General features: G+C 42.8%; 4 protein-coding genes across 4 annotated transcripts; all 4 read right to left on the bottom strand.

Moving 5' to 3' along the window:
* Window positions 1–4,445: 4,445 nt before the first annotated feature.
* On the bottom strand, window positions 4,446–6,773 carry LOC134132921 (gastrula zinc finger protein XlCGF28.1-like). The gene is given in 1 exon segment (XM_062565910.1): window positions 4,446–6,773. A coding segment is annotated over 1 exon segment (1,491 nt). The 5' UTR covers window positions 6,633–6,773; the 3' UTR covers window positions 4,446–5,141.
* An 18,137-nt stretch (window positions 6,774–24,910) lies between these two features.
* Window positions 24,911–28,009, bottom strand: LOC134132995 (gastrula zinc finger protein XlCGF17.1-like). The gene is made up of 2 exons (XM_062566223.1): window positions 27,997–28,009; window positions 24,911–27,945 (listed from the first exon to the last, which is right to left on the bottom strand). The coding sequence occupies exons 1-2, from the start codon at window positions 28,007–28,009 to the stop codon at window positions 26,858–26,860; spliced, it is 1,101 nt and encodes a 366-aa protein (XP_062422207.1). The 3' UTR covers window positions 24,911–26,857.
* A 12,149-nt stretch (window positions 28,010–40,158) lies between these two features.
* Window positions 40,159–42,292, bottom strand: LOC134132937 (gastrula zinc finger protein XlCGF57.1-like). Its single transcript, XM_062565930.1, has one exon. It carries the CDS (start codon window positions 42,275–42,277, stop codon window positions 41,051–41,053), a length of 1,227 nt encoding a protein of 408 aa, XP_062421914.1. The 5' UTR covers window positions 42,278–42,292; the 3' UTR covers window positions 40,159–41,050.
* Window positions 42,293–67,600: 25,308 nt separating this feature from the next.
* On the bottom strand, window positions 67,601–70,431 carry LOC134132918 (gastrula zinc finger protein XlCGF57.1-like). Its single transcript, XM_062565906.1, is given in 1 exon segment — window positions 67,601–70,431. A coding segment is annotated over 1 exon segment (1,575 nt). The 5' UTR covers window positions 70,353–70,431; the 3' UTR covers window positions 67,601–68,777.
* Between the last annotated feature and the right edge of the window lie 1,658 nt (window positions 70,432–72,089).

The raw sequence follows: 72,089 nt of genomic DNA, 5'->3' as shown, positions 1-72,089 counted from the left end.
ACACAGACTCGGTTTCCATTTTTTCCATTCCCCTTGTCATTCTTACTGCACTTTTGACTGATCTTTTCTTCAATTTCAGATTCTGTACCAACTCTTTCATATTCATAGTAAGTGGGATTCCATATATCACTCCCTTACTTCCCCCACTCTTACAACTTTTTCAATTTTTACTTTTCCTATACACTTCATCTTCTTTGATTTTTCCATTTGCTCTCCATTATTACTTAATTACTATTATTATCCTACAAGTAGATTTCCATCTCCCAGGATCCTTGCATACTTCACCTCTCCTACTCCTACTTTCTCTTATTATCTTAGTTAACTTAAGTTGGTCCATTTTTTTAACTCCTTCTCCCTTAAGTCGTACCACTACATTAAGCATTCCTGCTTTAGGAGCTTTCCTTTTATCTTCTTCACTTTCCGTCCCATTTGAACTAGCACAATCTTTATTCTTCTTTCTTTTACGACTAACCTCCTTTTCCCTACGCACTTTCCCTACCTCCTCCCAATCACTTTCCCTCCTCCCATCACTTCCATTTTCCTCCATTCCACTAAAATCCATACTATCCTCCTCCTGTCTCCCCTGAAGCAGCTCCATTTAAGTTTTTTTTTTTTTTTAATTTTTATTATTTTAATTCAATCAGAGGCTGTGTGTGTGAGATAGTACCGCTACCGGACCTATACAGGCCTTCGGCCGATACTATCCCAACCCACTTCCTACTTGATTTAACTCACCCACACCGAACAAGTATAAACTTTGTGTTCCAGCCAGCAAATAGCTGCTTCCTTCCTCTCGCTGTTTTTTGCCTCAAAAACAGCCCGAACCGGGAACTCGCCACTTGCAACTTCTCGCTTCCGCTCCAACCAAACTTTTCCCAACCGACACACCTGGCTCTCCCCCAAACTTGTTCCTGTGAGGGCCAGATAACCTTTCCCTTCTCTGGAGGGGGTCGGGGTCAGAAAAAGTGTGACGATATCAGTGGGTGCCCAAATGTAAACATTTATTGTTTTCCAAAAAAGCCACATATAACCAAATAATAACAATCCGGGATCTTCACAGAAAAAAAAGAATATCACTTGATGAAAATAAATAATATGACTTAATTAAATAAATAATATCACTTAATGAAATAAATAATAACTAAATATTCTTCTCTGGGGTCTTTACAGAAAAAATTGAAATAAATAATAACCGCCACCGCCTCTTGACAGATGAGAGCATTGAACAAACAAATAATCGTTTGACCACTGCAGGTTAAATACCCTGCATTCTAAATCAACCTTTTCTCCATTATTCCGTTTTACTTCACAGGGGCTATTCTAGGATTTTGGGGTTGAGGGAGAGGAAGACCTGGTAGCTTGGGCAGAACATCGTGGTTCTGGGCTCAATATCCTTTAATGTTTGTTTTGATGACAATAAACTTGTCCGTCTTTGCAGCTTGCTTGTTTGTCTTCCTGCTTTGTGGCAGTCTCTGAGTCATCCAGACACCCTCCTGCTTTTTATTTTTCCTTTCTTTCCTGTGCATATAAATTATATGTATGTATGTGTTTACTTTATTTCTAAAGTTCTTTATAAGTTCTTTATGAATATATTTACTAAAATGGTGACGTGTTCAATACTTATTTCGACCGCTGTTTGTAATATGTGGGTTGGAAATGGAAAAAGATCATTTTCATTTGATTTGTTTTTCAACATTTATTCACTTCTAAAAAATACAAAATAAAATTCATTCATTACCATCTTTTCTAGCTTCTCGCCCAGCAATTTAAAATGACAGTGTGATTTAATTCTTGTTTCTTAATCCACAAAGATTATTTGATATACAAATATTTCCACAGCTCAATGTGCAGAGTGACTAGGAAAACATCCAACCTAAATCCTAAAAATGTAACATCGGCACAGGAAACACAAACAGTAGCTGTCAATAAATGTCTGTTGTTATAGTACTTCAGGTGGTACAACGGTGATGTAACCAGGAGAGGGTTGACTGGGTATAAGGGCTAAAGGGGTTTTCATTTAGATTTTGACAGCAGTGCTTCATCGGATATCAACTTCTAGTGAAGTATTTACCACACTTTGAGCATCTAAAACACATGTGTCACACTCGCGGCCGCCTGCAGCAGTTTCTACGTCCCGCTGGTTGACTTTGCCATTGTTAGAATAACAAAGGTTCATACGTATGTGCGGTCGCTTCAAACGGGTGACAGGCTGGCCGGGTCTTCCCAGCCGTACCGTCCGCCGGTCGGATCGTCTGCGCCATCCCTCCCCAAGATTTTAGTGTGGACAGCCCACCAGATGACTGCCATTGTGAGACTAAAAGAAAAGGTCCATACGCATGCACAGTCGCGTCTGACAGACAGGCTTCCCCACCCTATGATTTTAATGCTCTGGCCCATGTTCGATCAAAGTGGGCGGTATCTGGCCCAAACCTGAAATTAGTTTGATACCCCTGATCTAATAGGTTTCTACTGCGTGACATCTCATGTGTCTCTCCAAATGCCAACTATAAGTGAAACATTTACCACATTCTGAGCAGCTGAAAGGTTTCTCCCCTGTGTGACATCTCATGTGGATCTTCAGTCTTCCACGTCTAGAGTAACATTTACCACTGTGAGCAGCTGAAAGGTTTCTCTGATAAGTGGGTCTTCATGTGTTTCTTCAGGTATATAATGCAACCAAATGTTTTCTTATATTCAGAACAGATAAAAGGTTTCTCATTTGTTCTACATCTTAAATAACTCACAAAATCTTCACAATTAACCTGACTGAGGTTTACTGCTCTCATTCCAATCGTCACTGTCCTCAGTCTCAAAAGAGTCTCCATCTCTTTCAGTATCTGGTTCTTGAGGACTATCTGGACCTGAGTTCCTGTCTGGCTCCGGTCCTCCACAGTCCACTCCTTCACAGTCTGTCTCCATCTGTTCAGTTTGTCTCTGATGAAACTGAGAGAACAACGCTTCATCTTTCTCATCTTCACTCTTCAGAGATGTGAATGAGAGCTTCATGTCATTGTCTTCCAGCCCTTGAAGCTGCTCTTCTTTAAAGTGGGAGGGCTCTGGTTCCTTCTGTACCTCTTTAATGTGGGGGGGCTCTGAATCCTCCCAATGTTCTTTAAGCACAAACGGCTGCTGGAGGTCTGTGGATGGTAAAAAAATAAACAATATAGTGTATTCACTAAAATATGAATGATTACTATCCACTTAGCTGGTTCACGCTTTAATGCACATCACTAATTAAGCTTCTTGCACAGATTGCCTCACATTTTTCCATGGATCATGGTTCAATCTGGACCCTGATCCTGCCTCCTGCTGTGGCCCTGCTGCTGCTATCATCATCATCATTATTTTAAATATTCTAATTATTATAACTACTTGTCATTGTTTCAATAATAATTTTTTAGGTCCTTGTACCCTTTTCATCACCTTTGAATAGCTTAAATAGTTTCCTCTTTTACCTTCTGGATTTGCACAGCCCTCTACCCGACTTTACATCCACTATATGTTACAGTATTATACCCACAAATTACAACATTTATGCTGCACATTATCCTGACAATCCTCAGCTCTATGATCCTCTCCACATTTGGGACACCTCTGTTTCCCATTACAGGCTGCTGCTATGTGCCCATACCTCGGTCATTTGTAGAAGCGCAGTGGGGGAGGGATGTAGGGCTAAGACTGACATGCACTCCACACAGATAGGCCACCCGTCCTTATATATACACACAGTATATGTACATTAATTCCCCAAGACCACCTGTAACATTCACTTTACAGCGCGAGAATTACGTGTCCCTGTAAATTAGTACAGTATCATTTAAAATATATCTACCTTCGTTGTGGGTTCTGCTGCACAGTGGGGTAACTCACGAAATGAATACAAATATTTTCGTTAAAACATTTCTGCAGTCTATAATTACTTCCTTTAGTCTTTTCCATATGTAACGTGTGGGTTAGAAATGGCAAAAGACAACTCTCATTTTTTTTTTTAAACATTTATTCAATTCTGCAAAAGACAAAATAAAATCCATTCATTGCCTTCAAATCTTTTTTGCACCTGTGCTTGCTCAGCAATGTTTTCTACTTTTTGTTTCTCAACACACAAAGATGTATTAGTTCGATATATAAATATGTACGCAGCTCAATATGAGGATTGACTAGGAAAACTAATGCCTACAAAAAGTTTCATAAAAAAACGTTAAAACAATATGAACAAGAGTAAGAACTCAATGCATGAAAAACATTAAAAGGCCTTCTGGTATTTTTCTGCACATTAAAAATGCAAAACAGAATTTGGTTCACGGAAAATTATGCATTAATACATTGATAATATGACAGCTTGCAGTAACACAAATGGAACATAAAAATCAGTCAAACTTGTATTTCAACTTTGGACAGGACAATATAAGGTTGGGTAATGTTACAATGTTAACAGTGGGAAACATGCCTTAGATAAGGGGTTATTAACCTTTTGACCTCAGGGCCCAAATGTACAAATATGCCCAGGCGCCCGTTCAAATATTAAAACTATTTTATATTAACTAATTGATATAATTATAGGTTGGATTTGTATTCAATGACTACAAAAAATAAAAAAAAGCAAAAACCTGATACAAATAATAAATGTCCTTGTGATGATCACTGTATGTAAACCTGCAAAAACAACACTAACACTTCATGGAACAGAAAAAGACAGCTGGCTTTTAAGTAAGATTTAGAGTTGCAAGTCAGTGAGATGACGCCATCCGCTGATGGCTTCAATGCTTTGGTGGAGAGCGTTATGCTACGTTCACACTTAAAATGCCAAGGGGATTTTCGCCACTGTTTACTCACCCAACTAGTTATTTTGTTTCATTCATGTCCCACTTTATGTGCGCCTGGAAGGGGCGTGGCTTATCTCTGTTACTTGTCTCCGTAAAGACGGTTATAATAATTCTTTGCCCAGAGTAGAAATATTACAACTGCGGCCCACGGGTAAAAACCCTCTAGGTGGCGCTCGCTGACCGATGGTTTAGAATCACTGCCTCAGATTACACCTTTCCAATGAATTAATAGCTTAGCATAGTTTATAGTTTGAGTGTGACTGACAAGAACAAATTGTTCTTGGAATATGAACTTCTGACCATCTTTTAGAAGATATTTCAATTAATTTCATTTTGTATATCACATGTGACATCCTGTGACCCAAAACCCTCGGGAGCATAGGAAAAACCAAACAAGAGTGTCGTTCGAATAAAAGAGTGTCGTCCCAATAAATCCCTGTGAGGAATTCTTAGATAGTTGGTTGTAATTGTGAACATGAAGAATAGCTTCAAATATGTGTCATTATAGCTTTGCGACGGGTATTCAAAACTCACGTGGGAAACGGTAATGTAAATTAGGGAAAGACGTAAAAGGGGATTCTCATCTGAGTTTTCATGTGGACTTTTAGATTTACACAGCGTATGACATCTCATGTGTCTCTTCACATCTCTACATCTAGTGAAACATTAACCACACTGTGAGCAGCTGAAAGATTTCTCCCCTGTGTGCAATCTCATGTGTTTCTTTAGATTATTACTTCTAGTGAAACATTTACCACAATCTGAGCAGCTGAAAGGTTTCTCTCCTGTGTGACATCGCATGTGTGTCTTTAGAGCTCCATTTGTAGTGAAACATTTACCACAATCTGAGCAGCTGAAAGGTTTCTCTCCTGTGTGACATCGCATGTGTATCTTTAGAGCTCCATTTGTAGTGAAACATTTACCACAATCTGAGCAGCTGAAAGGTTTCTCTCCTGTGTGACATCGCATGTGTCTCTTTAGATCTCCATTTGAAGTTAAACATTTACCACACTGTGAGCAGCTAAAAGGTTTCTCCCCTGTGTGAATTATCATGTGTCTCTTAAGATGTCCACTTAAGGGGAAACATTTACCACACTCTGAGCAACTGAAAGGTTTCTCTCCTGTGTGACATCTCATGTGACCCTTTAGATGATCACTTTGAGTGAAACATTTACCACAATCTGAGCAGCTGAAAGGTTTCTCTCCTGTGTGACATCTCATGTGTCTCTTTAGATCTCCATTTGTAGTGAAACATTTACCACAATCTGAGCAGCTGAAAGGTTTCTCTCCTGTGTGACATCTCATGTGTACATTTAGACCTACCCTTTGGGTGAAACATTTACCACACTGTGAGCAGCTGAAAGGTTTCTCCCCTGTGTGACATCTCATGTGAGCATTTAGACATCCCCTTTTAGTGAAACATTTACCACACTGTGAGCAGCTGAAAGGTTTCTCTCCTGTGTGACATCTCATGTGTACATTTAGACTTACCCTTTGGGTGAAACATTTACCACACTGTGAGCAGCTGAAAGGTTTCTCCCCTGTATGACATCTCATGTGTACATTTAGACTTACCCTTTGGGGGAAACATTTACCACACTGTGAGCAGCTGAAAGGTTTCTCCCCTGTGTGACATCTCATGTGTATTTTTAGATGATCACTTTTAGTGAAACATTTACCACACTGTGAGCAGCTGAAAGGTTTCTCTCCTGTGTGACATCTCATGTGTATTTTTAGATGATCACTTTTAGTGAAACATTTACCACACTGTGAGCAGCTGAAAGGTTTCTCTGATGTGTGGGTCATCATGTGTTTCCTCAGCTTCTGAATGCAACCAAATGTTTTCTTACATTCAGAACAGATCAAAGGTTTCTCACTTGTTCTACATCTAGAATCACTGACAAACTCTTCACCAGACAGAGGTTCTCTGGTCTCATTCCAATAACCACTGTCCTCAGTCTCAGAAGAGTCTCCAGTTTTCTTATCAGTATCTGGAGGACAGGCTGGACCCGAGTTGCGGTCTGGTTCTTGTCCTCCACAGTCCTCTCCATCACCTCCTGTCTCCATCTGTTCAGTTTTTCTGTGATTAGGTTGCGAGGAATGAGCTTCCACCTTAACATCTTCACTCTTCACAGGATTGAATGACACAGTCATGTCAGCCTTCTCCAGCCCTTGAAGCTGTTCCTCTTTAATGTGGGGGGGCTCCGGATCTTCCTGCTGTTCTTCTTCAAGCACAAACCACTGATGAAGGTCTGTTGATAATAATAAAATGCAAACAATATACTTGATTAACTAAAATATTAACTATTACCATACACTTAGCTAGTTCATTATTTCATGCTGTGACCAGGCTATTACTGTACAGGGGGCTTAGTATCCTCCTGTACCTCTTTAATGTGGGGGGGCTCTGAATCCTCCCAATGTTCTTTAAGCACAAACAGCTGCTGGAGGTCTGTGGACAAACAATATAGTCCACTAAGCTAGTTCCTCCTTTAAACGGACTATTACGTTTTAATGTCTTTGAGATAAACATCTATAAGTACATACTGAACAATTTGCCATTGTATTCGTCTACTTTAACTTACATGTCCTAAACAGGTTATGAAATTAAAGCCATTGAATGAAGTCACTATTTCTGGGTCCTTGGGTTCAGTAACCATTGACGCGTTGGCCTGCACAGGTCTCTCTGCGTACTAACATTTCAATAATGGTCTATGATCACTTATGGAGAGCTTTCCTGTTATGACACGCAACTGAGGAGACGTGTGGAGCGAGGCTCCGGCAAAATGAATATATTGGTACCTTACTACCTAAAGCAAGATAGGATACACTTCATGCAATGTTGAAAGTTTAACTGGGACCCAGACGACGGGGGATAGGGGAGATGTCTGTGTTCACACGCACAGGGTGTAGGCTACGCCTACTTAGGGGGCCTCAATTGGGAGAGGCCCTTGTTATTGTTTTTTTGATTATTTTGAAGGCACATTATTCACTCTATCACATGGCATGATTAAAGAATTGGGTGCAACTAAGCTTAATTTGCTGACTTTATCATGGTTGGTGACACCAAAATAAATGTTGATTCATGGAAACTTAGGGGTCTCCAGGAGATATTTAAATTAAAGTAATGTCGAGACTGAAGCAGCTAAAAGGACAGCTTTTATCCGAGAAACCCATCTGCTCCCCAATGAATACACTGAAAAAAAGGTGCCTGATCAGCTCATAGTTGCCTCATTGACCTCCCAAGCAAGAGGAGTAGGAATATTTATCCACCCATCTGTTCTAATACGAGTCCTCAACACTATACAAGACGCAGCAGGCAGATTTGTTATTGCACAGGATTCTTTATTAATCCAAGATCTAAATTTTGTGTGAATTTACGGTCCTAACAACGATGATGCAATTTTATAATAACCCGTTTCTAAGTAGGGTTGTAACAATACCAACATTATTACTTTGATAATACCCGCCAAAATATTATGATACCCGATACGATACCACAAATAAAATCCTGGAATATTTATCTATGATAGTAATAAATAAAACATCTGTAAGGTTCCCTTTTTATCAGCTTGTTCCTGCCCAGCTTTTTGAACACTTAACAAATGGCATTCATATTAGTATTAACCCACAGCAAGAAATTCATGAAAACGACATGGTAAAATCATAGCATTGATTATACACGGCTATATGTGGGCCTATTGTCCATATCTGACTATTCTGACTACAGTTATTTCCATAAGTATGAATTACATCATTTTACAGATGTGTTTGAGGTGGAAGAAAATGGACACATAATTAAAGGGCAATTTCTATGGAAGTAAATCTGTGCCATCGGGGGTTGAAATAAAAAGGTGATTGAATTTCTAGCACTGAATATTTAAGCATTGAAATTATGTACCTGAATATTTTCCAAAATTAAAACACCGCAAAAAAATTCGACCTAAAAAAAAAGGTTGAAATATTCAGCCGCAAAAGAAATGGAGGTTACAATATTCAACCCAAAAAATGTCAACCTTGAGACACCAACATCCGGGACACTAAGGAAGAGCAATCGATTCTAGATTAAAGATCAGAAGCGTGCGTCAAGCTAAAGGAGCGAGCACCCAAAACACCTTTGGCTTCGGATTGTAGCCATGTCCAATAATAACGGGGCTTTAACTCTTCTTTATGTCAGTGTGGCAACGTATGAAGAAATACATAAAAGAACATATAATGTTCACCCTGAAACAAAAAGTTTGCTTCCCACTGACGATATACAACTTTATTACAAATAGGGTTGGGTATCGTTTGAATTTGAGCGATTCCGATTCCCAACGATTCTCGATTCCGATTCTTTTAAGAGGCAGGGTCAAAAAAGTTTAAGATATTTTAAATGAGCTAGCTAACCAAGGGTCTTTCTGAAGTAAATAGTCTGACCTTCTCCATCAATGTTAATTCTATGAACTTTACTATGAATTTCTAACAGGGCTGTTTTCAACTACAATATAAATATCAAACTATGAACTTGAATATTGTATAAATATGATATATTTTAACAGGAGTACACTTTCCTCAAGAGAGCTTTATTTTTGAAACCTCACAAAAACATTTACACATGAGTGTATGATACTGCAGGTACTTAAACGTTACCTTGCTCCCACTGATGAGCCCTTGGAGCCAGAGGAGGAGGCAGCGCGTCAAACACGGGGCACACTCAATCTTTTTTTCTTTGCAGCGCCAGCCTCACTGCTCATTTTAACAGATAGGACAGCTCCGCTCGGGCCACCCGGCACCCGCGCGCACACTGGTCTGATGCGTTACAAATTCACAACAACCGGGACGCTATCCATGATCGATCGCGCTGTTATGCTAACACTTCCGGTGGACACTTCTTCGTTGGTGTGCAGCGGTTTCTATTTCCGGTCGGCGCCGGCCGACTGAGAATCGAAACTAGGAATCGGATTTTAAACTTTTGAATGATACCGGGTAAATCGCAAAGCTAGTCCCGATTCCAATCGATTCTCGATACCCAACCCTAATTACAACTATACAAATCAGCAAGAATCCTATAAGCTCGGTTAGTAGAGTGTGTAGCGCAGCCGATTTGAAAGTTTACCCATGGTCATGAAGACTCATTTAACGTTACGTGGACTTTGAATGCCGCTTAATACCCAACTGAGCAGAAAAAGGATCCTTCCACCGACCACTTTCCGCACTCGGCGCTACTGCGGTTATTCCCTCATGTCCTGTCGTGTTAATGCGTCTGCACGCTCCGCTAAAGCCGCTGCCCCCCCACTACGATACAGCGGCTCATGTGCCTCTTCAAGCGCGTTCCTGGATTCAAAACTCCGCCAATCACTCCTAACAGCTTGTCGAAGGATCTCAGCATCATTAAATGAATTCAAAACTAGAAGAAGAGGCGTATTGTGAGCGGCTGTACGCTCCCGTTTAACTTCCGCTTAGTTCATGTCAAATACAGTCTGTTAATGTACAAATGTCAGCCGTCTATTACGGAATTTTGAAACGCCTCATTACACGTTAGGGGGGTTGAAACGTTTCACTGATGTCAGTGTGAAGAGAGAGAGAGAACCAACCTGCTCTTTGAATGCGGACTTCAGGGTTAAAAACAGCGTGCAGATGTTTCTTCAGTCGCTCGTTGTCCTCTTTTAATCTAGAAGCTTCCTCCTCGTACTCTGCTATCGTTCTTTCAAACAGCCCAGATATCTCTTCAACAGCCTCAGTGAGTCGCTGCTTCACTAAACATCTCAGCATTTGGGCTTTAGACATCTTCACTGAATCAGACACGTTTCCTCCAGATAAACTCCGTTAAACTCGGACTAGCGCGGTGTTGCTAACTTCCCTGCTTCCAGCTAGCATGCTAAGCTAACTCGGATAGTTTAGCAAAGAGGAAAGTGATCTCGAAAAAAGTTGAGCAGCTGAAAGTCCATCGGAGGTTTGTCCAGACGTCCAGAGACTCTGGTGGATCAGAACGGATGGAGATAACTGATACTTGATCAACGTAACAAAGACACTGTGCTGATTCTACGACCGATCGGCGCCATGTTGCTCTGAGACCAACATCCGGGTCGTCTGTAGCTATGACCATATAAGGCAGGGCCCCCCCAAACTTGTTCTTCTTCTGCTTCTTCTGGGTTTATCGGCAGCTTGCATCCTTTTGTGTTGCACTACCGCCATCTTCCGGATTTATTTCTCTGTTATTTTATATCCTTATTTCATATTCTTTTCACCAGACCTGTTCTTAATAAAACATTTAAAATAGTTTCTCTACATTGTTCATTCTCCCCACTCTCTAGTATTTCCTTCACTCCTATCCCTTTTATTCCAATCTTTCCTAACTCTTCCATCATCTTTTTCCTATGTCCTTCATATTGTTTACAATTCATTAACACATTCTCTATTGTTTCTGCAACCGGACAAAAACCACAAAAACCCGTAGGGTGCTTCCTTATAATATGAAGTGTGCTGTTCAAATCACTGTGACCTATCCTTAATCTGCTCATAACAATTTCTTGTCTTCTATTTCCTCCCCTTTTCTTCACAACCCCAATAATATTTTGAATAATATACAAATGTCTACCTTTATTTTCCCTATCCCACTGCTGTTTCCAATTTCTAATGGTTTCTTTCCACATTACACTCTTTCCTTCAGATTTTGACAGCTTAATACTTGCCTCAATCAGGAATCAGGAATCAGGAAACGTTTATTGCCATAGTATGTTGTACATACATGGAAATTGTCTTGGCGGAAGGTGCATGAAGACAGTACAATAAAGACAACATAGTGCAAATGAGATAAAAATAGAATAAAATAAAAGTATAATAAAATATAAAATATAAGCTATGGGTTAGTACGCTAAAAACTAAAGCTATGGGTTAGTAAGTTAGAGGAGATAAGATAAAATTAGGAATAAAAATAAGGATAAAGTGCACTAGCTAAACAAAGTGACGGGTGACAAATGAAAGTGACACAGTGATGATGAGCATGGGAGTCAGAGTCAGTCAGGGGGGGCCCGGGCTCTGTTGATGAGCCCGACTGCCGAAGGGAAGAAACTGCTCGTGTGGCGGGACTGGTAGTCCTGACGGACCTCAGCCTCCTGCCGGATGGAAGGGCCACAAACAGTTCATGTCCAGGGTGGGAGGGGTCGGCTGCAATCTTTCTGGCCCGCTTCAGAGTCCTGGCAGCGAACAAGTCCTGAAGAGACGGAAGATTGCAGCCAATCACCCTCTCCGCAGAGTGGATGACACGCTGCAGCCTGCCCTTGTCCTTGGCTGTGGCTGCAGCGTACTACACGGTGATGGAGGAGCAGAGGATGGACTCGATGATGGCTGTGTAGAAGTGCACCATCATCGTCTTTGGCAGGTTGTATTTCTTCAGCTGCCTCAGGAAGAACATCCTCTGCTGAGCCTTTTTGGTGATGGAGCTGATGTTCAGCTCCCACTTGAGGTCCTGGGTGATGATGGCGCCCAGGAAACGGAAGGAGTCTACAGTGGTGACGAGGGAGTCACCCAAGGTGAGGGGGGAAGGTGGGGCTGTGTTCTTCCTGAAGTCCACGACCATCTCCACTGTCTTCAGGGCGTTAAGCTCCAGGTTGTTCTCACTGCACCACGTCACCAGGTGGTCAGACTCCCACCTGTAGGCGGACTCGTCCCCACCAGAGATTAGTCCAATGAGGGTGGTGTCATCAGCAAACTTCAGGAGCTTGACGGTCTGGTGACTGGTGGTGCAGTTGTTGGTGTACAGGGAGAAGAGCAGAGGGGAAAGAACGCAGCCTTGGGGGGAACCGGTGCTGATGGACCGAGAGGCAGAGACGTGTTTCCCCAGCTTCACGTGCTGCTTCCTGTCGGACAGGAAGTCAGTGATCCACTTGCAGGTGGAGTCGGGCACGTGCAGCTGGGAGAGTTTGTCCTGCAGTAGAGACGGGATGATGGTATTGAAGGCAGAGCTGAAGTCCACAAACAGGATCCTGGCGTAGGTTCCTGGGGAGTCCAGATGCTGGAGGATGAAGTGGAGGGCCATGTTGACAGCATCGTCTACAGACCTGTTGGCTCTGTAGGCGAACTGCAGGGGGTCCAGGAGGGGGTCGGTAAGGGACTTTAGGTGGGACAGGACTAGCCGTTCAAAGGAATTCATGACTACAGAGGTCAGTGCGACGGGCCTGTAGTCATTCAGTCCTGTGATCCTGGGCTTCTTGGAAGAAGGGATGATGGTGGAGGCCTTGAAGCAGGCTGGGACGTGGCATGTCACCAAGGAGGTGTTGAAGATGGCGGTGAACACAGGAGACAGCTGGTCAGCACAATGCTTCAGGGTGTAGGGCGAGACTGAGTCCGGACCGGCTGCTTTCCGGGGGTTTTGTCTTTTGAAGAGCCGATTAACGTCACTCTCCAAGACAGAGAGGGGCAGTGGGGGAGGGGAGAGTAGTCCAGAGGTGTGAGCACCTGATGGGTCGGGGGAGGTGGTGGAGTTGTGGGGGATGGAGACAGGACATTGTCTTTCAAATCTGCAGTAGAACTCGTTCAGCTCATCTGCCAGGCGGAGGTCATTCATGGAGTGGGGGGGTTTCGGCTTGTAGTTCGTGAGGTGTTTAAAGCCTCTCCAAACCGAAGCAGAGTCGTTAGCTGAGAACTGATGTTGGAGTCTCTCAGAGTACAGTCGTTTAGCGTCTCTCACCGCCTTGCTAAACCTGTATTTAGACTCTGTGTACAGGTCTTTTTCCCCACTCCTAAATGCCTGATCCTTCTGCAGATGTAGTTTCCTGAGTTCCGCTGTGAACCAGGGTTTGTCGTTGTTATAACTCACCCTTGTGCATGATGGTACACAGATGTCCTCACAGAAGCCGATGTAGGAAGTTACAGCCTCTGTGAACTCATCCAGATTGTCAGAAGCAGTCCTGAAAACATCCCAGTCTGTGCAGTCAAAACACGCCCGAAGATCCTCTAGAGCCTCGCTGGTCCACTTCTTGGATTCCCTCACCACAGGTTTACAGAGCTTTAGTTTCTGCCTGTATGCAGGAATCAGGTGGACCATGACGTGGTCGGAGTGTCCCAGCGCAGCACGAGGGACGGCGTGATAAGCCCTGCTTGCTGTAGTGTAGCAGTGGTCCAGTGTGTTCTCCTCTCTGGTCGCGCATTTAATAAATTGTTTGAACTTCGGAAGTTCATGGCTGAGGTTTCCTTTGTTAAAGTCACCGAGGACAATAACCAAAGAGTCCGGGTTGGTCCGCTCCACAATATACTCTTTGTTGACAGCTTGTTTGGCCAGCTTGTCTACTCTCTCATTTCCCACAATACCAATATGAGCAGGAATCCAAGCCATTTGAATTTCGTAACTTTTTCCTTTTATTCTAGTATAGATTGTCAATACAGCATATAATAAATCCTGATGACTCTTCAACACCCCAGTCATGAGACTGTATAAAGCTGACATTGAATCACTGCCAATTAAAGCTTTTTTTATTTTGTTTTCCTCAATCCATTCTAGTGCCATCAATATAGCATATAACTCAACTGCATACACACTCAGATCATTTGTGGTTCGTCTACTTATCTCACCTCTTTGATTCAAAATGTAAACTGCAGATCCGGTCTTTCCTGTTCCTGGATCCTTTCATCCATCTGTATAGATCTGAACATATTCTTTATATTTAACCTCTATATGTCTATAACATTCCGCTACCAAGTCAATATTCTTCCTTTCTTTTTTTCCCCAATTTAATTTAAAATCAACAGTCATTGTTTCTAACTTCCATACCGGTGTATCAGGCCATATTACAGTTGAGCAGAATTCCTTTTCATATACTCCCAATTCTCTAGCTGCTTGATCCCCTATCCACCCAAAACTGAACTTTTGTGCTCTCTCCCTTTCCCAATTAACTTGTAATATTCTTTTAGTTGGATGACTATCTCCATGTCCTTTTAGATTAACCCAATAATTTACCATCAATTGTTTTCGTCTTATGCTCAATGGCATTTCTCCCGCTTCCACCTGTAGAGCACACACTGGCGATGTCTTAACTGCTCCTAAACCTAATCTCAATGCTTTTGCCTGTATTACATCAAGCCTCCTATGTAACGTTTTGGTCCCTGATCCATACACCATACTTCCATAATCCATTCTTGGTCTTATTAACCTCACATATATGTATTTCAATGAGTTATAATCTGCTCCCCATTCTGTTCCTGTTAAACATCTCATTATATTTATTACTTTCTTACACTCATCTTCTACATTTTTAATATGCTCTTTCCATGTCAACTTTGTGTCAAATTGTACTCCTAAAAAACGGAATGTTTTACCTCTCTCTAAATGACTTCCATATAGTTTAACATTTATATTTTCCTTGATTTTCTTCCTTGAAAAAAACATCACTTTAGTTTTCTCTACAGAAAATTTATCAACCCACTTTGTTCCCCACTTTTCAAACTGTTGGACCCCTTCTTGTATCTTTTTAACTATATGTTCAATATTTCTTCCTTTTCTCCATATTGCCCCGTCATCCACGAATAGCGATCTTACCATATCCATTGGTATGTCTACATATATGTCATTAATCATTATTGAAAACAATGTGGGACTTACAACACTCCCCTGAGGTGTTCCATTCTCTACACCCTGCTCCCTTGACAAGTCTTCCCCTACTTTAACCTGGATTGTTCTTCCTTCCAGGAAATCCTTAATCCAGTTCAGAAGATTTCCTCTAATTCTTATGTTATATAATTTAATCATTAATCCCTCTCTCCATAACATGTCATATGCTTTTTCTACATCGAAAAATACTGCTACTGTCATCTCTTTGTTTACTTGTGCTTTTCTTATGTTATCTTCTAAACACAGTATTGCATCCATAGTATTTCTACCTTTTCTAAACCCACTTTGACATTCAGCCATCATACTCCTTTTTTTCCATAATATACATTAGCCTCTCATTTATCATTCTTTCCATTAATTTACAACTATGAGAAGTCAGGGCAATAGGCCTATAGCTTGCTGGTTTACTAACGTCCTTCCCAGGTTTCCTTATGGGAACTACAATTGCCTCCTTCCAGCTCTTTGGCAATTTACCCTTCTCCCGTACGTTTTTATATAGCATCCACAATTTTTCTTTCCCCTTTTCACTTAACCGTTTCAACATGCTAAAACAAATGTCATCTTTTCCTGGTGCCGTCTTCCCAGTTTTGGCCATTGTCCTATTTAGTTCTCCCATATTAAATAATACATTTAGCTCATCATCTACTTTTCCCATCTCTGCAAGTGCCTCTACATTTTCGGATTTAGTTTTTTCTCTGCCTCTCTTCTCTTCCTCAGACATATTATTAGAGCTGTGCACCTCGGCAAATGTATTTGCCAACATTTCAGCTTTTTCTTTATTCGTCACTGCGATTTCATTTCCACTACTTAAAACTGGGTAATTCCATTCTCTTCTTTCACCACCCATCTTCTTTATCATTGTCCACACCTCTCCAATCTGAGTTGTACTCCCAATTGTACTACAATAATTCCTCCAATGCGTTCTTTTTGCATGCCTAATTGTTTTCCTTACTATTGCCTGAGCATACTTATATTAAATCATATGCATAAAATTATGTGTTCTTTTCATTACTTTAAATGTTTTATTTCTATTTCTAACTGCTTCTTTACATTCCTCATTCCACCATGGTACTATTTTCCTCTTCACATTACCTTTACTTTTTGGAATTGTTTCCATTGCTGCCCTTATTATACCTTCTTTAATTTTACTTTCCAGTGTCTCTATATCATCATTATATTCAATCTGGTTCAGGTACCTGTCACTTTCCTCCTGGAATTTTTCCCAATTAGCCTTCTCAAAAAAACATCTTCCTCCTCTATTTCGTAAACTTTGAGATACTGCCATATTAACTTCACACATTACTGGATAGTGATCACTACCTATTGTTCCTTCTTTATAAACACTCTATTTACATACCGCTCCCATATTACTATATACCATTGTTAGATCCAGTGCAGATTCCTTCCCAGTCTTGACCTCTATCCTCGTTTTACTTCCATCATATAAACACACTTGTCACCACACACCTAGCCCTCATCGGGGCTACTGCCAGCCTCTCCTCTGGTTACCACCCCCAGACCAACGGCCAAGCTGAGAGGGCCAACCAAGACCTAGGGACTTCTCTCCGGTGCATGGTAGCCGCCTCCCCGACCACCTGGAGCCAGCAACTGATCTGGTCAGAGATGGCCAGGAACACCCTGCCCTGCACGTCCACCGGTCTCTCCCCGTTCGAGTGTTCCTTGGGGCACCAGCCCCCCTTGTTCCCGGACCAAGAGGTCGACGTGGGATTCCCCTCGGCCCAAGCCTTTGTCCGTCGCTGTAGGAGGGTCTGGCGGCGCGCCCGACCAACCGTCGATACCAAACCCAGGCCAACCGTCGTCGGACCCCCGCCCCTCGCTACCTTGTCGGCCAACGGGTCTGGTTGTCCACCAAGGACCTGCCCATCAAGGCCGATAATCGCAAGCTGGCTCACCGCTACATCGGTCCCTACCCTATCACGCGGGTGATCAATCCGGCGGCGGTCCGGCTCAGGCTTCCCTCTTCCCTTCGTATCCACCCCACTTTCCATGTTTCTCGCGTCAAACCTGTCTCTCACAGTCCTTTGTCTTTATCCCCCAGACCCGTTCCCGCCCCCCGGACCATAGACGGGCCGGGGTTTCCAGTACCTGGTTGACTGGGAGGGTTATGGCAGCGAGGCGCGCTGCTGGGTCCCGACCCGGCACATCCTGGACTCAACACTTATACAAGATTTCCATCGCCGCACTCCCGGTCAACCAGGCGCGGCACCCGGTAGGGCGCCCAGGGGTGCCCGTTGATGGGGGGGGTACTGTCACAGCCGGTGTCTCGTCAAGTGTTTGTCTCTACCACCTCCCAGGTGGTTCTCGTTCCCTAATTGCCTCCCCGGTGTATTTAACCTCTGTTCGTTTGTCGGCTCCCTGCCAGATCGTCTTGTGATTTTTCCAAGCCTTCCAGCGTTCCTGTCTCCCTGTCTTTCCCGGCCTGCCCTTCGTGCCTGACCCCCCGCCTGCCTGATTGCCTGCTGCCTGACCCCCGCCTGGCTGACTACGTCCGTCTCCTACCTGACCCCCGCCCGGCTGACTACGCCCGCCTCCTGCCTGACCCCCCCGCCTGGCTGACTACATCCGTCTCCTGCCTGAACCCCGCCTGCCTGACCTTCCCGCATCGTGCCCCCGCTCAGGCCACGCTGCTCATAAATATTGCTATTGGGTCGTCTCCTGTCGGTGCCTGACAACACTACGTTTTTCTCATCCAATAGTTCTTCGATTACTTGTCCATTACTATCCATTTTCTCACTACCCCACAATGTATTATGTGCATTGAAATCCCCACACCATACAATAGTATTATTATCTTGTCCCTCTATTTCCTCTAAATTGATTAAGTCTAACTTCCTACATGGATTGTAATAATTTATAATTTTTCCTTTCCCCCCACGTTTCTACTACTACATACTCTTGCTCCTTACCTATACCTAACACCCTGTCAGGTTATCTCCAGCTCAAAATCCAAAGGACACGAGGACAACTCAAAGTTTCTGGCTCAATCACTTTTATTTGGTTTTTCTTTTGCCTTTGTCCATTGATTTGCCAGTTCAGAGTTAGGTTGTAAACCTTTAAAGACAAAGAACACAAGTTACCTTTCAAAATTAAACATTCACATTTAAACATTCTCAAATTAAGTTTTCAACTGGGTTTGTATCAAAATAACCACTTTAGATACTTTCAAATTTAATTAAATATTCTAGCAAATCCACTCATGCTTACCCATTGTTACGTTTTGGGGGTGTTTGTGTTGGTTTGTGTCCTGTTTCTCCAGGTACTGGAAATCTGCAGGTAAGATGGCTACCCTTCAACCAAGGTGCAGCCGATTGGATACGACCAAAGGGGACTCCTCCCCTTCATTATTGGATGCAGCTGGTGCAGGTCTATAAAGACCTGTCATTGTAGATCGTGAGGACAACGGAGAGGAGGGTTTTGCAGCTCTGATGGCAGAGCGCTTCTGGTGGATCGCTGGTGTCCTCGCTCATGGTTCTGTGTTTATTTCCGTCGTTGGGGTTTGTAAGAGAGAGAGTTTTTGTTTGTTAAAAGGTAGTCTCTGAGCGTGGGCTCTTTGGGTTAGTGTGTATGTTACATTTGTTGTGTATACTGTTTGTTATTTGAGTTACACATTTTTTTCGTCCTGTGTTGCAGGGGGGGGAAGGGGTATTGTTAGGGAAGAGACCCATGGGTATACACAACCCGTAGCTGACTGCCTGTCTAGATACACTAGGCAAGACCTGGGCGGACCACTCCCTGTACTTTTGGTTAGCGGGCCTAATCCGTGCCCGAGGTAGAGTAAAGGGGGGGGGGAATTAGGTCAGTTAGGGAAGTGTTCACCCTTTTTGTTTGTTTCTTTGCTTTGGTCTCGCCCAGCCCCTTTTCCCCTGAACATTTGTTTGGTTTTTCCTTGTAAGGAGAGAATAAACCTCCTATTTTGTTTGCACCGTTTGCCTATGTGTCCGTAGTAGTCACTCACACCACGACCCCACACCTCTGGTCGCCGCGGTCATCAGGGCTCATGTTTGCGGGGGTTGCGCTCCCTTATACCTAGACTAGGGGAGACGTAACACCCATGCTTTAAACATAAATCAGCGCTTTAAACAAAAGTAAATAAAATCTTACCAACCATTGGCGTCTTTGGACCGATCCGTAGAGTAACTTGGTCCCTACTCCGCTGTGGCTGTTTAAAAAGGGGAATGAGGACCTCTACACAGGTGCTCCACAATTACAGGGATTGCTGCTGGTGCACTCTGGGAAATGTAGTCCAGATTCAGCTCAACACACCCTATACGGAATCCCTTGCCTTATGAATGTAATACATCCCCCTCCACCACCATTTTCCCTGTCTTGTCTAACTGATATGTATCCATGTATTATAAACTCCAAATTTGGCTTTAACCAGGATTCCTGGACACATATTACATCTCGTTTTTCTTTTCTACTCCCAACAAACTCCTGCCCATTCGCGATCAAGCTTCTTGCATTCCAATGTAGGATTAACATTACTAAAATGGTTAGCCCACCCATTCTGTCTCTTGACTCGACTGTACACTAAGTTCATCCCTTACTTCTTCCTACTTTAATCCTGCCATATCTAAATGGTGTATTGCTGCTTTAACAATAATCTGAATTCTTTCCGTTTTAGACTTAACTTCAGCTGTAGCATTTATCACCCCTGCTAGGAATGTCACTATTTTCTTCTTCTCTTCCCATTTCTCCTTCTTTTCTTGATGATCTTCTCGTACTACACTTTTTTCAACTCCTTCGCTCTGATTCTTCTTTTCCTTTTCCACTCTTTTAACAGCTTCAGCATATGAAATGTTTCCCTGTGTTTTTATCTGTTGTACTTTAACTTCTTTCTTCATCACTTCACATCCCCAAAATGCCACACTATGATCCCCTCCACAGTTACAACACTTTGGTCTTACTTCTCCACACTTTCCATATTCATGATCCCCAGTGCATCTAGCACACCTTCTCTTTCCTTTACAGACATTAGCCATGTGCCCAACGTCTTGACAGTTATAGCATCTCAATGGTTTAGGCACATACTCCCTTATGCTGTATCTCATAAATCCATAGTATACCTCTTTTGGTACATCCTTTGTTTCAAACTCAATCAACACAGACTCGGTTTCCATTTTTTCCATTCCCCTTGTCATTCTTACTGCACTTTTGACTGATCTATTCTTCAATTTCAGATTCTGTACCAACTCTTTCATATTCATAGTAAGTGGGATTCCATATATCACTTCCTCCACTTCTTTTCTCCCCCACTCTTACTACTTTTTCAATTTTTACTTTTCCTATACACTTCATCTTCTTTGATTTTTCCATTTGCTCTTCATTATTACTTAATTACTATTATTATCCTACAAGTAGATTTCCATCTCCGAGGATCCTTGCATACTTCACCTCTCCTACTCCTACTTTCTCTTATTATCTTAGTTAACTTAAGTGGGTCCATTTTTTTAACTCCTTCTCCCTTAAGTCGTACCACTACATTAAGCATTCCTGCTTTGGGAGCTTTCCTTTTATCTTCTTCACTTTCCGTCCCATTTGAACTAGCACAATCTTTATTCTTCTTTCTTTTACGACTAACCTCCTTTTCCCTACGCACTTTCCCTACCTCCTCCCAATCACTTTCCCTCCTCCCATCACTTCCATTTTCCTCCATTCCACTAAAATCCATACTATCCTCCTCCTGTCTCCCCTGAAGCAGCTCCATTTAAGTTTTTTTTTTTTTTTAATTTTTATTATTTTAATTCAATCAGAGGCTGTGTGTGTGAGATAGTACCGCTACCGGACCTATACAGGCCGTCGGCCGATACTATCCCACCCCACTTCCTACTTGATTTAACTCACCCACACCGAACAAGTATAAACTTTGTGTTCCAGCCAGCAAATAGCTGCTTCCTTCCTCTCGCTGTTTTTTGCCTCAAAAACAGCCCGAACCGGGAACTCGCCACTTGCAACTTCTCGCTCCCGCTCCAACCTGGTTGGCAATCACGGGACAAGGCAGGAAGTGAAGTTAACCCAGGACCACAAGGAACATGAAACTTCAAACTAAGACAGGGAAAGAGACCAAACCGTGACAGAGTGGGGGCGGGGCCGGAGGGGTCACGGTCGGGGGCCGTGGGGACGGGGCTGGAGGGGTCACGGTCGGGGGCCGTGGGGACGGGGCCGGAACGGGCGGAGACTGGAGCCTTGGGGCCGGAACGGGCGGAGACTGGAGCCTTGGGGCCGGAACGGGCGGAGACTGGAGCCTGGGGGCCGGAACGGGCGGAGACTGGAGCCTTGGGGCCGGAACGGGCGGAGACGAGACTCTGGGGGCCGGAACGGGCGGAGACTTTGACTCTGGGGGCCGGAACGGGCGGAAACGAGACTCTGGGGGCCGGAACGGGCGGAGACGAGACTCTGGGGGCCGAAACGGGCGGAGGTCTTGGAGCTGGGGGCGTGGGTCTTGGAGCTGGGGGCGTGGGTCTTGGAGCTGGGGGCGTGGGTCTTGGAGCTGGGGGCGTGGGTCTTGGGGCCGGTTCGGGCGGAGACGGGTGTCGCTGGCGCCGTCGCTGCCGCCGAATGCGGAGGTCCAGGGCGCGGGGGTCGTACTTGGCCTGGAGGCGGGTGGCCAGCTCCAGCACCTGCTCCCAGCGTGCGCTGAGGACTGGGGGCTGGACGCTGGCCTGAGTGGAAACACTCAGGCAATCACGGGACAAGGCAGGAAGTGAAGTTAACCCAGGACCACAAGGAACATGAAACTTCAAACTAAGACAGGGAAAGAGACCAAACCGTGACACAACCAAACTTTTCCCAACCGACACACCTGGCTCTCCCCCAAACTTGTTCCTGTGAGGGCCAGATAACCTTTCCCTTCTCTGGAGGGGGTCGGGGTCAGAAAAAGTGTGACGCTATCAGTGGGTGCCTAAATGTAAACATTTATTGTTTTCCAGAAAGCCACATATAACCAAATAATAACAATCCGGGATCTTCACAGAAAAAAAAGAATATCACTTGATGAAAATAAATAATAACTAAATATTCTTCTCTGGGGCCTTTACAGAAAAAATTGAAATAAATAATAACCGCCACCGCCTCTTGACAGATGAGAGCATTGAACAAACAAATAATCGTTTGACCACTGCAGGTTAAATACCCTGCATTCTAAATCAACCTTTTCTCCATTATTCCGTTTTACTTCACAGGGGCTAGTCTAGGATTTGCGTGGCCAGACTGAAAAAAAAATCATAATGCCCCTCTGGTATTGTTCAGGGGGCCGGGCCAAATGTGGAGGCGGGCCGTATCCGGCCCGTGTGCCTTAGTTTGGGGACCACTGACATAAGGGAACCGTTGCTGTATGGCTCACAATACAATGCATCGAACGTTTCATTAAGTCTGTGGCCTACTTGTAAAAATACCCATACAATTAACAATATTTTGGATGATTACGAAGGCATTACAATATATGTTTTTAATCACATTTGGATCCACTAATTTGCCTGGATGGACGCATGAAATGATGCTTTGTAACAGTTTTCTAGAAGTTTTATTGGCTGAAAACAGAACCGAAGATGAATAATGTTGTGACAAGTGGGAGAAATGGATGGCCATAAAGATCTTCTCCATTCAGAAACCAGGGGCTGAGGGAGAGGAAGACCTGGTAGCTCGGGCAGAACATTGTGGTTCTGGGCTCAATACCATTTAAAGTTTGTTTTGATGACAATAAACTTGTCCGTCTTTGCAGCTTGCTTGCTTGTCTCCCTGCTTTGTGGCAGTCTCTGAGCCATCCAGACACCCTCTTGCTTTTTCTTTTTCCTTTCTTCCCTGTGCATATAAATTATATGTATGTAAGTGTATACTTTATTTCTGAAGTTCTTTGTATGCCTGTATTACTTGGGTTGTTACCAACATCTGGTGAAAATGTAACATCGGCACAGGAAACACAAACAGTAGCTGTCAATAAATGTCTGTTGTTATAGTACTTCAGGTGGTACAACGGTGATGTAACCAGGAGAGGGTTGACTGGGTAAAAGGGCTAAAGGGGTTTTCATTTAGATTTTGACAGCAATGCTTCATCGGATATCCACTTCTAGTGAAGTATTTACCACACGTTGAGCATCTAAAACACATGTATCACACTCGCGGCCGCCTGCAGCAGTTTCTACGTCCCGCTGGTTGACTTTGCCATTGTTAGAATAACAAAGGTTCATACGTATGTGCGGTCGCTTCAAACGGGTGACAGGCTGGCCGGGTCTTCCGAGCCGTACCGTCCGCCGGTCGGATCGTCTGCGCCATCCCTCCCCAAGATTTTAGTGTGAACAGCACACCAGATGACTGCCATTGTGAGACTAAAAGAAAAGGTCCATACGCATGCACAGTCGTGTCTGACAGACAGGCTTCCCCACCCTATGATTTTAATGCTCTGGCCCATGTTCGATCAAAGTGGGCGGTATCTGGCCCAAGCCTGAAATTAGTTTGATACCCCTGATCTAAAAGGTTTCTACTGCGTGACATCTCATGTGTCTCTTCAAATGCCAACTATAAGTGAATAGGGCTCTGGTTCCATCTGTACCTCTTTAATGTGGGGGGGCTCTGAATCCTCCCAATGTTCTTTAAGCACAAACGGCTGCTGGAGGTTTGTGGATAGTAAAAAAATATACAACATAGTGTATTAACTAAAATATGAATTATTACTGTCCACTTCGCTAGTTCACCCTTTAATGCACATCACTAAGCTTCTTGCACAGATTGCCTCACATTTTTCCATGGATCATGGTTTAATCTGGACCCTGAACACTGCCTCCTGCTGTGGCCCTGCTGCTGCTATCATCATCATCATTATTTTAAATATTAGAATTATTATAATTACCTGTCATTGTTTCAATAATTTTCAAAGTCCTTGTACCCTTTTCATCACCTTTGAATAGCTTGAATACTTTCCTCTTTTACCTTCTGGATTTGCACAGCCCTCTTCCCGACTTTACATCCACTATATGTTACAGTATTATACCCACAAATTACAACACTTATGCTGCACATTATCCTGACAATCCTCAGCTCTATGATCCTCTCCACATTTGGGACACCTCTGTTTCCCATTACAGGCTGCTGCTATGTGCCCATACCTTGGTCATTTGTAGCAGCGCAGTGGGGGAGGGTTGTAGGGCTAAGACTGACATGCACTCCACACTCCACCCGTCCTTATGTATACACACAGTATATGTACATTAATTCCCCAAGACCATCTGTAACATTCACTTTACAACACGAGAATTACGTGTCCCTGTAAATTAGTAAAGTATCATTTAAAATGTATCTACCTTCGTTGTGGGTTCTGCTGCACAGTGGGGTAACTCACGAAATAAATACAAATATTTTTGTTAAAACATTTCTGCGGTCTGTAATTACCTCCTTTAGTCTTCTCCATATGTAACATGTGTGGGTTAGAAATGGCAAAAGACAACTCTCATTCTTTTTTTTCAAACATTTATTCAATTCTGCAAAAGTCAAAATAAAATCCATTCATTGCCTTCATAACTTTTTTGCACCTGTGTTTGCTCAGCAATGTTTTCTACTTTTTGTTTCTCAACACACAAAGATGTATTAGTTCGATATATAAACATGTAAGCAGCTCAATATGAGGATTGACTAGGAAAACTAAAGACTAAAAAAAGTTTCCTAAAAAAACGTTAAAACAATATAAACAAGAGTAAGAACTCAATGCATGAAAAACATTAAAGAGCCTTCTGGTATTTTTCTGCACATTAAAAATGCAAAACAGAATTTAGTTCACGGAAATGTATGCATTAATTAGGGCTGGGACTTTAGCACGTTAATTACGATTAATTATTACAATGTGAATCAAGATTAATTAATTACACAAAAAATAACACATTAAACATTTTTTACGCATTTTACACTTATTTTTTGCACCGCGGAACGTTTCTCACTGGATGAGTTTCGGAGGACCAATTATACTGGAGCACCAACTAGTGTTCATGACTTCAGCCACAGTGAACATGAACGAAGAAGCTGACGAGACCGTGTCGGGTGGCCCCGTGAATGGGACATTTTATTATAATAAACACACGGATGGAAGCGTCGATAAGAGCATGATTGTGTGCAAGCTGTGCAACAAGGAATTCACATCGAGCCTCAAGTATCACCTCAACGCAAAACAATTAGCAGCTAGCGTGGACGTTAGCCCGACCCGAGTACAAGGACCCACACCCAACCCACACTGCACCAGATGACTGGTTTAAGGACCAGGGTAACTAAGTCCACGTCTGAAAAAATAACCAATGTTCTGAATGTACTTGAAAGTATTTGTCTACTTAAAAAAAACATAGTTTACAGAAGGTCTACTTACCTATAAGCTACCTGAATTTCTGAAAGTACTATATTTCTAAATATGCTATTTCTACACTTGTCTGCTGGAATTGGTCGAACAAAAATAAAAATCCATGTGAAAAAAATTACTTCTCACTGTTCTCAGGTCAAATATTTATGCAATTAAAATGCGAATAATTTCTATTAATTAATTACAAAGCCTAATATTTTTAATCGAGTCCCGGCCCTAGCATTAATACATTGATAATATGACAGCTTGCAGTAACACAATTGGAACATAAAAACCAGTCAAACTTGTATTTCAACATTGGACAGGACAATATAAGGTTGGGTAATGTTACAATGTTAACAGTGGGAAACATGCCTTAGATAAGGGGTTCTTAACCTTTATGACCTCAGGGCCCAAATGAACAAATATGCCCAGGCGCCCGTTCAAATATCAACACTATTTTATATTAACTAATTGATATAATTATAGGTTGGATTTTCATTTAATGACTAAATAAAATAAAAAAAGCAAAAACCTGATTCAGTGATCATCACATGGACATTTATTCATTATCTCTATGTAAACCTGCAAAAACAACACTAACACTTCATGGAACAGAAAGAGACAGCTGGCTTTTAAGTAAGATTTAGAGTTGCAAGTCAGTGAGATGACGGCATCCGCTTAAATTTTGATGCCTTCAATGCTTTGGTGGAGAGCGTTATGCTACGTTCACACGTAAAATGCCAAAGGGATTTTCGCCACTGTTTACTCACACAACTAGTTGTTTCGTTTCATTCATGTCCCACTTTATGTGCGCCTGGAAGGGGCGTAGCTTATCTCTGTTAATTGTCTGAACTTCTAACCATCTGTCACAAGATATTTCAATTAATTTCATTTTTATATCACACGTGAGATCCCTTGACCCAAAACTCTCGGGAGCATAGGAAAAACCAAACAAGAGTGTCGTCCCAATAAATCCCTGTGAAGAATTCTAAGATAGTTGGTTGTAATTGTGAACATGAAGAGTAGCTTCAAATATGTGTCATTATAGCTTTGCGACGGATATTCAAAACTCACGTGGGAAACGGTAATGTAAATTAGGGAAAGATGTTAAAGGGGATTCTCATCTGAGTTTTCATGTGGACTTTTAGATTTACACAGCGTATGACATCTCATGTGTCTCTTCACATCTCTTCTTCTAGCGAAACATTTACCACAATCTGAGCAGCTGAAAGGTTTCTCCCCTGTGTGCAATCTCATGTGTATCTTTAGATGATTACTTTGGGTGAAACATTTACCACACTGTGAGCAGCTGAAAGGTTTCTCCCCTGTGTGCAATCTCATGTGTCTCTTTAGACTATCACTTTTAGTGAAACATTTACCACAGTGAGAGCAGCTGAAAGGTTTCTCCCCTGTGTGACATCTCTCGTGTATTTTTAGATTTCTCTTTTGGGTGAAACATTTACCACACTGTGAGCAGCTGAAAGGTTTCTCTCCTGTGTGACCCCGCATGTGTACATTTAGACTTCCCCTTTGGGTGAAACATTTACCACACTGTGAGCAGCTGAAAGGTTTCTCCCCTGTGTGACATCTCTCGTGTATTTTTAGATTTCTCTTTTGGGTGAAACATTTACCACACTGTGAGCAGCTGAAAGGTTTCTCCCCTGTGTGAATTATCATGTGTGTCTTAAGACGTCGACTTACGGGGAAACATTTACCACACTCTGAGCAACTGAAAGGTTTTTCCCCTGTGTGACATCTCATGTGTCTCTTTAGATCTCCATTTGTAGTGAAACCTTTACCACAATCTGAGCAGCTGAAAGGTTTCTCTCCTGTGTGACATCTCATGTGTCTCTTTAGATCTCCATTTGTAGTGAAACATTTACCACAATCTGAGCAGCTGAAAGGTTTCTCCCCTGTGTGACATCTCATGTGTACATTTATACTTACCCTTTGGGTGAAACATTTACCACACTGTGAGCAGCTGAAAGGTTTCTCTGATGTGTGGGTCATCATGTGTTTCCTCAGCTTCTGAATGCAACCAAATGTTTTCTTACATTCAGAACAGATCAAAGGTTTCTCACTTGTTCTACATCTAGAATCACTGACAAACTCTTCACCAGACAGAGGTTCTCTGGTCTCATTCCAATCACCACTGTCCTCAGTCCCAGTTTTCTTATCATTATCTGGAGGACTGGCTGGACCCGAGTTGCGGTCTGGTTCTGGTCCTCCACAGTCCTTTTCATCACCTCCTGTCTCCATCTGTTTAGTTTTTCTTTGATTAGGTTGCGAGGAATGAGCTTCCACTTTAACATCTTCACTCTTCACAGGAGTGAATGACACAGTCATGTCAGCCTTCTCCAGCCCTTGAAGCTGCTCCTCTTTAATGTGGAGGGGCTCCGGATCTTCCTGCTGTTCTTCTTTAAGCACAAACCACTGATGGAGGTCTGTGGGTAATAATAAAATGCAAACAATATACTTGATTAACTAAAATATTAATTATTACCATCCACTTAGCTAGTTCATTATTTCATGCTGTGACCAGGCTATTACTGTACAGGGGGCTTAGGATCCTCCTGTACCTCTTTAATGTGGGGGGGCTCTGAATCCTCCCAATGTTCTTTAAGCACAAACAGCTGCTGGAGGTCTGTGGACAAACAATATAGTCCGCTAAGCTAGTTCATCCTTTAAACGGACTATTACGTTTTAATGTCTTTGAGATAAACATCTATAAGTACATACTGAACAATTTGCTTATTGTATCTGTCTACTTTGAAGTCACTATTTCTGGGTCCTAGGGTTCAGTAGCCATTGACACGTTGGCCTGCACAGGTCTCTTTGCGTACTAACATTTCAATAATGGTCTACGATCACTTATGGAGAGCTTTCCGGTTATGACACGCAACTGAGGAGACGTGTGGAGCGAGGCTCCGGCAAAATGAATATATTGGTACCTTACTACCTAAAGCAAGATAGAAAACACTTCATGCAATGTTGAAAGTCTAACTGGGACCCAGACGACGGGGGATAGGGGAGATGTGTGTGTTCACCCGCACAGGGTGTAGGCTACGCCTACTTAGGGGGCCTCAATTGGGAGAGGCCCTTGTTATTGTTTTTTTGATTATTTTGAAGGCACATTATTCACTCTATCACATGGCATGATTAAAGAATTGGGTGCAACTAAGCTTAATTTGCTGACTTTATTATGGTTGGTGACACCAAAATAAATGTTATTTCATGGAATCTTAGGGGTCTCCGGAAGATATTGTAATTAAAAAAGTAATGTCGAGACTGAAGCAGCTAAAAAGACAGCTTTTATCCGAGAAACCCATCTGCTCCCCAATGAATACACTGAAAAAAGGTGCCTGATCAGGTCATAGTTGCCTCATTGACCACCCAAGCAAGAGGAGTAGGAATATTTATCCACCCATCTGTTCTAATACGAGTCCTCAACACTATACAAGACGCAGCAGGCAGATTTGTTATTGCACAGGATTCTTTATTAATCCAAGATCTAAATTTGGTGTGAATTTACGGTCCTAATGATGATGCAATTTTATAATAACTCGTTTCTAAGTAGGGTTGTCACGATACCAACATTATGACTTTGTGGTATCGGGTATCATAATATTTTGGCAGGTATTATCAAATAAAATACTGGAATATTTATCTATGAAAGTTATAAATAAAACATCTGTAAGGTTCCCTTTTTATCAGCTTGTTCCTGCCCAGCTTTTTGAACACTTAACAAATGGCATTCATATTAGTATTAACCCGCAGCAAGATATTCATAAAAACGACATGGTAAAATCATAGCATTGATTATACACGGCTATATGTGGGCCTATTGTCCGTATCTGACTATTCTGACTAGTTATTTCCATAAGTATGAATTACATCATTTTACAGATGTGTTTGAGGTGGAAGAAAATGGACACATAATTAAAGGGCAATTTCTATGAAAGTAAATCTGTGCCATCGGGGGTTGAAATAAAAAGGTGAAATATTCAGCCGCAAAAGAAAACGGAGGTTACAATATTCAACCCCAAAAATGTCAACCTTGAGACACCAACATCCGGGACACTAAGGAAGAGCAATCGATTCTAGATTCAAGATCAGAAGCGTGCGTCAAGCTAAAGGAGCGAGCACCCAAAACACCTTTGGCTTCGGATTGTAGCCATGTCCAATAATAACGGGGCTTTAACTCTTCTCTATGTCAGTGTGGCAACGCATGAAGAAATACATAAAAGAACATATAATGTTCACCCTGAAACAAAAAGTTTGCTTGCTACTGACGATATACAGCTTTATTACAACTATACAAATCAGCAAGAATCCCATAAGCTCGGTTGGTCGAGTGTGTAGCGCAGCCGCTTTGTGGCACAACGTTATTTTGCGCGACACGGTTCGAATCCCAGTTATGGCGGACTTTTAATAAATGCTTTTTTATGTATCGCTTCATACGTGGCAGTGACGTAGTGCTCACTTATACAATCGTAATCGCTGCAATGGATATGGGATGCATTTTTGAACATTTTCAGCACAATATGTTTGCAAATGTGTGACGACTCAAGTGACGGAGGCAGACAACACCTGCCTGCCGGGGGAAAACAAACACGCACCCGTAGCCAAAACTAGTAGTTCAAAAACCAGTAAGTTCAAAAACCAGTAGTTCAAAAACCAGTAGTTCAAAAACCAGTAGGCACGTAACACCGTCACTGAAAAACGGGTTCTCGTTTCAGACTTTATGAGCAAATACAGGATCCCTTTGAGATCAATTCTAAAGCCTCGAATTAAGACGTACATCCCTTTATGTAAGACTCTGTGCTACTTGCAGGTCGCTGTGTTGTGCCAGATCCTCAATAAAGTTTAACCATGGTCATGAAGACTCATTCAACGTTACGTGGACTTTGAATGCTGCTTAATACCCAACTGAGATCGGCTTGTGCCGCTCAGAAAAACAGCAGGGACGAGATCCTCCTCGTGGCACTGGCAAGCAATGGCAACCTAGTGGCACCGTGTGGCACCGAGTGGCAAAACAAGGCAAGCGAGTGGCAATGGCCAGTAATTAAGTGGCAAGTCCGGAGCGAGCGTCTCAGCGGCACGCTGAGTGGGCGGAGCCAAGTTTTCCTAGAAAACGGCCGTTGACGTTAATACCTTTAATTTTATTTATTTGAGACAAGTGAGCGCTCGTTTTCCAGAGCAGGGGCTCGTTTTAGCTTTGGACCAGATACTGGCCACTTCGATCTCATGTCTGCGGGTTCCGTGTGGGGGCGGGCGGGGGTCCGTGTGGAGGTTCCGCGGGGATGTGGTGGTCCTCGGCCGGGCGTTGCGGGGGGCTCCGCGAGGGGGGGTTTCGGCGTGTTCCGTGTGTGTTTGTGGGAGGGGTGTTCCATGGGTACCTGTGGGGGGGGGGGGGGGGGGGGGGGGTCAGCAGTGGCTTTTGTGGCACAGAAATCGCTTCATTGTTCTTATAATGACACTCTGCTGTAAGATGTTTTGAAACTGCTTATTTGATGAAAATTGTACTTTCTTGTTACTTGTTCTTCTGAGTTTGTATCTCTATGTGGAAATTGACTTATTGTAAGTTGCTTTGGATAAAACCGTCAGCTAAATGACATGTAATGTAAAAGTTGGAAACAAAAGAATAAAATGAGACGCAGAGACTGTAAAGAAGGGTGTATTTATATATGAAAACAAATCAAACCCAAGGGTGGGGCTGCTAGCGGTCGGCGGCTGGGCTTGCACAATGAGCAGCGCACAACTTCACAACAACCGGGAGTGTTCGTCATTGACTTAGGAGGTTGTGATTCCAATCAAAATTGCCCATAATTTGGGATGTCCCGGGTAATATGGGACGGTTGGCAACCCTAATTAGCAGTGGCCTGATATTGCTTTTTGACTGCTTTGTTGTAGAACCACACAAACTCATAATTACTGTACATTCATACAATCAATAAAGATGATTGGAATAACATTTGTTTGGTTCTGATTGATGCACCGCTGTGGTCACACATCCCCAACAAGCTACACTTACAGGCCTATAGTTGTCAACCCCTCATTAGATCTATCTTTCTTGTATTAGGGGTACCGATAACTAATGTTTTTAAATACATGTATACTGCAACCTGCTGGTATAAGTGCTGTTTTGGTGCTTGAAATTGGTTAACTTACATTTTGTCTTCCCAAAAGTAATGCAAATATTAATTAAATAGTAGATAAATGTATAAAACACAGTGTGTAATTACATTTATTACAGTGTAAGTGTTGCCCGTAACTAATTTAAACAAATGTTAAAAGTGGGGAAAGAACACACTAAAGATCAAGCTTCACAGGATGTGTAGAAAGGATTCATTAACATCAAAAGTGTTATTTTTCAAACCATATATTTACTACATATAAAAACGAGACCATTCATTATTTACACAATGGGCATGTTTCACAATGACAAATTACTATTACAACAATTTATTTTCAAACAACACATGTAGTATACGTACAAACAGAAACAACTGGCTGTGAATTTAGTTTAGTTTCACCTGTCCCAGCACAGAGGCATAGACTGCTGACATCAAAATCTCACATCAGCGTTTTGCACAATTAATGTGATATTACAAAAAATGTTTTTGTAAATACACTTTACCTTCTTCAAATGGATCACTGTTTTCATATTCATATTACGTAAACGAGAAAGAAATGTAGTTTTGACACACGAGTGAACTGTTTTAGGAGAGTTATGTGCTTTTGCAAGTGAGGATTAGTGTGCAGAACTGTAAGACTGTTTTGCCAAATGATCTTAGAGTTTTGAGAATGTAATTTGTTTCAAAAAATGAGCCAAACCAATGGAGAAAAACTAATCTAATCCATTAAGATCTGAAGCTCTGAACCTTGATCACTGCTCTCCCAACTCAATGAAAGTGCTTTGCAGAATGTCAACTTTCTCTCTTCTGTTTTTACTGTCTTCTCTCCGAGCTGCTTTTAAAAGAAAAAACGTTTCATTTAAAGTGGAGGTTTAAGTTGGTAGGTGAGTGCAGAACGAGTATTTCTGTTGTGACGCCACAAAAGCCACTGCTGTGCCACAAAAGCAAAAGCCTCGGGGACCCCCCCCACAGGAACCCAAGGAACACCCCTCCCACAAACACACACGGAACACGCCGAAACCCCCCCCCCCCCAACAGGATCCTTCCACCGACCACTTTCCGCACTCGGCGCTACTGCGGTTATTCCCTCATGTCCTGTCGGGTTTATGCGTCTGCACGCTCCGTTAAAGCCCCCCCCCCCCCCCCCACTACGATACAGCGGCTCATTTGCCTCTTCAAGCGCGTTCCTGGATTCAAAACTCCGCCAATCACTCCTAACAGCTTGTCGAAGGATCTCAGCATCATTAAATGAATTCAAAACTAGAAGAAGAGGCGTATTGTGAGCGGCTGTACGCTCCCGTTTAACTTCCGCTTAGTTCATGTCCAATACAGTCTGTTAATGTACAAATGTCAGCCGTCTATTACGGAATTTTGAAACACCTCATTACACGTTAGGGGGGTTGAAACGTTTCACTGATGTCAGTGTGAAGAGAGAGAGAACCAACCTGCTCTTTGGATGCGGACTTCAGGGTTAAAAACAGCGTGCAGATGTTTCTTCAGTCGCTCGTTGTCCTCTTTTAATCTAGAAGCTTCCTCCTCGTACTCTGCTATCGTTCTTTCAAACAGCCCAAATATCTCTTCAGCAGCCTCAGTGAGTCGCTGCTTCACTAAACATCTCAGCATTTGGGCTTTAGACATCTTCACTGAATCAGACACGTTTCCTCCAGATAAACTCCGTTAAACTCGGACTAGCGCGGTGTTGCTAACTTCCCTCTGCTTCCAGCTAGCATGCTAAGCTAACTCCGATAGTTTATCAAAGAGGAAAGTGATCTCGAAAAAAGTTGAGCAGCTGAAAGTCCATCGGAGGTTTGTCCAGACGTCCAGAGACTCTGGTGGATCAGAACGGATGGAGATAACTGATACTTGATCAACGTAACAAAGACACTGTGCTGATTCTTCGACCGATCGGCGCCATGTTGCTCTGAGACCAACATCCGGGGCGTCTGTAGCTATGACCATATAAGGCAGCCCCCCCCCCAAACTTGTTCTTCTTCTGCTTCTTTTGGGTTTAGCGGCAGCTTGCATCCTTTTATGTTGCACTACTGCCATCTTCCGGATTTATTTGTCTGTTACATCATATCCTTATTTCATATTCTTTTCACCAGCCCTGTTCTTAATAAAAAATTTAAAATAATTTCTCTACATTGTTCATTCTCCCCACTCTCTAGTATTTCCTTCACTCCTGTCCCTTTTATTCCAATCTTTCCTAACTCTTCCATCATCTTTTTCCTATGTCCTTCATATTGTTTACAATTCATTAACACATGCTCTATTGTTTCTGCAGCCGGACAAAAACCACAAAAACCCGTTGGGTGCTTCCTTATGATATGAAGTGTGCTGTTCAAATTACTGTGACATATCCTTAATCTGCTCATAACAATTTCTTCTCTTCTATTTCCTCCCCTTTTCTTCACAACCCCAATTTTATTTTGAATAGTGTACAAATGTCTTCGTTTATTTTCCCTATCCCACTGCTGTTGCCAATTTCTAATGGTTTCTTTCCATATTACACTCTTTCCTTCAGATTTTGACAGCTTAATATTTGCTTCAATATACTCTTTTTTAACAGCTTGTTTGGCTAACTTGTCTACTCTCTCATTTCCCACAATACCAATATGAGCAGGAATCCAAGCCATTTGAATATCATAACTTTTTCCTTTTATTCTAGTATAAATTGTCAATATAGCATACAATAAATTCTGATGACTCTTAGACACCCCAGCACTGCCAATTAAAGCTTTTTTTATTTTGTTTTCCTCAATCCATTCTAGTGCCATCAGTATAGCATATAACTCAACTGCATACACACTCAGATCATTTGTGGTTCGTCTACTTATCTCACCTCTTTGATTCAAAATGTAAACTGCAGATCCGGTCTTTCCTGTTCCTGGATCCTTTGATCCATCTGTATAGATCTGAACATATTCTTTATATTTAATCTCTAAATGTCTATAACATTCCGCTACCAAATCAATATTCTTCCTTTCTTTTTTTTCCCGATTTAATTTCAAATCGACAGTCATTGTTTCTAACTTCCATACCGGTGTATCAGGCCATATTACAGTTGAGCAGAATTCCTTTTCATTTACTCCCAATTCTCTATCTGCTTGACCCCCTATCCACCCAAAACTGAACTTTTGTGCTCTCTCCCTTTCCCAATTATCTTGTAATATTCTTCTGGTTGGATGACTATCTCCATGTCCTTTTAGATTAACCCAATAATTTACCATCAATTGTTTTCATCTTATGCTCAATGGCATGTCTCCCGCTTCCACCTGTAGAGCACACACTGGCGATGTCTTAACTGCTCCTAAACATAATCTCAATGCTTTTGCCTGTATTACATCAAGCCTCCTAAGTAACGTTTTGGTCCCTGATCCATACACCATACTTCCATAATCCATTCTTGGTCTTATTAACCTCACATATATGTATTTCAATGAGTTATAATCTGCTCCCCATTCTGTTCCTGTTAAACATCTCATTATATTTATTACTTTCTTACACTCATCTTCTACATTTTTAATATGCTCTTTCCATGTCAACTTTGTGTCAAATTGTACTCCTAAAAAACGGAATGTTTTACCTCTCTCTAAATGACTTCCATATAGTTTAACATTTATATTTTCCTTGATTTTCTTCCTTGTAAAAAACATCACTTTAGTTTTCTCTACAGAAAATGTATCACCCCACTTTGTTCCCCACTTTTCAAACTGTTGGACCCCTTCTTCTATCTTTTTAACTATATGTTCAATATTTCTTCCTTTTCTCCATGTTGCCCCGTCATCCGCGAATAGCGATCTTCCCATATCCATTGGTATGTCTACATATATGTCATTAATCATTATTGAAATCAATGTGGGACTTACAACACTCCCCTGAGGTGTTCCATTCTCTACACCCTGCTCCCTTGACAAGTCTTCCCCTACTTTAACCTGGATTGTTCTTCCTTCCAGGGAATCCTTAATCCAGTTAAGAAGATTTCCTCTAATTCCCATAATATATAATTTAATCATTAATCCCTCTCTCCATAACATGTCATATGCTTTTTCTACATCGGAAAATACTGCTACTGTTGTCTCTTTGTTTACTTGTGCTTTTCTTATGTTATCTTCTAAACACAGTATTGCATCCATAGTATTTCTACCTTTTCTAAACCCACTTTGACATTCAGCCATCATTCCCCTTTTTTCCATTATACACATTAGCCTCTCATTTATCATTCTTTCCATTAATTTACAACTATGAGAAGTCAGGGCAATAGGCCTATAGCTTGCTGGTTTACTAACGTCCTTCCCAGGTTTCCTTATCGGAACTATAATTGCCTCCTTCCAGCTCTTTGGCAATTTACCCTTCTCCCACACTTTGTTATATAGCATCAACAAATTTTCTTTCCCCTTTTCACTTAACCGTATGGAGGACGAAAAATGACTTAAGTATAAATAAATAAATGTATGAATAAATGCGTAAATACACGTATAAATAAATAAATGTAAATAAAAGAATAAATACATTAATGTATTAATATAAGTTTACACCCAAACATTTCCTTATTTCTACATTTATTTATTTATTTATTTCTACATTTCTGTATTTCTTCATTTATTTATACTTGTATTTCTGTGTCCATATGTAAATGAGCTCAGGCGAGCCGAACCTCATTCTTGAGCAGGATTGGTCAAATAGAGGAGCGAGACAGAAGCAATCGATCGCAGCACTTTGCTCCTGTAGCGCGTCTAGAAGCTGCGAGCAGCTCATGGCTTCTACCGGGCGAGATGTGTCTGAGGAGCTTTGAATTGTGAGTTCCTGTTTAACGTGAAGGCAGCGTAACAACAGCAGTTGTTTAGCGCACGTTTCCTAAATGCTGTTGTTCAAAGTGCCAACATACTAACGTTGTATTAAACTGTTAGATAGCCACGTAGCGTTCACTGCTTTATTTCTTTGTAGCACCGAGAACCGCAAACCACTTTCACCTCCGCGGACACATGACGTCACACTTTGCACCCAGTGGGTGGGCGGTGTCTGCAGTCTTTCCTTGTGGAGACAAAATAACTATCGCCGTGAAGAGTGATTCATTCATACCTGCGGTCAGATCACCTTCCTGTAAAGTGTACAAAGCTTTATTCAGCCAACAAGTTCCCTCTGCAACGTGCTTATTGTTTACTGATTACAGCTTCTTTTCTTCACTTGGTCCACACATTGTTTGGAGAAGGACGAGGTGATCTGTTACTGCAAATATGTTCATCGTTATTTGAGAAAAATGACTATAAATAATGCTGTTTATATATATATAGATATATATATATATCTATATATATATATATATATATATATATATATATATAGATATATATATATATATAAATGAATAAAGTAGTAAGTAAAAATAATGCTAATGACAGCACTGTGTGTATATACAACCGGGAAGTTCTTCGTCAGCTTGATGATGATGTCGAGCTGTCCTATCAAGTCATCCATCTTCTTCTGTCTCACTTTTCCGAAGATGTCTCAGGACTCATTGATATGCCAGTGCAGCTGACCTTGAGAATTCACTAGCTTTACCTGCAACGCCTCGTCTGATACTTCTTGGTAAGTTGGTTTTAGTGTTGTATGTAGTGAATTAAATGGTATCAAACTAAACTCTGTATTCAAAATGAAAACTAAAACAGAAATTTGACAGTTAAAACATTTCTGTTTCAGGAGAAACAGGAAGCCACTTCCAACGCTGGATGCTCAGCATTGAGGGCCAGATTGTGGGCGAAGGGATCCAGTCAACCTTTGTGACAGGGCTGGCGTATTTTTTCTCCGGTTTTTATATCTTCAACCTACAGTACCAAGAGGAGGCAGCGTGCACACTTGAATTCATCCAGAGGTAAGACATTGTCCGTTAACACCTGCATTTGTTCTGGCCTAGCTGTGGCTCAAGCATGGTTTCAGCAGGTCTGGTGATGGGATTTAGCAATTAACTTTGCTTTAGAAAGTTTTAGAGCAACTTACAATATTCATAGATGCATAGGATAGTATGTTGAGGATAGTTCATGTACATTTGTTGTCTTGTTGTAGTGTTAGTCTGTGTGAATTACTAGATTTCCAACCCGTGTATAATTTTTCAGACGCTTTGTGGATATAAACCTTGAAAAGGAGACAAAGGCTGCAAAGGGGAAAAAAAGAACGGTAAATTCACACATCGCCAGCCTCTTGCGCAGACTGATGGACTTCCAGTGGGATTTAATTTCTAAAAGGTGAGATATATACATACATTCATGCTCTTTGCCATAGTTTCAATAAATTTTACTTTTTAGACTTTCTATTATTTATGTCTCTCTCTCTCTCTCTCTTTCAGTGGAGGTGTGTTCAGGTGCGTTCTGGGCAATGTACTGTATTTTTCTGTGATTGATCCGATCCATATGTGCCTATATTTGTAAGTATTTAACTTTCAGTGTTTCTATTACAATAAAAAAGTTAATTTGAACATGGAACTATTTGTTTTCTTTCACTTAAGTGTTATGTGATGTATTATGCCTATTCTTATAATAACTCAAGCTAGAATATGTATATTACAATCAATGGTACACATTACTATGCTAAAATAATAACCAATACATTTTAAAAGCAATATTAAAAGGAAACTAAATAAATGGTGATTTAACATGAAAATAATGGTAACCCAGCTGCCAGTAAAGTCCTGTTAAAGAACATGCGTTCTTTTTGCATGTCTAATTGTTTTCCTTACTATTGCCTGAGCATACTTATATTGAATCATATGCATAAAATTATGCATATGATTACGGGCTAGTCTAGGATTTGCGTGGCCAAAATCATAATACCCCTCTGGTATTGTTCAGGGGGCTGGGCCAAATGTGGAGGCGGGCCGTATCCGGCCCGTGTGCCTTAGTTTGGGACCACTGATATAAGGGAACCGTTGCTGTATGGCCGGGAAAGTATTTCGTATAAAAAAATCGGTTAACCATTGCAGGGTGGCTGAGTAACTGAAGCGTAATAGAGACAACTCTCTTTTTTTTCAAACATTTCTGCAAAAGACAATAAAATCCATTCATTGCCTTCATAACTTTTTTGCACCTGTGCTTGCTCAGCAATGTTTTCTACTTTTTTTTCTCAACACACAAAGATGTATTAGTTCGATATATAAATATGTAAGCAGCTCAATATGAGGATTGACTAGGAAAACTAAAGCCTAAAAAAAGTTTCCTAAAAAAACGTTAAAACAATATAAACAAGAGTAAGAACTCAATGCATGAAAAACATTAAAAGGCCTTCTGGTATTTTTCTGCACATTAAAAATGCAAAAGAGAATTTGGTTCACGGAAATGTATGCATTAATACATTGATAATATGACAGCTTGCAGTAACACAAATGGAACATAAAAATCAGTCATTGGACAGGACAATATAAGGTTGGGTAATGTTACAATGTTAACAGTGGGAAACATGCCTTGGATAAGGGGTTATTAACCTTTTGACCTCAGGGCCCAAATGTACAAATATGCCCAGGCGCCCGTTCAAATATTAAAACTATTTTATATTAACTAATTGATATAATTATAGGTTGGATTTGTTGTTACATCCCTATACGGTCTAGGGGTGGGGGACGCAAACAATGTAAAATAATAAACCCGGGAGGTCTTAACAGACAATTATTTAATGGAAAAGCCTCAACAAAAAGCAAATGAAAACAATCTTCAAACGGAAGACGAGCTTGGATTCTTTGGTCTGCAACTGGTCTGCAACTGAATCCACCTCTCTGCTCACTCTGGGCTCCACTGCCACCACCACCCCAAACTCTGGCTTGGCACCACCATATATCCTTCGCTGATCAGCTGATCAGCTGCAGCTGCAGGAGTGACGTCACCATCACACCTGAGAATCACACTCACACACACACACACACACACACACACACACACACACACACCACACAGCTCAAAACAAAACACGGCACGTAACATTTGTATTCAATGACTAAATAAAATAAAAAAAGCAAAAACCTGATACAGTGATCATCACAAGGACATTTATTTATTATCTGTATGTAAACCTGCAAAAACAACACTAACACTTCATGGAACAGAAAAAGACAGCTTGCTTTTAAGTAAGATTTAGAGTTGCAAGTCAGTGAGATGACAGCATCCGCTTTAATTTTGATGGCTTCAATGCTTTGGTGGAGAGCGTTGTGCTACGTTCACACTTAAAATGCCAAGGGGATTTTCGCCACTGTTTACTCACCCAACTAGTTATTTTGTTTCATTCATGTCCCACTTTATGTGCGCCTGGAAGGGGCGTGGCTTATCTCTGTTACTTGTCTCCGTAAAGACGGTTATAATAATTCTTTGCCCAGAGTAGAAATATTTCAACTGCGGCCCACGGGTAAAAACCCTCTAGGTGGCGCTTGCGGACCGATGGTTTAGAATCACTGCCTTAGATTACACCTTTCCAATGAATTAATAGCTTAGCATAGTGTAGTGGCAAAAACAGTTGAGTTTTTTCCTTTAAACCCTTAGATCCTATTCCTGTGTTCTTGTTGATTTTACCACCATGAGGAAAGCAGGAAAGCAATGTCAAGACTCGCAGTTCTGTCCAATAATTCAAATGAAAAGGGGAGTTTGACCATCAATGTTGCCGGTTTATTGTACAAAAAAAGGTCGTCACAAAACAAAATCACTATGACAAGCTGAACGGGCCCAAAACGGAGACAGCCTATTTCACAGCCTCAGCTCTGAGGTCAATGAAGGTATTTGCGCCCGCCTTCCTCCCGACATGCGTGTCCTTCGGTCCTTTCAAGGGTGGCGCCGTCACCACCTACAGAGGGCGCACACTTGCGATTCCACAAAAGAGGAAAGAAATATATATAAATCATTCAAAATACAAAAACATAAATGCGGCTCCTACACATAGTTTATAGTTTGTGTGTGACTGACAAGAATGTTTTGTTCTTGGAACATGAACTTCTGACCATCTGTCAGAAGATAATTAAATTAATTTCATTTTGTATATCACACGTGACATCCTGTGACACAAAACCCTCGGGAGCATAGGTAAAAACCAAACAAGAGTGTCGTCCCAATAAATCCCTGTGAAGAATTCTTAGGTAGTTGGTTGTAATTGTGAACATGAAGAGTAGCTTCAAATATATTCTAGTGAAACCTTAACCACACTCTGAGGAATTGAAAGGTTTCTCCCCTGTGTGATATCTTATGTGTATTTTTAGATTTGCTCTTTGGGTGAAACATTTACCACACTGTGAGCAGCTGAAAGGTTTCTCTCCTGTGTGACGTCGCATGTGTGACTTTAGATCTCCAGTTGTAGCGAAACCTTTACCACACTGTGAGCAGCTGAAAGGTTTCTCTCCTGTGTGACGTCGCATGTGTGTCTTTAGATCTCCATTTGTAATGAAACCTTTACCACAATCTGAGCAGCTGAAAGGTTTCTCCCCTGTGTGACATCTCATGTGTACATTTAGATTTCCTCTTTGGGTGAAACATTTACCACACTGTGAGCAGCTGAAAGGTTTCTCTCCTGTGTGACGTCGCATGTGTGACTTTAGATCTCCAGTTGTAACGAAACCTTTACCACACTGTGAGCAGCTGAAAGGTTTCTCTCCTGTGTGACATCGCATGTGTGTCTTTAGATCTCCATTTGTAATGAAACCTTTACCACAATCTGAGCAGCTGAAAGGTTTCTCCCCTGTGTGACATCTCATGTGTCTCTTTAGACTTACCCTTTGGGTGAAACATTTACCACACTGTGAGCAGCTGAAAGGTTTCTCCCCTGTGTGACATCTCACGTGTAAATTTAGACTTCCCCTTGTGGTGAAACATTTACCACACTGTGAGCAGCTGAAAGGTTTCTCTCCTGTGTGACGTCGCATGTGTGTCTTTAGATCTCCATTTGTAGTGAAACCTCTACCACAATCTGAGCAGCTGAAAGGTTTCTCCCCTGTATGACAAAACATGTGTTTCTTCAGCGAACCACTATCAGTGAAACATTTACCACACTCTGAGCAGCTGAAAGGTTTCTCCCTTGTGTGCAATCTCTCGTGTATTTTTAGATTACCCCTGTGTGTGAAACATTTACCACATTGTGAGCAGCTGAAAGGTTTCTCCCCTGTGTGCAATCTCATGTGACTCTTTAGATATTGACTTTTAGCGAAAAATTTACCACAATCTGAGCAACTGAAAGGGTTCTCCCCTGTGTGCAATCTCATGTGACTCTTTAGATTGTGACTCATAGTGAAACATTTACCACAATCTGAGCAGCTGAAAGGTTTCTCCCTTGTGTGCAATCTCTCGTGTATTTTTAGATTTCCCCTTTGGGTGAAACATTTACCACACTGTGAGCAGCTGAAAGGTTTCTCTGATGTGTGGGTCATCATGTGCTTCCTCAGCTTCTGAATGCAACCAAATGTTTTCTTACATTCAGAACAGATCAAAGGTTTCTCACTTGTTCTACATCTAGAATCACTGACAAACTCTTCACCAGACAGAGGTTCTCTGGTCTCATTCCAATCACCACTGTCCTCAGTCTCAGAAGAGTCTCCAGTTTTCTTATCAGTATCTGGAGGACTGACTGGACCCGAGTTGCGGTCTGGTTCTGGTCCTCCACAGTCCTCTCCATCACCTCCTGTCTCCATCTGTTCAGTTTTTCTGTGATTAGGTTGCGAGGAATGAGCTTCCACTTTAACATCTTCACTCTTCACAGGAGTGAATGACAGAGTCATGTCAACCTTCTCCAGCTCTTGAAGCTGCTCCTCTTTAATGTGGGGGGGCTCCGGATCTTCCTGCTGTTCTTCTTCAAGCACAAACCACTGATGGAGGTCTGTGGATAATAATAAAATGCAAACAATATACTTGATTAACTAAAATATTAACTATTACCATCCACTTAGCTAGTTCATTATTTCATGCTGTGACCAGGCTATTACTGTACAGGGGGCTTAGGATCCTCCTGTACCTCTTTAATGTGGGGGGGCTATGAATCCTCCCAATGTTCTTTAAGCACAAACAGCTGCTGGAGGTCTGTGGACAAACAATATAGTCCACTTAGCTAGTTCATCCTTTAAACGGACTATTACGTTTTAATGTCTTTGAGATAAACATCTATAAGTACATACTGAACAATTTGCTTATTGTATCTGTCTACTTCAACTTACATGTCCTAAACAGGTTAAGAAATTAAAGCCATTGAATGAAGTCACTATTTCTGGGTCCTTGGGTTCAGTAACCATTGACGCGTTGGCCTGCACAGGTCTCTCTGCGTACTAACATTTCAATAATGGTCTACGATCAGTTATGGAGAGCTTTCCTGTTATGACACGCAACTGAGGAGACGTGTGGAGCGAGGCTCCGGCAAAATGAATATATTGGTACCTTACTACCTAAAGCAAGATAGGATACACTTCATGCAATGTTGAAAGTTTAACTGGGACCCAGACGACGGGGGATAGGGGAGATGTGTGTGTTCACACGCACAGGGTGTAGGCTACGCCTACTTAGGGGGCCTCAATTGGGAGAGGCCCTTGTTATTGTTTTTTTGATTATTTTGAAGGCACATTATTCACTCTATCACATGGCATGATTAAAGAATTGGGTGCAACTAAGCTTAATTTGCTGACTTTATCATGTTGGTGACACCAAAATAAATGTTGTTTCATGGAAACTTAGGGGTCTCCAGGAGATATTTAAATTAAAGTAATGTTGAGACTGAAGCAGCTAAAAAGACAGCTTTTATCCGAGAAACCCATCTGCTCCCCAATGAATACACTGAAAAAAGGTGCCTGATCAGGTCATAGTTGCCTCATTGACCTCCCAAGCAAGAGGAGTAGGAATATTTATCCACCCATCTGTTCTAATACGAGTCCTCAACACTATACAAGACGCAGCAGGCAGATTTGTTATTGCACAGGATTCTTTATTAATCCAAGATCTAAATTTTGTGTGAATTTACAGTCCTAACAACGATGATGCAATTTTATAATAACTCGTTTCTAAGTAGGGTTGTCACAATACCAACATTATTACTTTGATAATACCCGCCAAAATATTATGATACCCGATACGATACCACAAATAAAATCCTGGAATATTTATCTATGATAGTAATAAATAAAACATCTGTAAGGTTCCCTTTTTATCAGCTTGTTCCTGCCCAGCTTTTTGAACACTTAACAAATGGCATTCATATTAGTATTAACCCACAGCAAGAAATTCATGAAAACGACATGGTAAAATCATAGCATTGATTATACACGGCTATATGTGGGCCTATTGTCCATATCTGACTATTCTGACTACAGTTATTTCCATAAGTATGAATTACATCATTTTACAGATGTGTTTGAGGTGGAAGAAAATGGACACATAATTAAAGGGCAATTTCTATGGAAGTAAATCTGTGCCATCGGGGGTTGAAATAAAAAGGTGATTGAATTTCTAGCACTGAATATTTAAGCATTGAAATTATGTACCTGAATATTTTCCAAAATTAAAACACCGCAAAAAAATTCGACCTAAAAAAAAAGGTTGAAATATTCAGCCGCAAAAGAAATGGAGGTTACAATATTCAACCCAAAAAATGTCAACCTTGAGACACCAACATCCGGGACACTAAGGAAGAGCAATCGATTCTAGATTAAAGATCAGAAGCGTGCGTCAAGCTAAAGGAGCGAGCACCCAAAACACCTTTGGCTTCGGATTGTAGCCATGTCCAATAATAACGGGGCTTTAACTCTTCTTTATGTCAGTGTGGCAACGTATGAAGAAATACATAAAAGAACATATAATGTTCACCCTGAAACAAAAAGTTTGCTTCCCACTGACGATATACAACTTTATTACAACTAGGGTTGGGTATCGTTTGAATTTGAGCGATTCCGATTCCCAACGATTCTCGATTCCGATTCTTTTAAGAGGCAGGGTCAAAAAAGTTTAAGATATTTTAAATGAGCTAGCTAACCAAGGGTCTTTCTGAAGTAAATAGTCTGACCTTCTCCATCAATGTTAATTCTATGAACTTTACTATGAATTTCTAACAGGGCTGTTTTCAACTACAATATAAATATCAAACTATGAACTTGAATATTGTATAAATATGATATATTTTAACAGGAGTACACTTTCCTCAAGAGAGCTTTATTTTTGAAACCTCACAAAAACATTTTCACATGAGTGTATGATACTGCAGGTACTTAAACGTTACCTTGCTCCCACTGATGAGCCCTTGGAGCCAGAGGAGGAGGCAGCGCGTCAAACACGGGGCACACTCAATCTTTTTTTCTTTGCAGCGCCAGCCTCACTGCTCATTTTAACAGATAGGACAGCTCCGCTCGGGCCACCCGGCACCCGCGCGCACACTGGTCTGATGCGTTACAAATTCACAACAACCGGGACGCTATCCATGATCGATCGCGCTGTTATGCTAACACTTCCGGTGGACACTTCTTCGTTGGTGTGCAGCGGTTTCTATTTCCGGTCGGCGCCGGCCGACTGAGAATCGAAACTAGGAATCGAATTTTAAACTTTTGAACGATACCGGGTAAATCGCAAAGCTAGTCCCGATTCCAATCGATTCTCGATACCCAACCCTAATTACAACTATACAAATCAGCAAGAATCCTATAAGCTCGGTTAGTAGTAGAGTGTAGCGCAGCCGATTTGAAAGTTTACCCATGGTCATGAAGACTCATTTAACGTTACGTGGACTTTGAATGCCGCTTAATACCCAACTGAGCAGAAAAAGTATCCTTCCACCGACCACTTTCCTCACTCGGCGCTACTGCGGTTATTCCCTCATGTCCTGTCGGGTTTATGCGTCTGCACGCTCCGCTAAAGCCGCTGCCCCCCCACTACGATACAGCTTGTCGAAGGATCTCAGCATCATTAAATGAATTCAAAACTAGAAGAAGAGCCGTATTGTGAGCGGCTGTACGCTCCCGTTTAACTTCCGCTTAGTTCATGTCCAATGCAGTCTGTTAATGTACAAATGTTAGCCGTCTATTACGGAATTTTGAAACACCTCATTACACGTTAGGGGGGTTGAATATTTCACTGATGTCAGTGTGAAGAGAGAGAGAACCAACCTGCTCTTTGGATGCGGACTTCAGGGTTAAAAACAGCGTGCAGATGTTTCTTCAGTCGCTCGTTGTCCTCTTTTAATCTAGAAGCTTCCTCCTCGTACTCTGCTATCGTTCTTTCAAACAGCCCAAATATCTCTTCAGCAGCCTCAGTGAGTCGCTGCTTCACTAAACATCTCAGCATTTGGGCTTTAGACATCTTCACTGAATCAGACACGTTTCCTCCAGATAAACTCCGTTAAACTCGGACTAGCGCGGTGTTGCTAACTTCCCTCTGCTTCCAGCTAGCATGCTAAGCTAACTCCGATAGTTTAGCAAAGAGGAAAGTGATCTCGAAAAAAGTTGAGCAGCTGAAAGTCCATCGGAGGTTTGTCCAGACGTCCAGAGACTCTGGTGGATCAGAACGGATGGAGATAACTGATACTTGATCAACGTAACAAAGACACTGTGCTGATTCTACGACCGATCGGCGCCATGTTGCTCTGAGACCAACATCCGGGGCGTCTGTAGCTATGACCATATAAGGCAGCCCCCCCCCCCCCAAACTTGTTCTTCTTCTGCTTCTTTTGGGTTTATCTTCTTCTTCTTCTTCTTCTTCTTCTTCTTCTTCTTCTTCTTTGGGATTTTACGGCAGCCGGCATCCAATGAGTTGCATTGCTGCCATCTATGGGCCTATCCCACTATTGCTTTACACTCTGTCATACACTCCAGCATCTCTCAAAAACTTAACAAGGCATTTCTTTCCCCACTCGCTTGCTCCTAGAATATTTTCCAGAGTTAGATCTTCCACGCCAATTTCTCTCAGTCCTGAGAATAGCTCCTGCCTTTGCCGGTCATACTTCCTACACAACATCAGCACATGCTCCACTGTCTCAGGTTCCATACATGAGCACAGGCCACTTTGATGCTTTCCTATAATATATAAAGTGCTGTTCAGTCCTGTGTGACCAATTCTCATTCTAGCCATAGTAACCTGCTCTTTACGACTGCCCCCCCCCTCTGCTTTTATTGATATTAACCGTAGCATGTACCCTGAATAGCTGCCTCCCTTTGGCTTCCTGCTCCCATACTTGCTGCCACTTTAGCATTGTTTCCTGCCACACTACACTTTTACCTTCTGCCTTAGATAGGCTTAAATTTACCTCTATAACCTCTTTTTGAGCAGCCCTTTTCGCCAATTTATCAGCCTTTTCGTTATACGTAATGCCTACATGAGCTGGAACCCACATAAACGAAATTTCTACCCCTCTCCTTTTCACATCTCTAATTGCTATTAAAATCTCATATACAAGGTCTTGCCGCCTCTTTGACGACCCTTTCCCGATACTACTGATAGCTGACACAGAGTCACTACATATCACTACTTTTTGGTTCTGAATCTGCTCAGTCCATTGCACTGCCATCAAGATTGCATATAATTCCACTGTGAATACACTTAAAAAATTTGACGTTCTCTTAAATTCTTGGACATTCCACCTCTGAATAATAAAAGCTGCTCCTGTGGCACCAGTTGTTTGATCTTTCGAACCATCTGTAAAGATGCTAATATGCTCCTGATATCTCTCCATTATCTGACATTGGACTGCATATACTAAATTTGCCTCAGGATTATCCGTCTTAATTTTAAGTATCTCTAAATCGGTTTTTGGGGCCTCTAATAGCCATATAGGAACTGCCGGCCACATTACCCCTGGGCAAAAGTTCTTATCTTTTACAGCCATTTCCTGTGCCACTGCCTCCCCTGTCCATCCAAAACTTGACAGTCTTACCATCTCTCTTTCCCAGCTTGCCTGAATTATACTGTTCACTGGGTGATCCCCCTTTTGACCCATCAGGTTTACCCAATAATTCGCCTGAAGCTGCTTTCTTCGCAGATCAAATGGCACTTCTCCTGCTTCTACCTGCAATGAACATACTGGAGAAGTTCGCACGGCTCCTGTACATATTCTCAGTGCCTTAGCTTGGATTACATCTAATCTGGCTAGCACTGACTTGGCTGCAGATCCATACACCAAGCACCCATAATCAATTCTTGCTCTAATTAAATATATATATATTTGCTTCAAGGAGACTATGTCTGCTCCCCACTCTGTTCCAGCCAGGCATCTCATTACATTCATTACCTTTTTACACTTGTCTACTATACTTGCCACATGATTCCTCCACGTAAGTCTAGGATCAAATACCACACCAAGAAATTTAAAACCTTGCACCCTTTCCAAATTCTTACCATACAACTTCAAGGTTATATTTTCGCATATTTTCCTCTTAGTAAAACACATATATTTAGTTTTCTCAATTGAAAATCTAAAACCCCATTTCCTTCCCCAATCCTCTACTGACGTCAGAGCTTCCTGCACCTTCTTCAGTGTATATTTCACATTTTTCCCCCTTTTCCATAAGCTACCATCATCTGCGAATAATGACTTTCCAATTCCTGGCTGAACATTAGAAAACACATCATTAATCATTATATTGAACAGCAATGGACTCACCACACTACCTTGTGGCGTCCCATTTTCTACGAAACACCTTCTAGATATTGCTCCTCCTATTTTCACCTGAATGCTTCTATTATATAAGAAGTCCATTACCCAGTTAAACATGTTTCCCCCAATTCCTAGTATGTGCATTTTGATTAAGAGACCTTCTACCCATAGCATATCATATGCTTTTTCCACATCTATAAATACTGCCACAACAGTCTCTTTCTTTGCCTGAGCTTTTCTTATTTCATCCTCAAGACATATGATTGAGTCAATCGTACTTCTTCCTTTTCTAAATCCACTCTGACAGCTAGCCATCAGCCCCCTTTCTTCCATAAAGTGCATAAGCCTTCCATTCACCAATCTTTCCATTAATTTACCCAAGTGAGACGTTAAAGCTATTGGTCTATAACTTGCTGGATTGCTAGCATCTTTCCCCGGTTTTCTTATTGGTAAGATAACTGCCTCTTTCCATCCAGTAGGAATCTTTCCCTCCTCCCACACTTTATTAAATAGATTTAGAACCTTCTCTATCCCTTTATTACTTAAGTGCCTTACCATGCTATAGCATATTTCATCTTGGCCAGGGGCTGAATTCTTGCATTTATCTAACGCATTTCTTAACTCTCTCATTGTAAATGGAACATTATACTTATCATCTAACTTCCCTTTCTTTTGGATATTCTCAGCATATACCCTCCTTGTTCCTTCCCTACCCATTCTTTCTTCTTCTGATAGATTACTGGAACTATGAACCTTACTCAAAGTACTCGCCATCATTTCTGCTTTCTCTAAGTTCGACACAGCCAGCTGCTCCCCATCTGAAAGAATTGGATAATTCCACTCTCTCTTATTGCCTTCCATTTTCCTGATCATTCCCCACACATCCTTTATATTAGTATTGCTTCCGATGTTACTACAATATCCCCTCCAGAATGCTCTTTTCTTTTGCCTTATTGTCCTTCTTACTTCTGCCTGTGCTTGTTTATACTCTATCATATGTTGAAAGTTATGAGTTCTTTTTAACCTTCTAAATGCTCTGTTTCTCTCCTTAACTACCTCCTTACATTCACTACACCACCATGGAACCGCCTTCCTTACAAGTTTACCTGAGCTTTTTGGTATTGTAGCACTTGCAGCCATATAAATACTCTGCCTCACCTCGATTTCGTTCCTTTCAACATCCATTGTTTCCTGATCTGACCTAAAATATGAATCACTTATTTCTATAAATCTCTCCCAGTCTGCTTTATTGAACATCCACCTTCCATACCGAACTTCTGTGCTCCCCCTTACCTCAACATTCAGTTTACATATGACTGGGTAGTGGTCACTTCCAAAAGTGCCGTCTTTATACACTTCCCACTCACATTTTAAAGCCAGCCTGCTAGACACAAGTGTAAGGTCTAATACTGACTCCCTGCCCGATCTAACATCTATCCTAGTCTTTCTACCATCATTCATACACACTAACTTCCTATCATTCATTATCTCCTCAATCACCTGTCCATTATTATCTGTCTTATCCCCCCCCCACACTGTGTTGTGAGCATTAAAATCTCCACACCACACAACATTATCCCTATCCTGGCCTTCTATTTCCTCCATTTCTTTTACTTCTAGCTGTTTACAAGGATTATAATAATTTATTATTACTATTTTCTTTCTATCTGCCCATACTTCCACTACCACATATTCTTGTTCCTTCCCTGTACCCAACACCCTATAAGGTACACCCTTCCTTATAAAGGTGGCACACCCCCCACCGCTCCTTTGCTCCCTATCTCGTCTAACGATCAAATCTGGGTTTTAGCCATGTTTCCTGGATACACATTATATCGGGCTTTTCACTTTTATTGTCTATGTATTGTTTAAAATCTTGGCCATTTGCTAATAAGCTCCTTGCATTCCAATGTAGAATGAACATAATAGATATAATCACCCTTTACCTATTTCTTGGGTTGAATGAACGGCAAGACAATCCCTTATTTCTTCCCATTTTAGGTCTAGCATGCCCAAATGCTGCATTGCTGCCTTTGCAATGATTTGAATCCTTTCTGTTTTGGATTTGGCTTCAGCTGTTGCATTAATTACCCCTGCAATAAAGATAACCAAGTCTCTTTTACTATCCCTCCTCACCTTCCTTTCCTCATCCCTAACACGTTCCTGCCTCTGACTCCATGCATTCACTGTTCTTATTTCCTCTCTAACACTTTCTTCATTACTTCTCTTGGCTTGCTCCACTCTTTTAACTGCTTCTGTATAAGGTGTCACGGTTTGGGTCCTCTGCTTGTCTTATTTTGTAGCTTTCTTGTGTCTCGTGTCTCTGGGTGAGCTTCACTTCCTGTCCTGTGATTGCCTGATTGCTTCCACCTGTGTCCAATCACCTGCACCTCCCTTGTGTATTTAAGCCCTGTGTGCCAGTTGTCCTTTGTCGCGTCATTGTCTTGTCAACCGTCCGTTGGAGCACGCCTCTGTCCCTGTTTCTGTGTGTTTAATAAAGAACACTTCTGTTGAGAATCCTGCGCCTGAGTCCTGCCTGCTCCGCCTGCACCAGCACCGACCCCACGTGACAGAATGACGCGACCAAAAGAGGACTCAGCAGGATACAATTTTGCAAATCCTTTTTGGGGAACCCGTCTGGCCTTTGGTGGGCCACGCAGCGTGCAGCTGGCTGCCCGGCGTAATGCCAACCACGACTCGCCAGCAGGCTCCGGGCGGTGTTCCAGTCACCGCCCTCGCCCCTCTCCAGACCCAGGTTGGGCCTCGCCGATGGAGGCCAGCGTCCAGCCCCCAGTCCTCAGCGCACGCTGGGAACAGGTGCTGGAGCTGGCCGCCCGCCTCCAGGCCAGGTACGACCCCCACGCCCTGGACCTCCGCATTCGGCGGCAGCGACGGCGCCAGCGACGCCCGGCTCCGCCCGAACCGGCTCCAAGACCCACGCCCCCAGCTCCAAGACCCACGCCCCCAGCTCCAAGACCCACGCCCCCAGCTCCAAGACCCACGCCCCCAGCTCCAAGACCCACGCCCCCAGCTCCAAGACCCACGCCCCCAGCTCCAAGACCCACGCCCCCAGCTCCAAGACCCACGCCAGCCTCCGCCCGTTCCGGCCCCCAGAGTCCAGCCTCCGCCCGTTCCGGCCCCCAGAGTCCAGCCTCCGCCCGTTCCGGCCCCCAGAGTCCAGCCTCCGCCCGTTCCGGCCCCCAGAGTCCAGCCTCCGCCCGTTCCGGCCCCCAGAGTCCAGCCTCCGCCCGTTCCGGCCCCCAGAGTCCAGCCTCCGCCCGTTCCGGCCCCCAGAGTCCAGCCTCCGCCCGTTCCGGCCCCCAGAGTCCAGCCTCCGCCCGTTCCGGCCCCCAGAGTCCAGCCTCCGCCCGTTCCGGCCCCCAGAGTCCAGCCTCCGCCCGTTCCGGCCCCCAGAGTCCAGCCTCCGCCCGTTCCGGCCCCCAGAGTCCAGCCTCCGCCCGTTCCGGCCCCCAGAGTCCAGCCTCCGCCCGTTCCGGCCCCCAGAGTCCAGCCTCCGCCCGTTCCGGCCCCCAGAGTCCAGCCTCCGCCCGTTCCGGCCCCCAGAGTCCAGCCTCCGCCCGTTCCGGCCCCCAGAGTCCAGCCTCCGCCCGTTCCGGCCCCCAGAGTCCAGCCTCCGCCCGTTCCGGCCCCCAGAGTCCAGCCTCCGCCCGTTCCGGCCCCCAGAGTCCAGTCTCCTGGCCCGTCCCCACGGCCCCTGATCGTGCCCCCTCCCTCCCATCCCTTGGTCCTCTCCCCCCCACCCCTGGGGGCCGTCTGGGATCCGGCCCTTGAGGGGGGGGTGGGGTCAGGGGTTGGGCCGCCGCAGCCGCACTGCTCGGCGCCCCCCGCCACGACGACGCCGCAGCCGCACAGCTCGGCGCCCCCCGCCACGACGACGCCGCAGCCGCACAGCTCGGCGCCCCCCGCCACGACGACGCCGGAGCCGCACAGCTCGGCGCCCCCCGCCACGACGACGCCGCAGCCGCACTGCTCGGCGCCCCCCGCCACGCAGCCGCACTGCTCGGCGCCCCCCGCCACGACGACGCCGCAGCCGCACTGCTCGGCGCCCCCCGCCACGACGACGCCGCAGCCGCACTGCTCGGCGCCCCCCGCCACGACGACGCCGGAGCCGCACTGCTCGGCGCCCCCCGCCACGACGACGCCGGAGCCGCACTGCTCGGCGCCCCCCTCCGCGACGACGCCGCAGCCGCACAGCTCGGCGCCCCCCGCCACGACGCACGGCCGCCGACCCGGCAGACCCCCCGAGACCCTGAGGCCCGGCCGCCGACCCGGCAGACCCCCCGAGACCCTGAGGCCCGGCCGCCGACCCGGCAGACCCCCCGAGACCCTGAGGCCCGGCCGCCGACCCGGCAGACCCCCCGAGACCCTGAGGCCCGGCCGCCGCCCCGCCAGACCCCCCGAGACCCTGAGGCCCGGCCGGCCCCCCGAAGGACCCGACACAGGGCCGCCATCACCCGGAGTTCCCCGCGCGGTCCAGGATCGTCGGGTCCCCACCCTCCCTCCCCTTGTCTGATTTTCTCCGGTTCTGCTCCCCTTTAGGACCGTCTGGAATTCGGTCCTTGAGGGGGGGGTTCTGTCACGGTTTGGGTCCTCTGCTTGTCTTATTTTGTAGCTTTCTTGTGTCTCGTGTCTCTGGGTGAGCTTCACTTCCTGTCCTGTGATTGCCTGATTGCTTCCACCTGTGTCCAATCACCTGCACCTCCCTTGTGTATTTAAGCCCTGTGTGCCAGTTGTCCTTTGTCGCGTCATTGTCTTGTCAACCGTCCGTTGGAGCACGCCTCTGTCCCTGTTTCTGTGTGTTTAATAAAGAACACTTCTGTTGAGAATCCTGCGCCTGAGTCCTGCCTGCTCCGCTTGCACCAGCACCGACCCCACGTGACATAAGGAACCCTATATGGAAGTAAATCTGTGCCATCGGGGGTTGAAATAAAAAGTTGATTGAATTTCTAGCACTGAATATTTATGCATTGAAATTATGTACCTGAATGTTTTTCAACATTAAAACACCACAAAAAAATTCAACCTAAAAAAAATAAATGTTGAAATATTCGAAATGGAGGCTACAATATTCAACCCCAAAAAATTCAACCTTGGCACACCAACATCCGGAGGTTACAATATTCAACCCAAATAAATTCAACCTTGGCACACCAACATCCGGGACACTAAGGAAGAGCAATAGATTCTAGATTCAAGATCAGGAGCGTGCGTCAAGCTAAAGGAGCGAGCACCCAAAACACTTTCGGCTTTGGTTTGTAAACATGTCCAATAATAACGGGGCTTTAACTCTTCTTCATGTCATCAGTGTGGTTTGTGTCTGTAAGATTCCGTAATAGACAGCTGACATTTGTACATTAACAGACTGTGTTGGACATGAACTAAGCGGAAGTTAAACGAGAGCGTACAGCCGCTCACAATACGCCTCTTCTTCTAGTTTTGAATTCATTTAATAATGCTGAGATCCTTGGACAAGTTGTTAGGAGTGATTGGCGGAGTTTTAAAACCAGGAACGCGCTTGAAGAGGCACATGAGCCGCTGTATCGTAGTGGGGGGGCAGCGGCTTTAGCGGAGCGTGCAGACGCATAAACCCGACAGGACATGCAGGAATAACCGCAGTAGCGTCGGTGCAAGGATCCCTTTTCACAGCGGCACAAGCCGATCTCAGTTGGGTATTAAGCGACATTCAAAGTCCATGTAACGTTAAATGAGTCTTCATGACCATGGGTAAACTTTATTGAGGATCTGGCACAACACAGCGACCTGCAAGTAGCGCAGAGTCTTACATAAAGGGATGTACGTCTTAATGCGAGGCTTTAGAATTTATCTCAAAGGGATACTGTATTTGCTCGTAAAGTCTGAAACGAGAACCCATTTTTCAGTGACGGTGTTACGTGCCTACTGGTTTTTGAACTACTGGTTTGGCTACGGGTGCGTGTTTGTTTTCCCCCGACAGGCAGGTGTTGTCTGCCTCCGTCACTTGAGTCGTCACACATTTGCAAACATATTGTTCTGAAAATGTTCAAAAATGCATCCCATATCCATTGCAGCGATTACGATTGTATAAGTGAGCACTACGTCACTGCCACGTATGAAGAAATACATAAAAGAACATTTATTAAAAGTCCGCCACAACCGGGAGTCGAACCGTGTCGCGCAAAATAACGTGGTGCCACAAAGCGGCTGTGCTACCCACTCGGCCAACCGAGCTTAAGGGATTTTAGTTGATTTGCATATTTTAATAGAGTTGTATATCGTCAGTGGCAAGCAAACGTTTTGGTTTAGGGTGAACATTATATGTTCTTTTATGTATTTCTTCATACGTTGCCACACTGATGGCATAAAGAAGAGTTAAAGCCCCGTTATTATTGGACATGTTTACAATCCAAAGCCGAAGGTGTTTTGGGTGCTCGCTCCTTTAGCTTGACGCACGCTCCTGATCTTGAATCTAGAATCTATTGCTCTTCCTTAGTGTCCCGGATGTTGGTGTGCCAAGGTTGAATTTATTTGGGTTGAATATTGTAACCTCCGGATGTTGGTGTGCCAAGGTTGAATTTTTTGGGGTTGAATATTGTAGCCTCCATTTCGAATATTTCAACATTTTTTTTTTTTAGGTTGAATTTTTTTGTGGTGTTTTAATGTTGAAAAACATTCAGGTACATAATTTCAATGCATAAATATTCAGTGCTAGAAATTCAATCAACTTTTTATTTCAACCCCCGATGGCACAGATTTACTTCCATAACCCTATCCTTCCTTTTCACATTCTGAATCTCAGACTCCTTCCTCATTGCTTCACAGCCCCAGAAGGCCGCACTGTGCTCCCCTCCACAATTACAGCATTTAGGTATTACCCCCTCACCGCATTCTCCATAGTCATGCTCCCCACCACATTTAGCACACCTTTTTTTCCCTTTTGGGTTTATTGGGAGCTTGCATCCTTTTATGTTGCACTACCGCCATCTTCCGGATTCATTTCTCTGTTATATCATATCCTTATTTCATATTCATTTCACCAGACCTGTTCTTAATACAAAAATTAAAATAGTTTCTCTACATTGTTCATTCTCCCCACTCTCTAGTATTTCCATCACTCCAATCTCTTTTTTTCCGATCTTTCCTAACTCTTCCATCATCTTTTTCCTATGTCCTTCATATTGTTTACAATTCATTAACACATGCTCTATTGTTTCTGCAACCGGACAAAAACCACAAAAACCCGTAGGGTGCTTCCTTATAATATGAAGTGTGCTGTTCAAATCACTGTGACCTATCCTTAATCTGCTCATAACAATTTCTTGTCTTCTATTTCCTCCCCTTTTCTTCACAACCCCAATTTTATTTTGAATAGTATACAAATGTCTTCCTTTATTTTCCCTATCCCAATGCTGTTGCCAATTTCTAATGGTTTCTTTCCATATTACACTCTTTCCTTCAGATTTTGACAGCTTAATACTTGCCTCAATATACTCTTTGTTAACAGCTTGTTTGGCTAACTTGTCTACTCTCTCTTTTCCCACAATACCAATATGAGCAGGAATCCAAGCCATTTGAATTTCGTGACTTTTTCCTTTTATTCTAGTATAGATTGTCAATACAGCATATAATAATTCCTGATGACTCTTCGACACCCCAGTCATGAGACTGTATAAAGCTAAAATTGAATCACTGCCAATTAAAGCTTTTTTTATTTTGTTTTCCTCAATCCATTCTAGTGCCATCAGTATAGCATATAACTCAACTGCATACACACTCAGATCATTTGTGGTTCGTCTACTTATCTCACCTCTTTAATTCAAAATGTAAACTGCAGATCCGGTCTTTCCTGTTCCTGGATCCTTTCATCCATCTGTATAGATCTGAACATATTCTTTATATTTAACCTCTATATGTCTATAACATTCCGCTACCAAGTCAATATTCTTCCTTTCTTTTTTCGCCCAATTTAATTTAAACTCAACAGTCATTGTTTCTAACTTCCATACCGGTGTATCAGGCCATATTACAGTTGAGCAGAATTCCTTTTCATTTACTCCCAATTCTCTAGCTGCTTGATCCCCTATCCACCCAAAACTGAACTTTTGTGCTCTCTGCCTTTCCCAATTATCTTGTAATATTCTTTTAGTTGGATGACTATCTCCATGTCCTTTTAGATTAACCCAATCATTTACCATCAATTGTTTTCGTCTTATGCTCAATGGCATTTCTCCCGCTTCCACCTGTAGAGCGCACACTGGCGATGTCTGAACTGCTCCTAAACATAATCTCAATGCATTTGCCTGTATTACATCAAGCCTCCTAAGTAACGTTTTGGTCCCTGATCCATACACCATACTTCTATAATCCATTCTTGGTCTCACATATATGTATTTCAATGAGTTATAATCTGCTCCCCATTCTGTTCCTGTTAAACATCTCATTATATTTATTACTTTCTTACACTTATCTTCTACATTTTTAATATGCTCTTTCCATGTCAACTTTGTGTCAAATTGTACTCCTAAAAAACGGAATGTTTTACCTCTCTCTAAATTACTTCCATATAGTTTAACATTTATATTATCCTTGAATTTCTTCCTTGTAAAAACATCACTTTAGTTTTCTCTACAGAAAATTTATCACCCCACTTTGTTCCCCACTTTTCAAACTGTTGGACCCCTTCTTGTATCTTTTTAACTATATAATCAATATTTCTTCCTTTTTTCCCATTTTGCCCCGTCATCCGCGAATAGCGATCTTCCCATATCCATTGGTATGTCTACATATATGTCATTAATCATTATTGAAAACAATGTGGGACTTACAACACTCCCCTGAGGTGTTCCATTCTCTACACCCTGCTCCCTTGACAAGTCTTCCCCTACTTTAACCTGGATTGTTCTTAAATCCTTAATCCAGTTCAGAAGATTTCCTCTAATTCCCATATTATATAATTTATCATTAATCCCTCTCTCCATAACATGTCATATGCTTTTTCTACATCGACAAATACTGCTACTGTTGTCTCTTTGTTTACTTGTGCTTTTCTTATGTTATCTTCTAAACACAGTATTGCATCCATAGTATTTCTACCTTTTCTAAACCCACTTTGACATTCAGCCATCATACCCCTTTTTTCCATAATACACATTAGCCTCTCATTTATCATTCTTTCAATTAATTTACAACTATGAGAAGTCAGGGCAATAGGCCTGTAGCTTGCTGGTTTACTAACGTCCTTCCCAGGTTTCCTTATGGGAACTATAATTGCCTCCTTCCAGCTCTTTGGCAATTAACCCTTCTCCCACACTTGGTTATATAGCATTGTTACGACTGACTCAAGGCCGCAACAAAAGAGGGGAGGCCATGCCACGAGCAACTGTGCCAAACATAAGTTTATTGTGCATCTAACACAAATTTAAACAACAAAACCAACGATGAGGTGTGAAAGGCAGTATCAGTGGTGTAAAGCAGGTGCAGGGATGTGTTGTATGTGTGGGTGCAAGTGTTGGTTGTAGAAATAAAAGACATAACCACAAATAAACTTAAATGTGCATCTGTGAAGTCCTGGCGCCCCGAGCGAAGTATGAATCCGGACGGGCCAACAGAGCGGGGTCTGAGCCTCCCGTCACCAGACCAGCGCAGGAAGAAGAACCCTCATGCAGCAGAGAAACTCCCATTTAAACCCCATCGTCCCAGGTGTCCGCAATTAGGCCTGAAAAGAGAGGAGGGGCAGGAGAACGACCAGAAACAGGCCAAGGGCCGTAACACCCCCCCCCTAACAAAACAGGGACCACCTAAGGGTTCCTTGAGCTGCAGGTATCCCATGAAACTACGCAAATTTTTAGGCGGCATATCTTACCCAACACATTGGAGACCGGGACAACGCGTCTGCCACCACATTGTCCCGCCCCTTGATATGTCCAATGTCCAAAGTGTAGGACTGGAGGTGGAGAGCCCAGCGCATCAGCCGCTGGTTAGGAGTCTGTAGAGTGCTGAGGAAGGTTAGAGGATTATGGTCAGAGAAAACTACCACCGGACCGGAGCCCAGATACACACTGAAATGCTGTAACGCCAAAATAAGCGCAAGCGTCTCTTTCTCTATGACTGAGTAATTTCGCTGATGGCAATTAAATTAAATTCCTGGAAAAGAAACACACCGGCTTGTTAATCCCCTCATCATCTTTCTGCAGCCACACTGCCCCAGCCCCAACCATGCTGGCATCCACCTCCAGGCAAAACTCACGATCCCACCTAGGAGCCACTAGAACCGGAGCATTTGATATCAGAGCTTTAACCTCTCGAAGGACTGCTGGCATACCAGAGACCACACATACTTCGTCTTCCCTTTCAGAAGATCAGTTAGAGGTGCGACCACTGTAGAGAAATTCCTGCAAAAACACCTATAGTAGCCCACCATACCGAGAAATCTCATGAGCTCCTTCTTTGTCGTTGGTGTTGGGATGTCATCAATTGCACATACTTTAGCACGCACTGGTCTCACCGACCCCTGGCCAACAACACGACCCAAGTAGACCACTGTGGCCCTAGCAAATTCACACTTTGCCAAATTCACTGTCAAACTAGCATGAGCTAGACGCATAAACAAAGCTTGAACACGCCCCAAATGCTGTTCCCAGTTGTCAGCGTATACCACCACGTCATCCAAACACACTGCACATCCTTCCAGGTCACGCACCACCAAGTTCATTAGGCGCTGGAAAGTTGCCGGTGCATTCCTTAAACCAAAAGCCATAACATTGTAGGAGTAAAGCCCCCCTGGTGTAATAAAAGAAGCAATCTCCCTTGCCCTGTCTGTCAATGGCACCTGCCAGTAACCTTTAAGTAAATCCAGCTTAGTCACAAACTTCGCCCCCCCCACTTGATCAACACAATCCTCCATACGAGGAAGAGGGAAGGAGTCAGGCTCGGTAACTGCGTTCACTTTACGAAAATCTGTACAGAACCGAGGAGTATTGTCTGGCTTTGGGACCAAGAGACAGGGTGAGGCCCAACTAGAGTCAGAGGGAACTGCTATTCCATTATGAAGCATGTATCTAATATCATCCTCCAGGTTTTTACGCTTCTCTGGGTGTACACGGTAGAATCTTTGCCTAATGGGCTTCGCACCCCCCACGTCTATATCATGCTTTAGTAAAGTTGTACGTGACGGCGTATCTCCAAATAGGCAAGAGAAACTTCTAATCAGTTTAACTAGCTGTACCCGCTGACAAGACTCTAGATGACCCAAAACGCTTTCCAGTTTATCTAAAGCTTCCTTATTTTTTAGCCGACCAGAAAACATAACCTCATCAGGCCTGGTTAGATCCTCCACCTCTAGCACAACTGAGGACGATGGCATAGCCAAACAGACAGGACGAGCTTCAGACAACTCCCCCTCACTCCCAAATGATGCACGGGAGACATAAGGCTTCAAAAGATTAACATGACAGAGCCTGGCCTTTGTCCTACGAGCGGGAGTAGAAATTAAATAGTTCTGATCAGACAGCTTCTTTAACACCGAAAATGGTCCAGAAAATGTTGCTTGCCACGGAGAGGTAACTATGGGCAACAGAGCCAAAACCTGGTCACCTGGGAGAAACTCTCTACGCTCAGTCCGACAATCATAACGTTCCTTCATTTTAGCTTGTGCCCTTGCTAAATTCTTCTTGGCCACTTCCTGAGACATATAGAGCCTATACCTGAACCCATTCACAAAGTCCAGTAGGTTACTTGGAGGCTGAGCCTCCTTCCAGTTGTCCTGCAACAGAGCCAGAGGACCCCGCACTTTATGACCAAAGATCAGATCATTAGGGCTAAACCCTGTACTTTCTTGGATTACCTCTCTAGCAGCCAGCAACATCCACAGTAAAGCCTCTTCCCAATCACCCTGCATCTGAACACATAATGAGCGCAGCATGGACTTAAGTTGTTTGGAGAAACCGCTCTAAAACACCCTGGCTTTGAGCATGATAGGCAGACGCCAAATTATGAACTATATTCAACTGTTCTAGTACTTGAGCAAACAATTTTGAACAAAAATTTGACCCTTGATCTGACTGAATGACCCGTGGAACTCCAAAAATAGAAATAAATTGGGACAAGGCACGAACCACAGACTTAGACGTTATACTACGAAGTGGGTAGGCTGCAGGATACCTAGTACTTTGACACATCACTGTCAACAAATATCTGGAACCTGACTTTGACGGAGGCAATGGACCAACACAGTCAATAATTAGATGTTCAAATGGTTGACTTATAGCTGGTATTGGACACAGTGGAACGGGCTTCAAAACCTGGTTAGGCTTACTTGTCAATTGACAGGTGTGACACGACTTACTGTACGCAGCCACATCCCTTTTCAAACGAGGCCAAAAAAAATACAGCAGAACTCGGTCATACGTCTTCCTGACCCCCATATGTCCAGACTGGTCATGAGAAATCTGCAACACAATATTCCTATACTTTAAAGGAACAACCACTTGATGAATCGGATCACCAATAAACCCCTCAAACTGAGGCGTCCATTTTCTCATCAAGACCTTAATGTGCAAAAAATAACAACAAGAATGATTTCTGACCTCTTCAGGGGAACAAACCCCATCCCTACAAGACTTCAAAGTGTTGTCAACTTCCTGCTCATGCATCAGCTCATCATGAGAAACAGACCAGGGGACCACAGATAAAAGTAGGCGAGGACTGGAGGCCACACTTTCAGAGTGATCACCATCCGAAAGCTTTGAACGAGTTACTGCACAGGCCCTGAACACATCAGGGAAGTGTACCTCACTCTCATCAGGCTTACTGCACACCAGAGGAGTCACCGTCACTCTGGCAGGCGGAGATACATCAGCCCATACTTTATCACCGGCTATGTCATTACCCAGGATCATAGCAACGCCATCCATAGGTAACGCTGGGCGCACGCCAACAGACACCTCCCCCTGGAAAAGATCACAGTGCAGCATCATTTTGTGTTGTGATACATTCAAAACCTTTAAACCCATTCCCACTACAGGAACGCTTGAGCCCAAAAAGGTGTCATTTGAAAATGGCAAAGTTGCAGCTGCAATAAATGAGTCAAACGCACCAGTGTCACGTAGAATCTTTATGCGCACCTGCTCTTTGCTTCCCACTAACAAAACAAAACCTTCTGTAATAAAAGGCAAGTAAGATTTCAACTCTGAATTGCCTTCTCCAGTGATTCCAGCTAACTCCTGGTCAGTAACAGACGCAGCACACATCACCGGATTAGCCCTGGGAAACGCTTGTTTTGGACACAGATTTTTTAAACTGCTCCAAAATGACTAACTCACGGAGGTTTTCAAAGGAGGCAACCCCAGCCGCTGAGCACCAACAGTCAAAATGCCTAGCCAAATCACGCATAAACTCTAAATGTGACTTATCGCCACGTCTCCAACCTCGAAAACGCAGTCGGTACTTCTCTGGCACAAGTTCATAAGCTTTTAGAACAGCTGTTTTCACCACAGAGTATTTACCACAATCAGTGCTGCTTAAAGCTGAAAATGCCTGTTGTGCTTTTCTTGTTAACACACACTGCAACATTAACATACGCGTAGAATCAGCCCAACCTCGAGCCTCTGCCAGACACTCAAACAAGGAAAAAAATGTCTCTGGGTTCTCCTCATTAAACCTGGGAACTAATCTCAAATCACTTAAGTCATCTTGTTTCATGCTCACCATCGCGGGTCGGTCAGCCCGGAGTGCCTCGCCCTCCAGCTTACCTTCTCTGATCAGCGCCAGTCTTTGTCTCTCCACATCTAACTTCTCCCGCTCCAAATCCTGCCTCATTCTTTCCATCGCCTGCTCTTTCTCCTGTTCAGTTTTAATACGTAACAAAAGCAACTCTTTCTGCTGCTCAAACGATAAACCAACTGGGCTTCCTCTTCCCGACAGAGATGATTCACCCAAAGTGTCAACCTTACCTGGCATCAAAACCCCATTTTCCAACAATTTCGCTTTCAAATTATCTTTAACATAGTCCTTTGTCTTTCGGCCATCCCCTATATCAACCTTAAAATACTCATCAATCCTGATCATTTGTTTCTTAGTACAAATATCTAACCCACATTCCTGTGGCGATTCAATAAAATCTTCCACCACTTCATCCATGGCTAACAAATTCACCAATAGAGACGAAGCTTAAGTGACAAATTTATCAGTACACAAAGGCTTTCAGTTTCAACCACAGCCCAAGGACGGCGTTTCCCCGCTAACTACCTATCCCAAACGCTAACTTACTGTACCCTAGTCTTCGTGAGGCGTAGCGGTGGGTTTTTATGCATTTAGAACCCGATGGTCCGGTAAAGGCGACCAGCAAACTGGCAACCCCCCTGAAACTACGGACATGCTCCCGAGCCGATGTAGGGAAAGGAAAAATGGGAAGCTCTACCCGCCGTACCTCCACACTAAAACAATAACGCAGCGAACCCCCTATTGGGAAATAGTAGGCCTACAAGGAAAAACGCCAGCCCACTACTTATAAGTGCACTTTAACAAACTGTCACTTACCTTCACACGTCTCCAAAAACAGCCCCTACGGCCAAAAACACACGCCCAATCCTTCCCACTCGAGTACGCCAGCACACAAATTACAACTAACCAAACTCAGGCACGTCTCCCAGAGCGCAACAATTAACCATACAAGGGCAACGGCGTCACAGGATTTCCCCTTAACCGCCAATCAACACGCACAGAAAAAGCCACCATTCAAGTTCTCATATGCCCCTCAAGCGCTCACACACAAATTACTAAATCCAAACACAACGCGCACTAAACAAAACCAAATGACTAGCATAAATCACGCGCAACAGCAACAGACGAGCCCCCACCTTGTTACAAATGACTCAAGGCCGCAACAAAAGAGGGGAGGCCATGCCACGAGCAACGGTGCCAAACATAAGTTTATTGTGCATCTAACACAAATTTAAACAACAAAACCAACGATGAGGTGTGAAAGGCAGTATCAGTGGTGTAAAGCAGGTGCAGGGATGTGTTGTATGTGTGGGTGCAAGTGTTGGTTGTAGAAATAAAAGACATAACCACAAATAAACTTAAATGTGCATCTGTGAAGTCCTGGCGCCCCGAGCGAGGTATGAATCCGGACGGGCCAACCGAGCGGCGTCTGAGCCTCCCGTCACCAGACCAGCGCAGGAAGAAGAACCCTCATGCAGCAGAGAAACTCCCATTTAAACCCCATCGTCCCAGGTGTCCGCAATTAGGCCTGAAAAGAGAGGAGGGGCAGGAGAACGACCAGAAACAGGCCAAGGGCCGTAACAAGCATCCACAAATTTTCCTTCCCCTTTCACTTAACCGTTTCAACATGCTAAAACAAATGTCATCTTTTCCTGGCGCCGTCTTCCCAGTTTTTGCCATTGCCCTATTTAGTTCTCCCATATTAAATAATACATTTAGCTCATCATCTACTTTTCCCATCTCTGCAAGTGCCTCTACATTTTCGGATTTAGTTTTTTCTCTGCCTCTCTTCTCTTCCTCAGACATATTATTAGAGCTGTGCACCTCGGCAAATGTATTTGCCAACATTTCAGCTTTTTCTTTGTTCGTCACTGCAATTTCATTTCCACTACTAAAAACTGGGTAATTCCATTCTCTTCTTTCACCACCCATCTTCTTTATCATTGTCCCTACATGGATTGTAATAATTCATAATTACAATTTTTTTCCTCCCCCCCCCACGTTTCTACTACTACATACTCTTGCTCCTTACCTATACCTAACACCCTATACAGAATCCCTTGCCTTATAAATGTAATACATCCCCCTCCACCACCATTTTCCCTGTCTTGTCTAACTGATATGTATCCATATATTATAAACTCCAAATTTGACTTTAACCAGGATTCCTGGACACATATTACATCTGGTTTTTCTTTTCTACTCCCAACAAATTGCTTAAACTCCTGCCCATTCGCGATCAAGCTTCTTGCATTCCAATGTAGGATTAACATTACTAAAATGGTTAGCCCACCCATGCTGTCTCTTGACTCGACTGTACACTAAGTTCATCCCTTACTTCTTCCTATTTTAATCCTGCCATATCTAAATGGTGTTCTGCTGCTTTAACAATAATCTGAATTCTTTTCGTTTTAGACTTAACTTCAGCTCTAGCATTTATCACCCCTGCTAGGAATGTCACTATTTTCTTCTTCTCTTCCCATTTCTCCTTCTTTTCTTGATGATCTTCTCGTACTACCCTTTTTTCAACTTCTTCGCTCTGATTCTTCTTTTCTTTTTCTACTCTTTTAACAGCTTCAGCATATGAAATGTTTCCCTGTGTTTTTATCTGTTGTACTTTAACTTCTTTCTTCATCACTTCACATCCCCAAAAGGCCACACTATGATCCCCTCCAAAGTTACAACACTTTGGTCTTACTTCTGCACACTTTCCATATTCATGATCCCCAGTGCATCTAGCACACCTTCTCTTTCCTTTACAGACATTAGCCATGTGCCCAAATTCTTGACAGTTATAGCATCTCAATGGTTTAGGCACATACTCCCTTATGCTGTATCTCATACATCCATAGTATACCTCTTTTGGTACATCCTTTGTTTCAATCAACACAGACTCGGTTTCCATTTTTTCCATTCCCTTTGTCATTCGTACTGCACTTTTGACTGATCTATTCTTTAATTTCAGATTTCACCCACACCGAACAAGTATACACTTTGTGTTCCAGCCAGCAAATAGCTGGCCAGACTGACAAAAAAATCATAATGCCCCTCTGGTATTGTTCAGGGGGCCGGGCCAAATGTGGAGGCGGGCTGTATCCGGCCCGTGTGCCTTAGTTTGGGGACCACTGATATAAGGGAACCGTTGCTGCATGGCTCACAATACAATGCATCTTCACCCGCTGTATGTAATATGTGGGTTGGAAATGGAAAAAGATCATTCTCATTTGATTTGTTTTTCAACATTTATTCACTTCTAAAAAATACAAAATAAAATCCATTCATTACCATCTTTTTTAGCTTCTCCCCCAGCAATGTAAAATGACAGTGTGATTTAATTCTTGTTTCTTAATCCACAAAGATTATTTGATATACAAATATTTACACAGCAGAGTGACTAGGAAAACATCCAACCTAAATCCTAAAAATGTAACATTGGCACAGGAAACACAAACAGTAGCTGTCAATAAATGACTGTTGTTATAGTACTTTGGTGGTACAACGGTGATGTAACCAGGAGAGGGTTGACTGGGTAAAAGGGCTAAAGGGGTTTTCATTTAGATTTTGACAGCAATGCTTCATCGGATATCCACTTCTAGTGAAGTATTTACCACACTTTGAGCATCTAAAACACATGACAGGCTGGCCGGGTCTTCCCAGCCATACCGTCCGCCAGTCGGATCGTCTGCGCCATCCCTCCCCAAGATTTTAGTGTGGACAACCCACCAGATGACTGCCATTGTGAGACTAAAAGAAAAGGTCCATACGCATGCACAGTCGCGTCTGACAGACAGGCTTCCCCACCCTATGATTTTAATGCTCTGGCCCATGTTCGATCAAAGTGGGCGGTATCTGGCCCAAACCTGAAATTAGTTTGATACCCCTGATCTAATAGGTTTCTACTGCGTGACATCTCATGTGTCTCTCCAAATGCAAACTATAAGTGAAACATTTAACACATTCTGAGCAGCTGAAAGGTTTCTCCCCTGTGTGACATCTCATGTGGATCTTCAGTCATCCACGTCTAGAGTAACATTTACCACTGTGAGCAGCTGAAAGGTTTCTCTGATAAGTGGGTCTTCATGTGTTTCTTCAGGTATATAATGCAACCAAATGTTTTCTTATATTCAGAACAGATAAAAGGTTTCTCATTTGTTCTACATCTTAAATAACTCACAAAATCTTCACAATTATTCTGAGTTTAAACCTGACTGAGGTTTACTGCTCTCATTCCAATCGTCACTGTCCTCAGTCTCAAAAGAGTCTCCATCTCTTTCAGTATCTGGTTCTTGAGGACTATCTGGACCTGAGTTCCTGTCTGGCTTTGGTCCTCCACAGTCCACTCCTTCACAGTCTGTCTCCATCTGTTCAGTTTGTCTCTGATGAAACTGAGAGAACAGCGCTTCATCTTTCTCATCTTCACTCTTCAGAGAGAGCCCTTGAAGCTGCTCTTCTTTAAAGTGGGAGGGCTCTGGTTCCTTCTGTACCTCTTTAATGTGGGGGGGCTCCGAATCCTCCCAATGTTCTTTAAGCACAAACGGCTGCTGGAGGTCTGTGGATGGTAAAAAAATAAACAATATAGTGTATTCACTAAAATATGAATGATTACTATCCACTTAGCTAGTTCACGCTTTAATGCACATCACCAATTAAGCTTCTTGCACAGATTGCCTCACATTTTTCCATGGATCGTGGTTCAATCTGGACCCTGATCCTGCCTCCTGCTGTGGCCCTGCTGCTGCTATCATCATCATCATTATTTTAAATATTGTAATTATTATAACTACTTGTCATTGTTTCAATAATAATTTTTTAGGTCCTTGTACCCTTTTCATCACCTTTGAATAGCTTGAATAGCTTCCTTTTTTACCTTCTGGATTTGCACAGCCCTCTTCCCGACTTTACATCCACTATATGTTACAGTATTATACCCACAATTACAACATTTATGCTGCACATTATCCTGACAATCCTCAGCTCTATGATCCTCTCCACATTTGGGACACCTCTGTTTCCCATTACAGGCTGCTGCTATGTGCCCATACCTCGGTCATTTGTAGCAGCGCAGTGGGGGAGGGATGTAGGGCTAAGACTGACATGCACTCCACACGTTAATTCCCCAAGACAAGCTGTAACATTCACTTTACAGCGCGAGAATTACGTGTCCCTGTAAATTAGTACAGTATCATTTAAAATATATCTACCTTCGTTGTGGGTTCTGCTGCACAGTGGGGTAACTCACGAAATGAATACAAATATTTTTGTTAAAACATTTCTGCGGTCTATAATTACCTTCTTTAGTCTTTTCCATATGTAACATGTGTGGGTTAGAAATGGCAAAAAACAACTCTCATTTTTTTTTAACATTTATTTCAAAAGACAAAATAAAATCCATTCATTGCCTTCATAACTTTTTTTGCACCTGTGCTTGCTCAGCAATGTTTTCTACTTTTTGTTTCTCAACACACAAAGATGTATCAGTCCAATATATAAACATGTACGCAGCTCAATATGAGGATTGACTAGGAAAACTAATGCCTAAAAACAGTTTCTTAAAAAAACGTTAAAACAATATAAACAAGAGTAACAACTCAATGCATGAAAAACATTAAAAGGCCTTCTGGTTTTTTTCTGCACATTAAAAATGCAAAACAGAATTTGGTTCACGGAAATGTATGCATTAATACATTGATAATATGACAGCTTGCAGTAACACAAATGGAACATAAAAATCAGTCATTGGACAGGACAATATAAGGTTGGGTAATGTTACAATGTTAACAGTGGGAAACATGCCTTAGATAAGGGGTTATTAACCTTTTTGACCTCAGGGCCCAAATGTACAAATATGCCCAGGCACCCGTTCCAATATTAACACTATTTTATATTAACTAATTGATATAATTATAGGTTGGATTTGTATTCAATGACTACATAAAATAAAAAAAGCAAAAACCTGATACAACTAATAAATGTCCTTGTGATGATCACTGTATGTAAACCTGCAAAAACAACACTAACACTTCATGGAACAGAAAAAGACAGCTGGCTTTTACGTAAGATTTAGAGTTGCAAGTCAGTGAGATGACGCCATCCGCTTAAATTTTGATGGCTTCAATGCTTTGGTGGAGAGCGTTATGCTACGTTCAAGGGGCGTGGCTTATCTCTGTTACTTGTCTGCGTAAAGACGGTTATAACAATTCTTTGCCCAGAAAAGAAATATTTCAACTGCGGCCCACGGGTAAAAACCCTCTAGGTGGCGATCGCGGACCGAAAGTTTAGAATCACTGCCTTAGATTACACCTTTCCAATGAATAAATAGCTTAGCATAGTTTATAGTTTGTGTGTGACTGACAAGAACATTTTGTTCTTGGAATATGAACTTCTGACCATCTTTTAGAAGATAGTTCAATTAATTTTATTTTGTATATCACACGTAACATCCTGTGACCCAAAACACCCAATAAATCCCTGTGAGGAATTCTTAGATAGTTGGTTGTAATTGAGAACATGAAGAGTAGCTTCAAATATGTGTCATTATAGCTTTGCGACGGATATTCAAAACTCACGTGGGAAACGGTAATGTAAATTAGGGAAAGACGTTAAAGGGGATTTTTATGTGGACTTTTAGATTTACACAGCGTATGACATCTCACGTGTCTCTTCACATCTCTACATCTAGTGAAACATTAACCACACTCTGAGCAACTGAAAGGTTTCTCTCCTGTGTGACATCTCATGTGTCTCTTTAGATCTCCATTCGTAGTGAAACCTTTACCACAATCTGAGCAGCTGAAAGGTTTCTCCCCTGTGTGACATCTCATGTGTAATTTTAGATGTTCCTTTTGAGTGAAACATTTACCACAATCGGAGCAGCTGAAAGGTTTCTCTCCTGTGTGACATCTTATGTGTCTCTTTAGATCTCCATTCGTAGTGAAACCTTTACCACAATCTGAGCAGCTGAAAGGTTTCTCTCCTGTGTGACATCTCATGTGTAATTTTAGATGTTCCTTCTGAGTGAAACATTTACCACAATCTGAGCAGCTGAAAGGTTTCTCCCCTGTGTGCAATCTCATGTGACTCTTTAGATTGTGACTTTGAGTGAAACCTTTACCACACTGTGAGCAGCTGAAAGGTTTCTCCCCTGTGTGCAATCTCATGTGACTCTTTAGATTTTGACTTTGAGTGAAACCTTTACCACAATCTGAGCAGCTGAAAGGTTTCTCCCCTGTGTGACATCTCATGTGACTCTTTAGATCTCCATTCGTAGTGAAACCTTTACCACAATCTGAGCAGCTGAAAGGTTTCTCCCCTGTGTGACATCTCATGTGTAATTTTAGATGTTCCTTTTGAGTGAAACATTTACCACAATCGGAGCAGCTGAAAGGTTTCTCTCCTGTGTGACATCTTATGTGTCTCTTTAGATCTCCATTCGTAGTGAAACCTTTACCACAATCTGAGCAGCTGAAAGGTTTCTCTCCTGTGTGACATCTCATGTGTAATTTTAGATGTTCCTTCTGAGTGAAACATTTACCACAATCTGAGCAGCTGAAAGGTTTCTCCCCTGTGTGCAATCTCATGTGACTCTTTAGATTGTGACTTTGAGTGAAACCTTTACCACACTGTGAGCAGCTGAAAGGTTTCTCCCCTGTGTGCAATCTCATGTGACTCTTTAGATTTTGACTTTGAGTGAAACCTTTACCACAATCTGAGCAGCTGAAAGGTTTCTCCCCTGTGTGACATCTCATGTGTACATTTAGACTTACCCTTTGGGTAAAACATTTACCACACTGTGAGCAGCTGAAAGGTTTCTCTGATGTGTGGGTCATCATGTGTTTCCTCAGCTTCTGAATGCAACCAAATGTTTTCTTACATTCAGAACAGATCAAAGGTTTCTCACTTGTTCTACATCTAGAATCACTGACAAACTCTTCACCAGACAGAGGTTCTCTGGTCTCATTCCAATCACCACTGTCCTCAGTCTGAGAAGAGTCTCCAGTTTTCTTATCAGTATCTGGAGGACTGGCTGGACCCGAGTTGCGGTCTGGTTCTGGTCCTCCACAGTCCTCTCCATCACCTCCTGTCTCCATCTGTTCAGTTTTTCTGTGATTAGGTTGCGAGGAATGAGCTTCCACTTTAACATCTTCACTCTTCACAGGAGTGAATGACACAGTCATGTCAGCCTTCTCCAGCCCTTGAAGCTGCTCCTCTTTAATGTGGGGGGGCTCCGGATCTTCCTGCTGTTCTTCTTTAAGCACAAACCACTGATGGAGGTCTGTGGATAATAATAAAATGCAAACAATATACTTGATTAACTAAAATATTAACTATTACCATCCACTTAGCTAGTTCATTATTTCATGCTGTGACCAGGCTATTGCTGTACAGCGGGCTTAGGATCCTCCTGTACCTCTTTAACGTGGGGGGGCTCTGAATCCTCCCAATGTTCTTTAAGCACAAACAGCTACTGGAGGTCTGTGGACAAACAATATAGTCCACTTAGCTAGTTCATCCTTAAAACGGACTATTACGTTATAGATGTTTATCTCAAAGACATTAAAAGTACATACTGAACTATTTGCTTATTGTGTCCGTCTACTTTAACTTACATGTCCTAAACAGGTTATGAAATTAAAGCCATTGAATGAAGTCACTATTTCTGGGTCCTTGGGTTCAGTAACCATTGACGCGTTGGCCTGCACAGGTCTCTCTGCGTACTAACATTTCAATAATGGTCTACGATCACTTATGGAGAGCTTTCCGGTTATGACACGCAACTGAGGAGACGTGTGGAGCGAGGCTCCGGCAAAATAAATATATTGGTACCTTACTACCTAAAGCAATATAGGATACACTTCATGCAATGTTGAAAGTCTAACTGGGACCCAGACGACGGGGGATAGGGGAGATGTGTGTGTTCACCCGCACAGGGTGTAGCCTACGCCTACTTAGGGGGCCTCAATTGGGAGAGGCCCTTGTTATTGTTTTTTTTATTTTTATTTTGAAGGCACATTATTCACTCTATCACATGGCATGATTAAAGAATTGGATGCAACTAAGCTTAATTTGCTGACTTTATCATGGTTGGTGACACCAAAATAAATGTTATTTCATGGAATCTTAGGGGTCTCCAGGAGATATTGAAATTAAAAAAGTAATGTCGAGACTGAAGCAGCTAAAAAGACAGCTTTCATCCGAGAAACCCATCTGCTCCCCAATGACTACACTGAAAAAAGGTGCCTGATCAAGTCATAGTTGCCTCATTGACCTCCCAAGCAAGAGGAGTAGGAATATTTATCCACCCATCTGTTCTAATAAGAGTCCTCAACACTATACAAGGCGCAGCAGGCAGATTTGTTATTGCACAGGATTCTTTATTAATCCAAGATCTAAATTTGGTGTGAATTTACGGTCCTAACAACGATGATGTAATTTTATAATAACTCGTTTCTAAGTAGGGTTGTCACGATACCAAAATTATGACTTTGATAATACCTGCCAAAATATTATGATACCCGATACAATACCACAAATAAAATACTGGAATATTTATTCATGATAGTAATAAATAAAACATCTGTAAGGTTCCCTTTTCTTCAGCTTGTTCCTGCCCAGCTTTTTGAACACTTAACAAATGGCATTCATATTAGTATTAACCCACAGCAAGATATTCACAAAAACGACATGGTAAAATCATAGCATTGATTATACACGGCTATATGTGGGCCTATTGTCCGTATCTGACTATTCTGACTACAGTTATTTCCATAAGTATGAATTACATCATTTTACAGATATGTTTGAGGTGGAAGAATATGGACACATAATTAAAGGGAAATTTCTATGAAAGTAAATCTGTGCCATCGGGGGTTGAAATAAAAAGGTGAAATATTCAGCCGCAAAAGAAATGGAGG

Source organism: Pungitius pungitius, chromosome 12 (genome assembly GCF_949316345.1).
Source record: "Pungitius pungitius chromosome 12, fPunPun2.1, whole genome shotgun sequence".
Taxonomy (NCBI): domain Eukaryota; kingdom Metazoa; phylum Chordata; class Actinopteri; order Perciformes; family Gasterosteidae; genus Pungitius; species Pungitius pungitius.
The sequence above is the reverse complement of the archived record's forward strand: the minus strand, read 5'-3'. Positions and strand labels throughout refer to the sequence as shown.

Coding starts and splice junctions, on each gene's coding strand:
- LOC134132937 (XM_062565930.1), bottom strand. CDS start 42,277: ATGATGACCCACACATCAGAGAAACCTTTCAGCTGCTCACAGTGTGGT.